Below are 72,089 nucleotides of genomic sequence, written 5' to 3'. Positions count from 1 at the left end.
CTAACAATCACACGCCTAAGACCAGATAAGCCACATGAACATCCCTGAAACATAATCCATAATCCAGAAATTGCCCCACATTCATCTAGAACAAGGTAAATTCCTTCAGAGTCTACAAGGGTGTAACATTCTTAATAATATCAAAATCAAATGATATTCACAGTCATTTACTTAAAACAGCCTATTTTCCTATAGCCTATATACATTCTCTTATGTGCTTTAAATGATCTGTAGGTTACTTGTACCTAATATAATGTAAGCATTATGTTAAATGCCTTATACAGTATTATTTAAAGGGATCATGCAAGCAAAAAGGTTTAAAAATGTCAGCAAAGTTGCAATTATCTTTTCTGAATAATTTTGAACTACATTTTTTGAACCCAGAGATATGGAAGCCACTAAGACAAAAGAAAAATTGTATGAAAATGAAAGTAATTTGAAGGGATAATTCGGTCTAATAATAAATTTAAGTTAGGGCTGGGGAAGTAGTTCAATGATAGGCCACTAGCTAGCATATATGAAGTCCTGGGTTTGAGATTGAACATAAGAAAAAAAAAGGCAAGACAAAGGCAAGGGAAGGGGAAAGGAAAAGGTGGGAGTAGTGCCAAGAATAAAAGCAAACTCAAAAAGAAATTCAAGGCATAGGCAAGGCAAAGGACAGAAAGGCTAGGACTAGGAAAGGGAGAAGGAAAAGGAAAAGAAAAGGAAAAGAAGGGAAGAGAAGGGAAAATGGGGAGGTGGAAGGGGAAGGGGAAAAGAAAAAGGGGAAAGAAGAAAGGGAAAGGGGAAGTGGAAGGGAAAGGGAAAAGGAGGTGTCATAATATTGATAAGATGAAAGCTTCCGAGCTAATAAAAAGATCCACCATGCATCCATGTTCTGACAGATAATGATACGAGTAAATGCAATTGAAACATAGGGTGCCCTTTACTTGGTTGAGCATTATATCTGGCTGCATCTGGCCAGATGATAACAAATGAGATGATCATCAAAATGAGTGGACTCAATTAAGAAGATGGCCATTCCTAATGTGAATGAATATCAGCTAGTTCCTACACAACAGAATTTTCTAAAGAAGATTGAGGAAAGGAGAAATTCCTTTTATTCTTCCTGTGTACTGGAGCTCTGACATCAATCTACTTCTGCTCTCACATCAAAACTTGCACAACATGCATCTCACTTTTCAGATCAGCTTTCTTGAAACTTGATTTCTCAAGGCTTTTCTGCCATCATGCTACATAATTTGTGGTTCTCAATCTTCTGCTTCTCTTTAACAATTCAGAATAGTATCTTTTTTGTAACCTGACTCTTCTGATTATCAGAGTCAACAGGATGGACTTTTCCAATCAGTCTTTAAGCTTTCTTTTAATTCCAACTGGATTTCTGTAAAAGCCCACATTGAGAACTTAGGTTGACGCCCATTTTCAGATTGTCTTAAATGCCTACACGTTACCATTAATTTTTCATGGGAACATGAAGATTAACCATTTACCTCTCCAAACACTGCAGTCTGTATTGATTGTGTGCCTGTGTATCCACTGTATAAAAAGCTTCTGGTTCCAAATACAAAATCTTTCTTATCACATCCTACCTAAGGTTTAACTGTAGTTGCTGTTTTAAAACATTTGTAGGTGTCAATCTCTTTCTCTATGAAATGAAGATAGCTGATATCCCTATCAGAGACTAATGGTAAAGATTACTTAAAGAAACAGTACCAATGATCTAAAACTAGATTGGGGTAATCTTGTCTTGTCAAAAAAAAATCACTCCAATCCCTCCCAAGAAGACAGCACAAATCTAATTTAAAGCATTCAAAATTACAAGTGTCCAAAAACACCTATCACCTTCCCTTACCAAGTCTTCTGGAGTGCTGACTGGTACTCCAGGTTTGTGGTTTTCCATAGCATGGTCTGCTCAAAGGTGGTAATGCAAGAGGACTGTTAGAAAAAAGATTTTATCAAAATAAATGAGAAAAATGCACATGATAACTTTAGTCTAATACATACATTAATATGCTAGATTCTAAACAAGTCTCAATAGACAGGTGGATGAAACAAGTATTATGCGCACTTATTTGAAAGTGTGTCACCTTCTTGTGCAAAACTTTTATACTCTCAAGACACATACATTGGTAACTTCATTTGGTCCTAATCATCTCAGCCCCCTCCCCTCTCTTTCATAATAGTCCATAATTTGGGAATTTGATTGAGAAGTGCATTCAAGGCTATCAAAGATTAGACTGACCTTGCTTATGATATGCCACACAGGCTAAACAGAGAAGTCAGCTCTTATGAACAGGTTATCAGAATAAGGCTTGGTTAATGCACTAAATTATTGAAGATCATATATCTTGCCTTTCCAGTGAACACAGCTTCTCCTAATCTAAGGACCCTGGGATAAAGGACAGGACCGGATTTCAGGGTCAGGGAGAAAGTCCATGAGTAGAGAAGGATCCTACATAAACCTCGCGTTGCCTCAAAATTGGGCAGGTAAGACTCATGATTGTGTGCCAGAGTACACACCTGTACACTGAAGGGTGAAGGTGGGAGAAGAGTCTGATCACTCCTGTTCTTTACAACTCTGCAGACTCATGGTGAAGGTAACATGAAGATATTGTTTTAATTGGCTTTATCATTGTTTGAAAATCCCAAAAATAGCTAAGTGTAGTAGCGTAAGCTGTAATCTCAGCTACTTGGCAGGCAGAGATCAGGAGCATTACACTTCAAGGCCAGCCAGAGTAAAATGTTCGTGAGTCTTCATTTCTCACAGTAAAAGCTTAGAAGGGAGGTCCATGTCTGTTATGCAGATATGTGGGGATCATAAAGAAGACGGTAGGCCAGGCCAGCCTCCACAAAAACACAAGATCCTATCTCAAAACAAACTGAAGCAACATTAGACCCAAGACTAAAGTACCTGACTCAGAAAATGCCTACCAACACAGTGCTCTGAATTCAAATCACAGAGCAACAAAGCAACCACACAACAAACCAAACCTAAAAATTGAAAAACAAAAACCAGAAATACTTTAAAGATCTTCATATATTCTGACTTGCTCCTAGATGGACGATAGCTTTGCCCCAGCCTTGATTCAGTCATTAAACCTCAGTGGACACAGGGGCAGTAGACCACACCTGGAATCCTTCCTATTCAGAAGGTGGAGATCAAAAGGACAGTAATTCAAGGCCAGTCAAAAATTCACAAGCCCTCACCTCAAGAAAAACTGGTGTGGTGGCACATGCCTGTTGTTCCAGTTATGGAGGATGTATAAACAAGAGTACAGAGGTCCAAGAATAACCCTACAACACTATTCAGAAAATAAAGCAAAAGGGTTGGCAGGCCCTACCTCCATAAGTAGGGCACCTAATTACCTATCTAGTGCAAGACACTAGATTCAACCCCCCAGGATTGCCCCTGCCCTGCAAAATAAGAAAAGAAAAGAAAACAGCTTAAAATGGACTTACTCTGCTTCATGGAAACCAATCTCAAAAAGTAGGGAGGATTAAACATTCTAAGGATGCCTATAGAACTTAGTGCACTTTGTGGGTCTGGTCTACAGTGGAGGAAATAAACTTAGCACCTTTTTACTAGTCACACCTAAAACTGCTACTACTGAAGCAAGCAGTTGGTATCATATGCATAACTTCCTAGGTTTGATTCCTAGCACAAAGGGAAGAAAAGGACACAGAGGGCAGAAATTGAGACAAGAGGGCAGAGAAGTGTAGAAGAGGGGAAGGAAGAAGGGAGGCAAACATTTATGTAGTATTTGAAAATATGAAATCTACAATATAAAGTAGAAAAACAGACTGCAAATAAAGTGATTTTGATTTGTATAAAACAGGAAAGTGCTGGAATGTGGCTTAGTGGTATAGGCTTGCCAAGCATGAATGAAGCCTTAGGTTCTATTCCTCAGTACCATATAAAAGGCCAGAAGTGGCACTGTGGCTCAAGTGATAGAGCACCAGCCTTGAGAAAAAAGGCTCAGGGATAGTGCCCAGGCCCTGATATCAAGCCCCAGGACTGGCAAACAAAACAAAATAACACACACACAACACACACACACACACACACACACACACACTATAGAAAAGGGAAAAACAGAGACTTTAGCTCAAGACAGTGGCTCCAGGACCAAATATTCGTAGTAGCAATAAGGCAGGAGTAAAGGTTTTCCTGATCTCTGAGGTTTACCCCTGAAGACAAAATATAAAAAGGACCTCACATCAAAAGCCTTCAGAAGTTGCAAAATAGATGAGTGAACAGCAGTGACATGGCAAGTTAGATCCCTGAACAGGAATGAACAACTCAAGAAGCTGTTCTAACACAAAGTCTGGGAAATGAGGCAACCTCTATGATGTACAGGATGTGGTATCAGCCTGGATCAATTATTCAACAGCTGTCCAGTGGCATTGAACAGGCAGAACTTAGAGGTCTGGTGATACCTTTCTTGGGAGCAAACTCTGATTTTATTGTAAATAAATCTATTCAGGTAATCTAATTCATTTCAGTTTATTTTTGGTAGGGAAAGCATGAGTACTCCACAAAAGACATCCTCCTTCCCTCCCAGAGAACAACACCTGCAACAGAACCTTCCCTCTAACCAAGAAGAATGCATGGTTGAAAGCAGTTAAATCCAAAATGCAAGCAGATATGACCAAGTAAACAGGTCTCAAGAAACAAAGGAACTCCGCTCAATTCGTCGTATCATTTCTAAATGACTCCATGTTCTTGACCATATATATACATATATATATGTATATATATATATATATATATGCAAACCTGAGGGTAGCTAGGAGGAAGACACAAAATCAGAGTGAAACAGGAAAATATACAGCAGAGGGGCCCATCAGCTGCAATGGATATTGATGAAAATAAACTAAGCAACTTAAGGGCAGCCATGGGAGGGAGCGAAGGAGAAAGAAAGAGAGAACAGCTTACACTAAGCAAAAAGAAAGAAATGTACATATCACCCATGGGGAAGAAATAGTTGTATTGTCAAAACTCATAGAATTCAAACATTATAGACCATGATAACGACCATTTGCCTTGTGAAGTTTAAAATGTGTTTGTGACTTTAATTATCACTATTTCACAATACTGTGAAATTTGTGAAATATATGAAATCACTTAATCTCAATAAAGGCATTTCCAACATCTAAAGAGTATCACTGCTGAATTAGTTCACCCTTTCTCTCATCGTTTCTGTAGTTCCCCTTCCCCTCCACCAATCAGATAAAATTTCATACAAGACAAAATGTACAGATATCAAAAACAGAGGCAAAAGGTGTGGGGGGAACCAGAAAAACACAAGAATTGCAAAAAGTAAAATAAAGAGCTTCTTGTTTCTACTTCTTGGAGTTCACTTCTATAAGCTGTTTATTTCATCTCAAGTAAAATGTCTGATATGACTTAAAAATAAGAATAAAAAAGCCAGGAGTGGTGGCACAAACCTATAACCTCAGCAAATAGGAGCACTATGAATTAAAAGCAAACCTGGGCAATACAGTGGATGGTAATGACTTATCTCAAAAATTCAAGAACAAGCTTGAAAACTCCATGTCAAGGGAAAGAGCCATACTGCTATATGTTTATACCCATTTAAGATGGAGTAGCAAGTCACAGAGACAGAAAGCAGAGCAGTGGCTACCAGGGGCTGAGGGGAAAAGGAATGATGAATGCCTTTCCTGGTTAACCTGCCTAACCTGGTTAACAACAGTCCCTGTGTACAATCTTCTGGATACACTGAATGCTGCTAAAGCATACATATTGAAACTATTCATTTCTTAGAAGATAAATTACATTTCAATAGTAACACTCAAGAAAATGAAAAGGCAAACCACAGACTGGCTGGCACTGTTGCCATTAGAAATTTCTTAATGAAAGACTTGTCTCTGAAAGGAAGATATTGGAAAAATCAACACCAATAAAGATAACAACTCAATAAAAGTATGCAGAGCACCGAGAACCGACAATTCATTTAAGAAATGAGACAAATAAAATGCCTTTTGCAGGAGAAACTTACACACTGTCCAGGAAGCATGCCCTCCAATGACAATCCAGCTGTGCTAGTCCCCTAGTAAGTCTACCTGCAGAAGGGCTCCTCTGGATGTCCCAGTGGGACAGACGCCTTAGAGGCAGAGTTGCATCTCTGACCACTTCAGGTGAACCTTAGCAAAATGGAGTGTGGAAACAGCGTAGATGATCCTAGTACCTAGACAAGTCCAGGCAAGGGACCAAGGGCCTGAAAGATCCTCAGAGAAGCACAAAGCCAGAAGCTGTGAGCCAGAACAGGTCTACTTATGATGTCCTGAGAGCAAGACAATCCATAGAGGCACAGTGAAAGTTGAACAAAAGAAGTTAGTTTACACTATTTACACCAGAAAGGGGTCCTGAGTCTACCTTGTCCTCAGCTAGATACCCAGAACCAAGAGCCACCTCAACCACCAAACCTCCAAGCCCCCAGTGGGCAGCCCCAACCCTCCGACCTTTATTAGTTGCTCTGCAAAACACCAATTAGTAAGTCTGCAAACCTCCAAACCTCAGACCTCCAAAGCTCCAAACCTCTGAACCTCCAAAGGGGAAGGCTTTTCCCTTCCTCCTCCACTGCAGGCCTCTCCATTCTCCACAGGCCTGCCCTGCTCTGCTCTAGAAGGTGCCTTTCCACAAGCCTCTCTAGAGTGAGGTCCCAAATGGCCTCCAGAAAAGGCCCTAAATGACCTTCAGAGGAGGCCCCGAATGACCTCCAGAGGAGGTCCCAAATGGCCCCTCAAGGAGGCCCCAAATTACCTCCAGAGGAGGCCCCAAATGGCCTCCACAGGCCCGCCTTGCTGTGTTGCAACAAGCTTTCCCCTACTCCCTCCTCTACTCCCTTGAAAACTCAGTGTTTTCCCTTACACTCCTCCCCTCAGGACTCCAGGTCTGCTCCAGACTCCTCCGGTTGGGACTCCCAATCTGCTCCGGACTGCTCTCCTCAGTACTCCTGGTATCGTCAAGTCTCTGTCTGCACTGGACTCCCCTCCCCCAGAACTCCTGGTCTCCTCCCTATGGACTGTTTACCCCCTAAGTTCCCATGACCTCAGAGCACTCAGCCTATATATACCCAAATAGGCTGCTGCCTTCCCCCACTAATGGTTTCAAGCCACCATTCATGCTGGTCCCCCAAGCTGCCCCCTGTCCAATCCCAATAGGCAGCTTGCCATGTGAGCTTCCACACCCTCTTTCGGTGGCCTGACATGCGCCTTTCAGATGCATGTCCCTCCTGCAGCACCAGGTGGGGCAGTGACGTCAGCGTCTCAATGTCCAGCTCTGTCCAGTGGCCAGGTGTGCCAAGCGTGGGTGTGCAAAGATCAGTCTGTGAGGCCCCAGTCTGTAGAGCAGTGATGCTTGCCTCTTGATGCCTGCCCCCTCCAGCAGGCTTGACCAGGGGTTGCGTTGACTATCAGGCCCCTGCTGACTATCAGGGCCCATGGGTTATAACGGTCTCAGGGTCCACCAGGCAGAGGGGCCTGGCTAACTGGGGCCGGGTCCCAGGGCAGTGCAGGACCAGGGTCTGTGGCCTGAATGGCCAGTGTAAAGACCTAGACAAGGCTCAGATGAGGCCTCGGGACAAGCAGGACACCCTGACCCCTTTCTGAATGGCCTTGGGGCCCAGGGTGAAGGCATCCAGGACAGACTAGCTCTGTGCTGAGGCCAGGCTACATCCAGGATTCAGGGGCACAGAGGCCAGCAGGCTTCCAAGTTCTGAGGGTGTGGAGGCCAAAAGAAGCAGCAGCAACGGTGCCCATCCCTACAGGGCAGTCCCAGTCCTTCCCAAAATACTCCTGGGGTCCCCAGGATGCTCCAGGGATCCCAAGATGCTCCAGGGCTCCTCCCCAATGGCCCTGCTGTTGGGGGGTGGGACCAGGCTCAGGCCGCTCCCCCCCAACCTCTGCTGCTGCCACGCAGTAGCCATGACACCTCCCGCCTCTCATGAAGCCCCAGTGGCATTGTGGATCAAAAGGTAGAGTGCTCACCTGGAGCAGAAAAGCTCAGGGACAGTTCCCAGGCCCTGGGTTTAAGCCCCACAGCTAGCAGGAAACAAGGCAGGTGGCGGGGGGGGGGGGGGGGGGGGAGGGGAGTGGTAAAAACAGGCAGTGTGACTATTGTTAAACATAAAAATGGACACTTGAAGGCACGTGCCAGGATGGAATATGGTACACTCATCTGTGTCATCTCATTTGGCAGTCATTTTCCTGATCATTTGTAGTGTATGGCAACAACCAAACAGGAAAAGGGTCTGGATACAGTATAAAGAACTTCAAAGCATTTTTCGTCCATTCTCATGCATAATCAGAAAGTGCACTGAATGTCCACCGCTCTCCCCAGGACCTTCGCACAGTGTCCCTTCTGTCTGCAGCCCTAAGACTGAAGCACTACACAGCCAAAGGCATGGCTCTTGACAAAGAGCTGAAACACGGAATGAGAGAGCCCAAGAGTTGTCTGTTCAGGTTTTATTTTGATATTGAGAAGGTACAAATTTTTCTACAGAAAGGACCACAAGCTCCGAGTAGGAATCACTTCTTTCTAATTGTGAGTCTCTGTGTAAGAGTTACATTCCATGCAGCCAAATTCTTTCAGGATGAGTATGTACACAGATTTGAACAATGACATCATTCTGTATAAGTCCATAGTGAGCTGCCCCCCCCCCAATCTGTGATCCTAGGTCATCAGTTACAGATGACCTGAAAGGGATCTCCCCTAGTTCCAGCAAACCCATGCTGATCAAGGATGGCAACTTCATTCTGATAGATTGTCTTCAAGTGTGGGTGGAATCCATCAATGTCACCTTCCCTAAAGACAGAATTTTATGCCTGATGACTTCCCTGTTGATATTCAGTATTACAAGTGTGTCATATAGTCGAGTTTAGCCACTATGAGATCAGTAAGCCCTCTTGTACCCTCACCAACTTCGAAGAAGGATGGACAGGATCACACTGGTCTAGGAAACAATGGGGTGATAAGAACTTTTGTTACACTTTTTTCTCCTCTTCAGGATTTTGTCACTCTAAGACACCTTTCATACACTCACCCTTTATTTTACCCTGTGTGGCATTCTGACACCTAACAGCTTGTATTTTCTTTTTCTCTAAGCAATGGTATGAGTCCAAGCATACTGAAGAAAACCACATCTCTTGCATGTTTGGAAATAGATCTTCATGCAAGATCAAATAATGCTCCTGAGAGTCAACACCACTCACAGACACAGTTGTCACCCCTGGAAAAGCAGCTCATTAATAGCATGGGTGCCTTGACGCCACTGCTTTGTCCTCTCATTGAGCAGGCAGAAAATGATATCCTGGAGAGGTAAGTCCAGCCAATTCTTTCCAAAATCCAGTATTGAAGGCTCATTTCAGAAACCAGTGAAAGGCACCAAGGCTATGAAAGCTGGGTAATGGGTTGGAGCAGGAGATGAGTCAGTCAGAAATCATGTTTTCAGCATGGCAAAGGACATAGCTAGCAAGATCAATAGAAAGCCCAAGGATTGGGAGAAGATCTTCACTAGCCATACAACAGACAAGGGTCTCATATCTAAAATATACGTGGAACTCAAAAAATTAAATCCGCCAACAACAAATCTTCAAAGAAACAACTGCCCAATAAATAAGTGGGCTAAAGACTTAAAGAGAAACTTCTCTGAAGAGGAAAGAAGGATGGCCAATAGACACACGAAGAAATGCTCAATCTCTCTAGCCATAAAAGTCACGCAAATCAAAACAACATTGAGATACCACCTCAACCTAGTTAGAACGGCTATAATCAAGAACTCTAATAACAACAGATGCTGGAGGGGATGTGGACAGAAGTGGTTGGTGGGAGTGTGAACTTGTTCAACCACTTTGGAAAGCAGTATGGAGGTTCCTCAAAAGACTCCACATGTAGCTCCCCTATGACACAGCAATCCCACGTTTGGGCATTTACCCAAATTATCTCAAACATGACCACACTAAAGCTACCAGCACGACTTGGTTTATTGCAGCCTTATTTACCATAGCTAAGATATGAAACCAACCCAGATGCCCCTCAGTAGATGAATGGATCAAGAAAATATGGTATATATACACAATGGAATTCTATGCCTCCATCAGAAAGAATGACATTGCCCCATTTGTTAGGAAATGGAAAGACTTGGAAAAATTATATTAAGTGAAGTAAGCCAGGACCAAAGAAACATAGGTCCCATGGTTTCCCTTATTTGCAATAACTAGCATATGTCTGAGTCAAATAGAAAAGTTCAGATAAGTTGATGTTAGGGAAATGAACCCTAAGATATGCATTCAAATGTTTTTACTTTCATGCGATTGTTTCTAACACATTTATAAGATTATTTCTTTGTTGCTTTGTATGTTCCTCTCAAACGGTATAACCCATGCTTTCACTGTACTTGATGATGTTATAATTTGTGGAGGGGAATGGGAAAAACAAATCGTTTAAATGGGGATACAGGTGGACCCATTGCAACAATGAGACATACAAGTCGTTTTGTAGAAAACGAACTTTACAACTTTGCTGGGGCATGAGGGTTGGTAGTGGGGAGAGGATGGGATGGGAAGGGGAAACAAAATAAGGGTACAATAAGAAATGTAGTCATTATCTTGCCCATGTAATTGTAACCCCTCTGTACAATATTTTCACAAAAGAAGAAAAAAAAGAAATCATCTTGTCAATAAATAAGCTGTTTGCATCTTGAAAGCTGTGATATATTGGTAGTTCTATCATTTCTCTATCAAGAGCGTTTATTAACAAAATATTTTTAGAATTGCAGTTGGCAAAAGCAATGGTGTTATAACTACAGTTTACAATGTGTAAACTACTAGTTCTGGGTAGCTATTTAAAATAAGTTGACATCCCTCAAGATTAAAATCCACTTGCTTAGTCACACTAGCCAGATTTTCTGTGCCCAGTAGGCCAAGTGTGGCTGAGGATGGCCATACTGGAATCTGAACCTGAAAACACTTCCATCATTGCAGGAAGTCCTAATGGAAGGCAATCGATTCAAAATATGATCACACAAGCACATCAGTGTCTCTACATTGCTCACTCCTTTTTTGGCCTCCATGTTTACTCAGCCTCTTTGCTTTTTCATAGGTATTTTCCTGTGATTCTATCACAAATACACAGTGTGCCCTTTAACTAAAACCCTCTTAATTTTCTAAGAGGGCTGTTTGTTTGCCTTTGAGTTCTTACTATACAGCTCAGGCTAGCCTTAAACTTTCATTTCTCCTACCTTAATTGCTATAGTGCTGGGTAATACAGATGTATGCCACTACATCAGGCATCATACTTTATTTTATTTTTTTTAACTTTAATTGTTATTTTTTGTGAACATACTGTACAGAGGGGTTACAATTACATGGGCAAGATAATGAGTACATTTCTTATCAAGCATTGCAGCCTCCTCCTTTGTTTGCCCATCACATCCCTTCCGAGCCCCCCCCCCGCCCCCCCACCCAATCCCTCCCCCCCAAACCACCAAAATTGTAAAGTTTGTTTTTGACATGACAACTTGTACTTCTGATAGTTACATCAGGTCCACCCCATATCCTTCACAAATTATACCGACATCAAATATAGTGAAAGCAGGGGTTATACTGTGGGGGAGGGACATACAAAGCTACAAAGAAATAATCTTATAAATGAGTTAGACACAAATGCATGAAAGAAAAAAAAACATTTAAATACATATCTAAGGGTTCATTTTCCTAACATTAAATTATCTGACCTTTCCTGCTTGACTCATACATATACTAGATATTGCAAATAAGGGAAACCATGGGACCTTTGTTTCTTTGGGCTTGGCTTACTTCACTTAATATAATTTTTTCCAAGCCTTTCCATTTCCTAAGAAATGGGGAAATGTCATTCTTTCTGATGGAGGCATAGAATTCCATTGTGTATATATACCACATTTTCTTGATCCATTCATCTACTGAGGGGCATCTGGGTTGGTTCAAGATCTTAGCTATGGTAAATAATGCTGCAATAAAAATATTTGTGCTGGTAGCTTTAGTGTAGTTTTCTTTGTAAACATTTGGGTAAATGCCCAAAAGTGGGATTGCTGGGTCATAGGGGAGTTCTATGTGAAGTCTTTTGAGGAACCTCCATACTGCTTTCCAAAGTGGTTGAACAAGTTTACACTCCCACCAACAATGAAGTAAGGATCCCTTCTGTCCACATCCCCTCCAGCATCTGTTGCTGTTAGAATTCTTAATTATAGCCATTCTAACAGGGGTGAGGTGGTATCTCAATGTTGTTTTGATTTGCATTTCTTTTATGGCTAGGGAGGTTGAGCATTTCTTCTTGTGTCTATTGGACATCCTTATTTCTTCTTCAGAGAAGTTTCTCTTCAAGACTTTAGTCCACTTATTTATTGGGCTGTTCTTTCTTTGAGGATTTGCTGTTGGGGGATTTAATTTTTTGAGTTCCAAGTACATTTTAGATATGAGACCCTTGTCCAGTGTATGGCTAGTAAAGATCTTCTCCCAATCTGTGGGCTTTCTATTGATCTTGCTAGCTATGTCCTTTGCCATGCAGAAGCTCTGCAACTTCATGCAATCCCATTTGTCCAACCTTTCTTTTATTTGTTGTGTTTCCTGGTCTCTATTAAGAAAATTTCGGCCTGAGCCAAGGAGGCCTAGGGTTTCTCCTATTCCATCCTGTAATGTGTTCAGAGTGTCTGCTTTGACTCTGAGGTCTTTGATCTATTTGGAGTTGATTCTGATGCAGGGTGATATATAAGGATCTAGTTTTTGTTTTCTAAAAGTAGTTAACCAATTTTGCCAGCACCATTTACTGAAGAGGCTGTGTTTCTTCCATTCTATTTTTTTAGCTCCCTTATTGAAGATTAGTTGGCTATAGGTCTGTAGGTTCGTTTCTGGGTTTTCAATTCTATTCCATTGGTCCTGAGGTCTGTTCTTGTGCCAATACCAAGCTGTTTTGATTACTATGGCTTTATAGTAGAGTTTGAAATTTGGTATTGATATTCCTCCAGCAGTGTTCTTTCCGTTGAGGAGCATTTTTGCTATTCGGGGTCTTTTATTGTTCCATATGAATTTTTGGATTGCCTCTTCTATTTCCTTGAAGAATGAGGTTGGAATGTTGATAAGTATAACATTGAATTTGTAGATAGCCTTGGGAAGTATTGCCATTTTCACGATGTTAATCTTTCCAATCCATGAGCATGGGAGGTTTTGCCATTTTCGAAGTTCTGTTTTGATTTCCTTTTTCAAGATTTTAAAGTTTTCATCATAGAGGTCCTTCACTTCTTTAGTTAAGTTAATTCCTAGGTATTTTATTTTTTGTGGGCTATTACAAATGGAGTTACTTTCCAATTTCAGCCATACTTTTCTCATTGTTTGCATACAGAAAAGCCATTGATTTTGGGGGGGTTAATTTTATACCCTGCTATTTTGCCAAAGTTTTGAATCAGCTTGAGTAATTTGGGAGTGGAGTCTATGCGATTGTTTAAATACAAAATCATGTCATCTGCAAAGAGGGACAATTTTATTTCTTCTTTCCCTATTTGGATCCCCTTTATGTTAGCATCTTGTCTTATTTCTGTAGCTATGCATTCTAATACTAGATTGAAGAGAAGTGGCGAGAGTGGACACCCTTGTCTTGTTCCTGAGTTAAGAGGAAATGGCTTTAGTTTTTCACAATTAAGTATAATGCTGTCTGTAGGTTTGTCATATTCAGCCTTTATTGTATTGAGGAATGTTCCATGGATTCCTAATTTTTCCAAAACCTTCATCATGAAGGGGTGTTGGATCTTGTCGAATGCTTTTTCTGCATCTATTGAGATAACCATGTGGTTCTTATCCTTGCTCCTGTTGATGTGATGAATAATATGAATTGATTTACGTATATTGAACCAGCTTTGCATCCCTGAAATGAATCCTGTTTGATCGTGGTGTATGATTTTTTGGATGAATTGTTGAAGTCTATTGGCAAAAATTTTGTTGAAAGTTTTGCATCAATGTTCATCAAAGAAATGGGTCTATAGTTCTCTTTCTTTGATGAGTCCCTGCCTGGTTTTGGGATGAGGGTTATGATGGCTTTATAGAATGTGTTCGGTAATGAACTTTCTCTTGTGATTTCATTGAAGAGTTGGAGGAGTATTGGTGTGAGCTCTGCTTTGAAGGCCTTGTAGAATTCCTCTGTAAAACCATCTGGTCCTGGACTTTTATTAGATGGGAAGTCTCTTATTGCTGTTTCTATTTCAAAGCTTGATATGGGCCTGTTAAGCTGGTTTAACTCATCTTGGTTTAGTTTTGGCATGTCAATATTTGCTAGGAAAAGGTCCATTTCTGTCAAGTTCTCAAACTTATTCTCATAAAGTTTTGAGAAGTATTCCCTTATAATGTTCTGAATCTTGGTTGTTTCCGTGGGGATGTTTCCATTCTCATCTCTGAGTTTATTTATTTGGGTGTGTTCTCTTCTTTTTCTGATAGGATTTGCTAAGGGTCTGTCAATTTTGTTAATTTTTTTGAAGAACCAACTCTTTGTTTTGTTGATTCTTTCTATAGTATTTTTTGGATTCTAATTAATTTAATTCTGATTTAATTTCAATTATATCTTTCCATCTACTGGATTGGAGTTTATGTTGCTGCTCTTTTTCAAGGACGTTTAGATGTGTCATTAAATTGTTGGTTTCAGATCTCTCCAATTTGTTGATGTAGGAGCTCAGAGCCATAAACTTGCCTCTGAGTACTGCCTAGGTATCACATTTTAAAGATAATGACATATATCCTTATGAGGTTTATCTTTCTTTTGGGATCTTACTTTTGTGTGGAAAAAGTCCTCACTATATTTACTTGGGCCTATGATGCATCAAACCCTATACTCTTAAGAAAATGCATTTTCTTAGCTTTGACTCATCACTGATAATCTGGATATTAGGAAGATTAAAAAAGAAAGTTTTTCCTGTCCCTTAAAGATAATTTCCAATTCAGTTTCGAGTTTAGAAATGTCTCTCCAGAAGAAAACTTTTGGTACAAGTTAGAACTCATCTTGGTGTACTGTCCTCAGAGGTAGCAGAAGCCAGTCACACTAAAGTGCAAAGAATTTTAGCAAATCTTTTCCTGAAGGGATGCTTTGGTGCTCAGCAGGGAAAAACACACTCAGGTGCCAGAAATTTCCTGGGTAAAGGAAAAGTGTACAAAACATGGAGCACGGAGGTCAGAAGATACTAAGAAATGTTTTATCTAGCTCTTCCTATCCATTATGCATACATCTCTTCTGAAATACATGATGGTCCATTTAGTTTCCACCTGATGCCCGGATGACACACAGAGGACTGGGCAGTGGATCCCTATGAAGCTGAAAATGGAGGCAAGGCTGATGTGCACATTTTCCCACCATTCTTATCTCCATTCACTTCCCCTCCCATTAGCATCCACATCCTCTAGTCAAGACAAATTTCAGTTTCCAGATACTAACTTTTATTCAGCTGTTAGCTTTTTGATGGGGTTATGCCATGGAATCTCAATATACTCATACCTAACCCAACTGGGATAGGTGGAGGAAGGGAAATGATTGTACAAGATCTGCTGTGCACATAAATGGACTTGTTAAGTCAAAACTCTTCTCTAAAACTATTTGAAAGTAACAATAACAACCATGATAAAAAATTGGGCAAAATGCATCTGACAGGTCACAAAAGGCCCTGTCTATATCATGAGAGGTACAGGGAGAAGATGCCCAATACCAGAAATTAGGGAACTGTGGATCAAAATCACTAGTTATTAAAGTGACAAAAACAAACAGGGCTGATTGTGCTAGGTTCTAAGAAGTGATGTGCTTAGCATGTCCCTGAAGTTTGCAGAGTTGCAGTGTGGGGAGATGGTGTGCACTGCTAGATCCCAGTGTATGCCAACAGGTGAAGGCAGGGGTAGACACACCCATGTCGGTAGAACATTGTCCACCACAGTCAAAGAAACCGGAAGCTGCCTAATGGCTCCTTGGCGGGTGACTGTTCACATCCTTCAAACCCTCCAACCTGCTCTGGTCCCCAGGGCCCCAGGTGGCTCCAACCTCCTACCAGCCCCGGGCCCTGGCTACCCTCTGCCCATCCTTTCTCCTTGCCTCTCCAGAGCAGCTGGCGGGAGCACCCAAGGCAGGGCCTCAGGGCCCAGGGTTTGTCTTTGGTTCGTGGGCCCACCCCGCCAGACCTCGTTCAGCTGGTGGCTGGAGAGGCTTTGCCATACTACTGTGGAACAGAGAATCCATCTTTTCTGGCCATTTGTTTGAGTCTCAGGCACAAGAGTGAATCCTGAGACCCGTGGATGTGGCCCCGTGTATCCACAAGTACTGAGGTGAGCCCGGCCAGAATCCTGGAGCCCAGAGTGGCTGCTGAAGTGAGCACTGCCCAGAGCCGGGAGCAGGGAGCCCGGCCAGGGAGTGGCATCTGAGGTGAGGGCTGCAGGGAGCCATGAGCCTGAGAGCCCCCAGCTGGGAGCAGCCACGGAGGTGAGCTCTTTCCAGAGGTGCCAAGCCAGGAGTGGCCTCAGAGGTGAGCTTTGATGGGAGGGGCGGTGCCCAGAGAGGCCAGGGAGGGAGGCGCCAGCCCTGGAGCAGCCATGGTGAGCCCTGCCAGGAGGTGCCAGGGGCCAGCCCAAGCACTGCCCCAGGCGGTCCCTGGCCTGATCCCGGTCTGGATCACAGCCCTTGGTCCTAGGCTGCTCTGAGAACCCGGACAGACTCAGCCCCTAGTCCGACCTTGGCCCTGGTTCCGACTTGTTCCTGGAACCAGTCTGCTTCTAACACTCTAATGCTTCGAGTCCCATCTGGGGGCGCCCCAGGTTCTCTGGATCAAGCCAGGGTGGCCAGCACCGGGTGCTTCCTTCTGTTCAAGTCCTGCTCCCTCCAGACCTCAGCTGGCCAGCAAGCTGGCAGCAAGGCCAGAGATCCACGGCGACCTTTGATGGAGCGGACGGCCAAGGGAAGAAGGGTCAGGGGGTGCCAGGGAGGGGGATGAAGGAAGGGGAGGGGGGCAGGTGGGACGCTAGGGTGACTGTAGGGGGACAGAAGGGGGACAGGAGGGGAGACGAGGGGGAGTGTAGGGGGAAAGGTAGGGAGGCAGAGGGGAACGGGGGGACAGGAAGGGGACAAGTGGGGGATGGGGGGACAGGGCGTGAAGAGGACGAGGACATGAGGAGGTCGAGGAGGATGGCAGGGGGCTGGAGGGGGACAAGTAGGCCAGAGGGAGAGGGTAGGGGATGGGGGGAATGGGAGAGGGCAGGCGGGGGAGAGGAGCACTCAATGATATCAAATTGCATTGGGCTGGCCTGAGGTCAGCCCAACTGAACCCTTGCCCTGGGCTGCCCAGAAACCCGATCTGCATCATAGCCACTTGGCCAGGGATTCTGTGAGAATTGGCCAGCTGGCCTTCAGCCACTCATTTTCCCTAGGGATTGGATTATGGGGTGCCCTGATCACTTATTTTAAATTTATTTTTTGGAAGTACTGGGGTTTGAACCCAGGGCATTACTCTTGGTATATAGGCACTCCAAACTCTGAGTCTTGTTCTTGTCCTTGCCCTTGTCCTTGCCCTTGCCCTTGCCCTTGTCTTTGTCCTTGTCCCTGTCCTTGTCTTTGCCCTTGTCCTTGTTCCTGTCCCTGTCCTTGTCGCTGTCCATGTCCTTGCCCTTGTTTTCCCTTGTGCTTGCCTTAGTCCTCGCCCATGCTTGCCCTTATCCTTGTCCTTGTCCTTGCCCTTGTCCTTGCCCTTGTCCTTGCCCTTATACTTTTGCTTGTCCCTATCCTTGTCCTTGCCCTTGTCCTTCTCCTTTTCCCTGTCCTTGTCCTTGTTCTTGTCTTTGTCCTTGTCCTTGTCCTTGCCCTTGCCCTTGTCCTTGTCCTTGCACTCTCCTTGCCCTTGCCGTTGTCCTTTTCCTTGCCCTTGTCCTTGTCCTGGCCCTTGTCCTTGTCCCTGTCCCTGTTCTTGCCCTTGCCCTTGCCTTGCCCTTGCCCTTGTCCTTGCCCTTGCTCTTGTACTTGCTCTTTTCCTTGCCCTTCTCCTTAAATGGTCCTTGCCCTTGCACTTTCCCTTGCCCTTGGCCTTGGCCTTGTTCTTGCCCTCGTCCTTGCCCTTGTCCTTGCCCTTGTACTTTTCCTTGTCCTTGTCCTTGTCCCTGTCCTTGCCCTTGCCCTTGCCCTTGTCCTTATCCTTGCCCTTGCCCTTGTCCTTGCCCTTACCTTGTCCTTGTATTTGCCTTGGCATTGGCCTTGCCCTTGTCCTTGCCCATGCCCTTGCCCTTGTCTGGCCTTGCCTTCCTTTTTTCTTATGTTCCCTCTTGAATCCAGGGCTTCATATGCTAGCTAGTTCCTATTATTTAACTATAATCCCAGACCTGACTTATTGCTTATTACTGCGCTGAATTAACACCATCAAATTATAAATGGAACTTTTAATTTCATACGATTGTTCTTTTGTCTTATTAAGTTCTGTATCTCTGGGTTCAAAGAATGCAATTCAGAGTTATTAAAAAAAGTTGCTTGCAACTGTGCTGATATGTACAGACCTTTTTTTTGTTGTTGTTATGATCCCTTACAAAATTATGTTTGGTATATGTAAACTACAGATGTTTTAAAGCATATAGAAGAATATATGTGGTCTATATGAAAATAATAGTTCATTTTATGTCAATGATTGGTATATTGGAATTGGGTATAATTAAGAATGGTGGTCCCCTGTAGACTTAGCAGGAATTTACCCTGTTGGAGTCGGATGTGGAGAAGGTCTGGGTTATGGATCACAACTGTTGCAGGGATGTTCATGGGACCTAACTGGCCCCTGGCATATGATTTTTATGAATACTGGGGATAGGGCGGACTTGCTATTTTCCTGGTGGCTTTTATCTTGGACCAGAAGAGACATGATGTCAGAATGAGCACAAAAGAAGCGTCTGTTTGGACAGGAAGAGTGCCACCAGTTGAAGAGTACCTGATTAGAAAGTGTGATTTCTAACCTTATTACGGCAAAAAGAGAAACAATTATTTTTGAGGTTGCAAGTGTATTTTCTTTCTGAAGCTTCGTAATTTTACTTCTTATGTACAGATTTATGATCCATCATACCTGTTTCATGAGGGTAGGATGAAGGACCATCTTGTCCCCCCAAATTTGTTGTGTTAGTATTCTTGCAAAGTTCAATCCTTTGAATAGCTTAAATATGTTTGTCGCTTTTGTCAAATAAATCTGCTATATACATATTGGTCTGTTTCTTTTTCTGTTTTTAAATAACCAGCTTTGCGCTAGTCTTCCATATTCTTTTGGTGTTAACTGGTATAGATGCAATTTTGTGTGTGTGTGTGTGTGTGTGTGTGTGTGTGTGTGTGTGTGTAACTGGGGTTTTAACTTATCCCCGTCCTGCTAGGCAGGCATATTACTACTTGAGACACATCCCCTAATACTACATTGACTTTAAAAATGGTAGTAGTGGCAGTGTCCTAAATATTTTTTTAAGATTGTCCTGCTGTTAAAGATTCCTTTGCTTTTTAAAATATATTTTAGAAATAGGTCATTGATATCTACAAAATGCTTTGTGATGTTTACTGGAATTATATTCAATTTATAGGTCAGTTTGGGGATAATTGTCATTTTAACCATAAACCTTCCAGTTCCTGACAATGCACTCTCTACCATCATTTCAGTATTTTTCAGGAATCCTTCGTAATTTTCAATGGGCTGGCTTTGCAGGTTGTGTTTCCTTGGTCACAGCTGCCAAGTGTTATTTTTTATTGTGAGAATACCATACAGTGGGGTTACAATTACATGGGCAAGATAATGAGTACATTTCTTATCAAGCATTGTTGCTTCTTCCTTTGTGTTCCCTTCCCATCCCTTTCTCTCTCCTCCCACCGGCCCCTCTCCACACCATCATCACCACCACCACCACCACCAACCCCAGTCAAAGTTGTAAAGTTTGTTTTTCGACATAACATCTTGTACATCTCATTGTTGTAATGGATCCCCCTGTATTCCTATTAAAAATTTTTGTTCTTTTCCTTCCCCTCCACAAATTATAACAACATCAAATACAGTGAAAGCAGGGGTTATACCATGGAGGAGGGACATAGAAAGCAACAACAAAGAAGGATGGCCAATAGACACATGAAGAAATGCTCAACCTCACTAGCCATAAAAGAAATGCAAATCATCACAACATTGAGATACCACCTCACCCCAGATAGAATGGCTAGAAGCAAGATGCTGGAGGGACAAAAGGGAACCTTACTCCATTGTTGGTGAGAGTGTAAACTTGTTCAACCACTTTGGAAAGTAGTATGGAGGTTCCTCAAAAGACTCCACATAGAGCTCCCCTATGACCCAGCAATCCCACTCTTGGGCACTTACCAAAATGATCAAAAGCAAGACCATAGTAAAGCTACCAGCACAACTATGTTTATTGCAGCATTATTTACCATTGCTAAGATATACCAAGTCTTATTAATTTGTGAGAATTAATCATTGTGTCTCATAGCTGGCCCAGAGGAGGATTTAAAGTATAGTGTGTTCATAATAAGATAGGGGACCCTAACATGAATTTTCAGGTAGGTTCCACCCTGGGAAGCTGCAGTGCCCTGACGTCTGTGTGAAGCTGCATTCTGTAAGACAAATTTCTGAAGTAGGAGTCATTTCTCTTAGTCTCACTTTCCTTCAACTCCTCATATTGTGAATAGCTTGGTGATGATGAATTTTAGCAGTCCTCAGTATAACGTAGATGCGATACCAATCATTTGCCCTTCCCCATAATGATACGTGTTTGTGTTTGTTTTTTGTCATTTGTGTTTGTGCTCAAGGGTTTTGAAGCCCAACTACTTCTATTTTGTACTTGTGAAGTGCTGGTTTCAAGGTGGACACTGCTAATATTTGTAGTCTGTAATGGCACTTGGTATTACTCTGTCTAAACCCTGCAGTGTCCTGGATAAGCATCTCTGAGTAGCTTTACCCACACTCAGGTCAGTAGGCTTTGAGAAAGTAAACCCTCTTCTTCCCTTTTGGAGGAATGCTGGACCCAGGTCTTTGGTTTGCATTGTGGTTTGGGTTATGATTGTATATTCATCTTCCAGGATTATCAGCAACTAAGGAATCCCCTGTTCTCTAGCAGAGCTCAGTGTTTAGGATGGACCACTGAAATCTGAGTGTTGTGCTCTCTTTGGCAGAGCTGAACCTAATTTATGACTACCAGGGCTTCTTGAACTTTACCCCCTATTCCTTTTCTATATGCCCCGTTCCTTGTGTCCTGCTGTCCAGATTTGTGCTGGCCTGAGAAGTGTGTGGTGAGTGCATTAACTTTCCAAAGGGCACATTACCTTCCTGGCCTCACACCTACCCTACTCACCTCCAAAATCCTCCTACAGAGTTAGTGCTTCCGCATAGGAATTAGAAGAGGCCAGAGTGGCTCCACAGCAGCATGAATCTGACAGTGGGTTGAGGTGGCTCCTTTGTATCAGTACTGGCAAGGGCCCTGCCCATGGGAACCTAGAGCTCCTTAGAAAAATGAATGGTCTTTCAGTCGCATGCTAGTACTGCCTACCTAAGATCATCCTGGGGTGCTTGCTGTCATCCTGAAGACAGCAGCAGAGTCCACAGGCAGGTAGGAGGATTAGGAGGATGACCTCAGTGCAGTCCTATAGTGTGATGTAGGACTCTCCTTGCAGAGTGACAAGTGCAAAGCTTGCTTCCACCCAGTCAGTGAGGTCATGGGGGCCTTAACAGGGACAGGGCTGAGGCTGTGGGCAGCTCATACTACATAGCTCTGCCTGCACATTCCTTTTGTGTGCCCTGTGCTCATTGCTGTGACAGGTGATGATGAAAGCAGAATTCATCCTCAGCCTCAAACTTGTGTGCCACCCAGCAGTACCATGCCACAAGCCCACAGGTGTGTCTGGGACACTCGCACCACTCTTCAATGTACGATGCTCTGCAGCAGTAGTCAGAAGGTGAGGTCGGCACTGAGTGTGCTTACATTCATGGATGGAGGGGATGTTACATCACCAAACATATCTTGAAGCCCCAGTTTCCTCATAGCCGGATGGAAATAATGAGGAAGATGTGAGTGGTTTTCATAGAGCAGCTCATTCACAGGCTTCTTTGCACTATTCCTCCCTGTGTTATTGCACAGAATGTTTTGTTGAGTCTAGGAAGGAGCTAAGTTCTGCCCAGTACTGCCTCATGACAGGCATGTTTTTGGGCAAGTGATACTATTTGCTATGTGCTGTCTCTTGGTTTTCCAGGTGGATAAACTGACTTCATGAAAGTAACCTTGTGTAGTTGAGGAACTGGGTTGGAACCAGTGTGTAGCTTGTGGAGGCTGTGTTTTGACCCTACTGGTGTAAAAGCTCGATGTGTGACTTGTTCTGGTCTCTTGAGTAGTCAGTGGCTGGTATGACTTTTACCCTGTATATTGGGTGCAGGATTAAGTCCATTTCCAGGGGCACATGGGACTGTGTTCAGTCTTCTTCTTCTCTCAGGACTCCAGAAGACCTTTGTGGATTTGTGGTGGAGCTTCAGCCATGGGAGCTGTCACTGAGGGAGCACACGGGCCCTGTGATATCATTACCATGTAGATGTTCACTCAGGGCATCCATGGGGACTCATTGGGCCATTGGGAGGAAACTGTGTGTAACCCTCAGGATCTCTTAGTATCTCATTAACAGGATAAGGTATTAGAGGCTGGGTACTTCTTAAAGAAGAGGTTGCTTTAGCTAACAGTTCTGGAGATAAAAAGAGCCTGTTGCTGAAATCACCTTAGCTATGTTGGGGACTTCCTGGCATTGGAAAGAGCCTCATGTGGGCAGAGATATCACCCCACCTCACAGGAAGCTAGAGGAGGAAAGAGGCCGGTCATCCATATTAGCTCTTGCAAGAACTAGTGAAAGGGTCTGAGATCCAACTCAGTCCTTTGGAAATATTACTCTTTTGGACCTTAGGGCCTGTCTAGTCTCACCTCCTTATGCGTGTGTACCGTGATAACACTTGCAAGACTTGGGGGATGGCTGTGCTTCACTGGCTCTCGTCTGAGCCAGTGGTTGGGGGCTGGAGTTTGGTGGAAATTACCCATGTTTCCATCATAAATGGTAAGTGGCACTTGAGGGCTCCGGAGAGTTTCATCTCTAATACCTGCTTGTTGGCTTCCTGGTTCTTGTGTCCCTGCTTGCTCTGAGCATTCAGCCTCTTTTTTTTTCTCTACAGCAAGTGCTTGGTGTCTTTGCCAATACTACGTTTTAACCTTTGACACTCATGGAGTGCCTCACATTTATTCCTGACTCCTTGGAGGACCTGGTGTGGAGGATCACTCTGTATGATCAGGCTCCTTCAGAGCCATAGGGTAAATGCTGCCTGACCACGGTGAGGAGGGGAGCCCTGCACAGACCGACCTGTGGACAGGCAGGTCTGTGAAGAGAGCTCAGACCCACCCTGCTTGCCATTGCTTGTCAGGCCACAGGCTCTTTCTCATGTGGAGATAGTGGTTTAATAATTTATTTTATTATTATTTGTTGTTGTTATGACAAAGGTGATACACAGAGAGGTTACTGTTTCCTAAGTCAAGTAATGAGTACATTTCTTGGTTTTAAGTATTAAAGACTTTTAAAAATTGAGCCGCATGACAGTGGTTATGCCTGTCATCCTAGCTGCTCAGCAGGCTGAGAGTGAATTATGTTTCAAAGCCATCTCAGGCAAGAAAGTCTGTAAGACTCTTATCTTCAACTAACCACCAGCAAACTGGAAGTGGCACAGTGGTTCAAAGTCGTAGAGCCACTTGCATTCAGGAACCAAGCTCCTGGACAGTGGTCAGGCCCTGATTTCAAGCCCCATGAATAACATTAAAAAAAAAGTATATAAAGGTGATGTTCAGAGGGCTTATACTTACAGAAATCAGGGAATCATTTCTTTTTTGACGGTGTTACCCTTTCTTTTGCTCTCTTATATCAGTTGGCTCTTAGAATTAGCTGGTTATGAGGAAATATTCATCATCCCTGGCTGTAAAGGAAATGCAAATAAAAACAACACTGAGACACCTTACCCCAGTCAGAATGGCCCACATCCTAATGTCAGCCAATGACAAATGCTGGAGGGGATGTGGAAGAAAGAGGAACCCTACTGCATTGCTGGTTGGAATGTATACTAATACAACCACTGTGGAAAATAGTCTGGAGATACCTCAGAAAGCTAAATATAGGTCTCCCCTATAACCCAGCCATACCACTCCTAGGCATCTACCCTGAGCAACAGGAACCAGTATACAAAGACACATGGACCTCTATGTTTATTGCAGCACTGTACACAATAGCCAAGATTTGGAAACAACTCAGATTCCCCATTACTGATAAGTGCATCCAAAAATTGTGGTACTTATATACAATGGAATATTATGCAGTCATTAGAAAGGACAAAATAATGACATTTGCAGGGAAATGGATGGAACTAGAGCAGATTATTTTGAGCAAAGTAAGCCAAGAACAAAGAGAGAAATGGTACATGGTCTCCCTGATATGTTGATGATAAAGCCAAATGCAAGAAGATATGGCAAAGTAACAGGACTCAAGAAACAATGGACAGCCACCCATTTTGTCATGTCATTGCTAAATGACTCCATTTTCTTGACTATATATATGATAGATATACACACACACAGAGGGAAGCCAGGAAGAGGAACAGAATAAGTGGAAACATCCTACAATAAGCAAAAAGAAAGAAATGTAAACATCACCAGATGTGGAAAAAATAACTTGTATTGACAAAGCTCATAAAATGTGATCGTGACTCTAAGTATCACTATTTCACAATACTGTAAATATGTGAAATTTATGTAATCACCTAATCTCAATTAAATAAAAAAAGTGAGAGAAGGGATGGGTTAAGAGAGTGACAATGTTGTCAGACACTTTGTACTCATATACTATTTTGTAGAATGGGAACTTCTTTGTACAACTACTTAAAGATAATTATAAAAAATAAACTAAAGGATTAGCTGGTTTGCATCTGGGAAGTTGGCTCAGTGGTAGAGCACTTGCCTTGCATGCCTGAGGCCCTGGGTTTGATTTCTCAGCACCACTAAAGCAGAAAGAAAAAAGCTGGAAATGGCGCTGTGGCTCAAGTGGTAGAGCGCTAGCTTTGAGCTGAAGAGCTGAGGGACAGCGCCCAGGCCCAGAGTTCAGTCCCTACGACTGGACCCCTCCCAAAAAAAAGAATTAGCTGGTTATGTTGGACATAATTACATCAGTTTGCTTTAAAAAATGACAAAGATTCCTTTTTTCACTTTCAACATACTGTTGGATGGAATGGCATGAGAAGTGATTTGGTAGTAGAACCTGGCGTTGCTCTTCATTTTACTGTATGAAACAGAATGCACTACCAAGAGAAAGGAAAAGTGTGTGCTTAAAGTGAGGTACTTTCTGTACTAACTGCTGTGACAAGTAACAGATCACTGTCTGCCCAGAGATCCCCGTGGACCAGAGCTCTGCATGATATGCATGGTTGTATAGCCTCTGCGGGGTCACAAGTGTGGATTCAATAGCTCATGCTTTTTCTTTAGGGAGAAGTTGGGGAATAAAGGCTCCAGCAGCAGGCTTGTCCCTGCCACTCATTTTCTCTGCCCTGTCTCAGGACTCCTGGGCTCCCAGACTTGATGCAACCACCCTGGGAGGAAACGTGAGCTCAGTGTGTCCTGTGGACATACCCAATGTTTTACTCTCTGTGGGGAAGCAGTCACCATGGGCTCTATTCACTGGCATCTCCGGTGTCTAAAGTGAGTTCCCCAGTACCTCCCCTGCCTGATTCTGTGTGTTTTTCCAAGGTGGGTTTTATTTTATACTCTGTGTGCTGGTCATTTATGTTCTAACTTCACATGGCTGTGGCTCATTGCTCTGTGTTGCTCCTGGTGCACATGGACTCTGTGACAGGTAGGGTGACCAATGAGCATGGGGTACCCAGCAGCTGTCAGACACTGAAGTGGAACTAGCCAGGCATCCAGGATGAGGAGCCTTACTCTTAGTAGTTGGAGTCATTACATTGCTCTTGGCCCTAGTGTCCTGGGTTGGCTCTGCTGGTCTTGGGTGGCAGGTCAGTATCCCATTCATGGGGCTAGGAGACCTGGTAAGGCCAAAGAGCTATGTTCCTAGGGATCTTATTTATTTATTTATATGCTTATTTATTTATTTACTTATTATTGTCGGTCATGGGGCTTGAACTTTGGTACTATTCCTGTCCCTGTACTCTTCAGCTCAAGGCGAGTGATCTATCATTTGAGCCACTGTGCCACTTCTAGTTTTCTAGTAGCTAATTGGAGATAGGAGTCTCATGGACTTTCCTGCCCAGGCTGGCTTTGAACTGTGATCCTCAGATCTTACCCTCCTAAGTAGCTAGGATTACAGGTGTGAGCCATCAGCACCCAGCCTAGGGATCTTATAAGGACATCTGAGCAGAAATTTGGGTGAAATGGATTAGAGGCCTAATGGTAGAATGCAGAGCATGGTGTCAGGCTGGCTGGCAGGCAGTGCTGGCAGCTGCAAAGGGTTTTCCTGTGGGAGCAGATTACGGTTCTATGGCAGTGTGGGCCAGCTGCCTGACTCCTGCCACTTGGGTGTCTTTTTCTCCTGCTCCTGATAAGCTGTTGATTTTGCCTTCTCATTTCATTGTTTGTTCATGTCATTGTAAATTGGCCTCTGCTATTCTTTCTTGGCTACCCTGTAGTTCACATGCCACCTGCTGGCTGTTCCTCTTCTTACTCTTCAGTATTTTTCAGTTTTAATCAGGGCTACAAGAAGATTTGCAGCACAATCTTAGCACACTGATCCCTCAGCATAGAGGGGAGGGGTGAAGGCAGTATCCTGCAGATTTTAGGAAGTTGATGTTTGGAAGGCAAATGTTGCCCCCTGCCCATTGTACTCTGGTCCCATAGAATATCAGTGGTCTTGGGGCACACTCTTTTAGATGTTACCATTTTCCTTCTTTGAGACCCAGTTTGCTGAATGCCTGCTGCTTGCTGGGCTTGCTGACTCAGTGACTTGGTGTCTATCCCAGATGCAGTGGGTGTGGGTCCTGAAAGGTCTCTTCCCTAGAATTTGTATGGTGCCTGTGTAATCTGGGCTCCCACTTGTCTTTATGTAGTCACTGCACTACACACACTGAGCTGTGGGTGAACAAGGGAGGGGAAGTACACCATGCATCCTGTATCAAGCATTGATGGAGCCTCATCCAAAGGCCATTAAGTCTTTCGGAAGAGCAGTTCTTTTATCAGAGCATTACCAACAGCCAGAATTGGATGTTGTTGAGTTTTCTGCCATTGTGATCTCTATGGCTTGACCTGTGTTACCGATGAAACACATCTTGAAGTAGTGTTGACTGAATTGACTGTCTTGCATAATGTTCTTGGTTCTGTGGAGCTACAGGTTGGACCTGCTGATGAAGCTTGTGCTGCTTCTGCTTGGGCTGGTGTCCTAGAGACAGCAAACTTCCTGAGTCATTCTCAATGGCAGGAGAGGGGATGGGCCATATTAATATTCAACTAAATGTCCTTATCTCAGAACAAACAGAATGTTTTCATTAGAGCTGTTTGTAGGATTGTGGATCTGGTTTTTGACAGCCCTTGATCAGGATCATGTGTCACAATATAGTGGTGGTGTTCCTGTGTGTGAAAAATGCTGGGGCTTGGACCCAGTGCCTTCTGCACTCTGAGCACTCTACCACTGAGCCTTAGTGGATGGATAAGAAGGTCTTTTGGCTGGCTAGGCAGCAGGGTAACTTTTTCCATGACAAGCAAAGAGCTTGAAGAGTGTCAGTAGGAAGTTATTCAGAAGGAGCATGTATTTGCTTGCATTTCCATTATAGGATTATCAGGGAAGGCTGTTACGCCTTATCTTCCCCATCTTTTGATTCGTTTAAGGTTTTATAGAGGCAGGTTACCATCTATCAGTATTTGTAGATGAATGTGTCTCCATCCGGTTCACTTCTGAGTGGAATTTGATTATAGTGTTCAGAAACTTGGTTCTTTTGGAACTCTGAGCCTGTGTGTTTTGGCTGAGTCTGATAACGGGCCCCCTGGTTCTGTGGCTGAAGATAAGGCAGTTGTTCGGCTGCTGTCCTGCATGGGGCTCAGAAGGCCTGACCACAGGCTTTCTGCTCTTAGTTCTCACTAATGTTTGGAGGCCCAGGCACTAGGCACCCTGTGCATACCCCCGAAAGCTGCCTTTACCTCTGGCATTTGCTGAGCCTTCAGCCACAGTCAGTCAACATAGTGACCATGAGGGATGGGCACTAAGCTTATAGAGATTGTGAAGAATCAGGATTAAGAAGCTTGTGCTGGAATTCCAGAGACTCTGCAATTTGCGGTTCCTCTGCTTTGCTGGAAATACAGGTCTCACTTTGCCAAGTTGGTGAAGGGATTAGGGCCTCTTATGAACAGTCTGGGTTCTGGGGTTCAGCATTGTCACCTGTGTCCAGATTGGCAATGAGTGAATGAGAGCTATCTGTGTCTGTGGACATGTGCTTCCTTTAGCACTGAGCTTGGAGTATAACAAGCAACATGTGACTTCTCCCTAAGAGACATGGATATTATCACAGCTTTGTACCAAAACTTGAGCTCTGGCTTAATCTGCTCCAATGTGTTAGAAATAGGACTTGAACACAGGCCTGTATGTCTTCAGAGTTTTTGTGCTTCACCCAATGGGAGAGTCCATGTTACTGAGGAGCTGAGCCTTTTCTGCTCATTTCTGTTCCTCAGCAATGACCTTTGGTCAGTGTATCCTGAGCACTTGGCTATGCAGCCTTCCTCTGTGCACTGTCAGGTAGTCTGTAGAACCACCTAGTGATAAGGTACTGAGTGATGTGGGCACAGGTACTGTGGCGTGTCAATCTGCTTGGCCACTTTATTTAACCCTGCTGGGTTCTTCAGAAGACCCATCAAGTCAGACTCCAATTGCTACTACCCAAGCCACAAAGTAAACTCACTCTGACCTCCTAATGGTGGCAGTTGGTTGGCAAATCTATTGTTGTCACTGAGTCACTTGAAACCTGGTTTTCTTTGGATGCTTACAGAACCTCCTTAGGTCCATACTGGGCCATTCTTCTGGGGATGCTTTTAGGGAGGAGATGCATTCTTGTCTAGCAAAGGGGCCTTAGGATGTGGATAGGAGGTGGTAGCTCACATTTCAGAAACTGTTCACTTGCTTCCCCTGCTGCCTCCAAAAAAGTGATACAGTCACAATTTAGTGCTCCTTGTCCAAAGTATTGAATCCAGAGTATAAAATATCTTGTAGTATAATGAAACCTTGTCACTTTTATTAGCCCATTAGTGTGTGAGTTAAAGCATTCCTTAGCTGTCCTCAGATCAGCTAGACTAGTCACAGGTACGCATAATTAATAATGCTAGATGGTACCTGTGCCTCTGAATGGCTGTCCATCTGTGCCCACAGTGATGATTGTGGTGAGCAACTGCTCACGATGGTGTCTAAGCACGCACTGCCCATGTTTGAATCTCAGCTTTGTCCTTGAAAAATTTAGACTCTGAGCAACCTTCAGCTTTTTCTGATTTTGTCACCTCGCACAGTCCAATATAATATTCTGGAACATGGCTCACAACTCCATGGTCAGAACACAGAAATACAACCTAACTGCAATGTGAGCAAAAGACTTGTATGGTCAGCTTTGACCACCATCAAATATAGATGACAAACACATGGCAGGGTTTTGGATGCCATTACCTATTTGAAGCACACTGGATGTGTAACCTCAGACCTCACAAAAATTTGCACTAACAATGTTTGTTATAGTGATATTAGTTAAGATCAGAGAGATTCAGACATTCATCCAATGGCAGCAGAGTGCAAATGGTACACCCACTTTAGAAAAATAGCCTATAAGTGCAGCTTCTCTTTGGCCCAGTGGTTGTTTAACTACCCCTTGCTGGGGTAGTACTAGGAAAAACGAAGGAACAAGATACAGTGAAATCAGCAGTTCCTGCAGTGCTGTCCCTCACAGTCATGCACAGTGTGATTGCATGTGTATGGCAGTACTGAATGGGTGACATTATGAAAAGTAAGTGCACGTTGGCATGAGTTAAAGCAGTAGGAGTGGGAGGTTTTCCTTTCAGCAGCATGGCTTCTCTGCGTCATGACTGTCTGGTTCAGCATGAGATGATGATTGTGCCAACACTTTGTCTGATGGTAACAAGCTGGTAAAGGCTTCGTGTGGTCTCCAATGCTTTCCACAGGGGCATGCAGGGCTGTAATTCTTTCAGACTGAAGTTGCCACCAGCAACCACAGAATGGAAACCAACGTAGTAATGCAACTGCTAAACTTAGAGCAAGGATCACCTGGCCACAAAGATAAGAAAAGTAGGACTCCACAAAAAAATATTTTCAGAGATATTAACTATCCCAATCACCTGATTTGAGTGGACATCTTATCCAATGCCACAAATCTGTCGTATCTCTGTAGAATTATTACTATTATTATTTCAGTGCCAGTTGTAGAGCTTAAACTCAAGGCCAGGAAACTGTCATGGAGGTTTTGTCCTGAAGGGTGACACTGACTAGCTCTTGAGCCATGTCATTTCTTCTGGGTTTTTTATGTTTAATTGGTGGTAATACTCTGAAGGACTTTCCTTCCTGGGACGCCTCTGTCACATTGCATGTGATAGAATTAGGTGTTGTGATAAAACTCAGTATGGGAGTGGAGCATATATAGGTGTGGAACAGACATTTATGGCTCCTTACTAAAGTCGCTCTGAATATCCCCCTGCTCTTATTCCTGTGAAATTCTTTCTTTTTTCTAATTAAAGACCTTGTCTTTGCTTCAGTGCCCTGAAGGAAGCCACCTATCTTTCACTGAGAATGCAGAGGGTAAACATGGCATGTGATGAACCTTCCTCTAGGAAAGCAGGCCCATGAGGAGCACATTGCAGGATGGCATCCATTGGTGAGCTAAACAATGGCTGGCAGAATTCATGCCACAGGAGAACCAGTCAGGTTAGTCAGGTTCAGTCAGGGAGGTCAGGAGGTCTATGTCTGGTGGTGCCAGAGGTTCCTTTCTCTGTTTCTGCTCACAGGTGAATGTCTAAGCCAGATGCAGTGCTTTCCACAATGAGATATGCATACCTGTTTTGTTGAGGAAAAGGAAAGGTTTTGCTAGGGTTCTTGCAGTCTCTCTGACAGAGATTGGGATTGTCCAACCACTTCCCCCTCACCTCCCTTCCTAAATCTACTGTCCCCCTCCCTCACACACTATTTCCTGCTAGCCATGGACTGGAAATATCCATTGGTGCTGTCTGCAAGGACATTCTAGAGCCTTCTAACCCCTTGGTCTTCCCAGTGCTGTTAGGAGCAAGTAGTCTTGCCAAGATATCCTGATGAATTGTGCAAAAGTCCCTGTGGCAGGAAACCCCAGCATTGGCGCTGTTATTAATTCAAGTGACCTATTTCTTCAGAGCTTGGATGGGTTCTCCAAGCTAGCACAGATTCATCTAGGGAGAGTTCTCCCAGTCGTCCCCCTACGCCATTCTACATTCTCTTCAGTGCTAGCCAGCAGCTCCTTCCAACCTACCTTCCAGGATGCTGGCCAGAAATGCTATCTGAATACTGTGTGCATTGGTTTGCACACATGCTAGTTGTTTTGTAAGGGCTTGTGTGTGTTAGTTCCAACTGTTCATGTGAGGTCATCAGCAGAAGATAAGACATGGGTTGGCCACGTCTTTAGACAAATAGGCTCTCCCTTCCTCTTTCCCCCTCATGAATCCCTGTGTGACAGAACTGCTGATAGAACTTTATGTGAACTTTGGGCCCCAGGAATGTCTCCCCAACATGTACCCTCCAGAGTAGTTCTTCTTGCATTGGACTGGGCAACAACTGGAGTATGCCCTTCCCTCCGTGTTTTCCTTTGCACTCCTGTCCTCCAAAATTCCCTGCCATCTTAGGAAGATGCCCTATGAGATCGGTTCTGAGTTCCATTTACTGTTGGGACACAGAGGCCTGTGACCTAAATCAGAGGTACTACTCCTACTAATATGGGCAGATAACAGGCTACCAGCAAAAAGGTAAGGAATCCAGAATAAGGAAGGTTGGATAGCTTCTTGACTGCCAAAAACAAGGAGGCAAAGAGTGGGGAGGTCCTCTAAAGGGTAACTGTTCAAGGATTGTGGTCCCTAGTAAACAGTGCCAGGGGCTGCACCAACTCGAAAATGATTTGGGGCCACGGATTGGAACTTTTTTCCACCAGAGAGATGTCATTGTGTGCCAGTTTTTTTGAAATTAACAATAAGAACAGTGGAAACAAAGGAAACAGTAGGGAAAGAAGGCAGAGGATTAATGAGTAAGAGGGCAGGCAGGTGTGTGGCGGGGGCTGGTGCAATGTGGGGCTTAGTTGTGGAGCTGTCTGAAGAGCCCTTAGGCAAGATTCCCTGCATGCAGAAGCTTGTGGTCAGTGCATTTGTGGTGATGGCTGTTGCTCTGGTGTCAGTGGAGCTGGAAGATGGCTCAAGCCAGTGCTAACAGCAGTGCCGGCAGAGCTCAGGAGACCAGTCCCCAAAGGATCCACATCAGGCCTTCCACGATGCTGCCTCCCTCCACACACACACACATTCTCCTTCTGGTGTCTCCGCCATACACAACACACAGTATTCTGCCCCTGAATGGCTTTCACCTGTGTGTGTGTGTTTGTGTGTTTGTACCTAAGGCTGGCTATCCCTTCTTTGGAAGGAACAGCACCAAGCCAGTCGCCTTCACCTGCAGCCTCACCTCCAGATGTTTCCACTGAAATGGGAGGACAGAGACAAGGAACTCCATGGGAGAGCCTCATACAGGCAGATGCAGCCAGCCCTTTCTAGCATGTGTTTATATAACTGCTAGGTCTGAAAAGACAGGGAGTGACATAAGGCCAGAAAGAAGCATTGGTTGGGAGGGGATGGAGAATGCTGTGTGGTAACTGTTGAGGCTATTTGTGGTTATATGGTCGTTTGTGGGCCTGGCACCTTCCCAGGCAGCTTCAAGTCCCACAGACTTGCAGGGTTGATGGCTGGAAGTTGAGTGAGTGGGTGCACCTGGGGACTTGTAAGAGGAGAGATGACAGAGAGGCCAGTGAAGGGATGAAGAGGAGTGAAAGCTGGTTCTGCAAAGACCTACATGTCCACTTGGGTGAGACCTGGGTGTGCTCCAGCTGGCCACATCAGTGAGAGCCTTGCAGGACAAGGATCACCTAGTCACTCACAGGGCCTGTTTGCTGGAGCACCGTGCCTCCATGGGGCCAAAAGGGTTGTGGATACCCCCTGGGCATCTGCAACAAGTACCCTTTGTTACTGTCCATATGGTGTACATGTCCTCCACAATCATGAGAACCATCATCCCATTTTCTCTCCAGGTATGGGCAGAATCTCTTGGCAAAGTAAGACCCATTCCCCTGGAGGCTTGCTGGCAGGAGCTCAGAAAAACTCTACCACTTTTAGAAAGGGGAACTGAGGAGGATCATGGGATTAACACACACACACACACACACACACACACACACACACACACACACATACACACGTGTGAAAGCCTACAAAAGGTGAGAAAGGTGTTAGACCCCTGGCAGCAGAGCTGAGAGGCAGTATTGGGCCCGGGACTGGCTAGGAAGGGACATGTCAGAATTCAGCCAAAGCATGCCAAGTGAAATGCAGTTGGGTAGATGCAGCTCTTGTGATACCTCATTTCACATGTCTGTAGCGAGCTTCTTTCACCTGTGATGAGTGTTTAAACTGGGGGAGTGTTGGATAGTGGGCATGGAGACAGGGCCAGGATTACATTGGCACAGGGCCCTTTTCAGTGATCTCATTTTCAAGGATGTCTGGGGAAGAAAGGAGCTTAGGGCATTGTGGTAATTGCAGAGAAAGCTCTGTGTGACTGTGTCTAAGCCTGACCCAGTGTTAGTGTGTTGTGTGGGAACAAGTGTGCACAGACACTCACCCAAGTGAGTGACCAACGCAGGTGCCTAGTGGTCACACTGAGGCAGGTGGAGGGTCAGCTGATGTTTGCCAGCTGGGGTCATCTCCTGTGCACAAGTCTGAAAAGACCGGGGCGGCATGTGGACAGTAAGAAGAATGAGGGTGGGAGGGAGGGGAATGGGGTGGCTGCTGTTGGGGCTGTTTGTGGCCCCGTGGATGCAAATGGGCCTGGCACCTTCCCTGACAGGAACAGAGCCCAAAGACTTGTATTGTTGATGGTAGGTTGGCATGGCATGTGGGATGAGAGATGACAGTGAGACCAGAATTGCCTCCCAGTGTCAAGTGACAAGCTAATCCAAGTGAAGGCTCTGGGACAGCAAGGACACTGTCCTTTGCTGTCTGTCCCTGTGAGGCCTCCCACCTGTCCCAGAGGGGGAAGGATGATGGGCCTGTATGGGACTCACAGTACTGGGCTGGTCAGTACAAACTTCCATGGAGCTGAGCGATGGGAGCAGTAACTCACCAGCTAATGCCTCCTGTACTGTGTCTAAAATGAAAACTTGAGTCTGGTCGATAAGGATTACTGCCCAGCTTACCTCAATTTCACACCCTCAAAAGTAACCACTGAGGGATCATATCCCATGTACCTTGACAGCAGTGCCTTGTCCTGCTGGGTCTGATACCTCAGGCTTTGGAAAAGGAGGATAAGGATAGTGCAGATTTTCCATGGACCGAGCTTCCAGTTGTGCTTCTGCCACTCTGCTGGTCCTCAGAGCTGACCTATGGGCAAAGGATGTCTATATTCCTGTCCAGTGACCTGGGCCAATTCAACCTGACCACACACAATGGGACCACAGATCTCTACACAGATCAAATGCTTGATTGTATGTAGGTGCAACCTGGAAAAGGCTCATCTGTATGTCTGCTTCTCAAGGGTGGAGGCATCACTCAGAGACTATGAGCACATCTGGTTCAGTGGCCCAATACAAGGGCCTAGCCCCAGACTCCAGTGAGCCCTCAGACGTCCTTTCCCTGTACCTTCCCTCTTCACTTATGCCATGTGCACAGGCCAGAATGCCACCACTCCCTCACGTCCCAACCCTCATGCTCCTGCATCCACAACCCCATACAGCCAAGCCCAATCCTACCTCTGCTACCTCAAACTCAGTTCCCTCACGATTCTCCAAAACCCTTTCAGTCCTAGCCTTGAACACTAATCTCTCTGCCTTTGGTCTCACCCACTGAGCTCACTTAAACCTCAACCTACTCAAGGCTCCTTGTAAACTGTTTACAGCCTCCTGTTCCTCATTCTGCAGTGCAGCTTTCACCACTCGCTACCAGCTATCTTGCTTGTACGCTGCTTATGCAATCTTTCCCCCAAACTCCCTCCCCACTAATGACAAAATGCTATTTCCTAGTGGAAAGAATGCCCTTCAGCCCTTGGTAGGGGTAGGTGAAGTTGCCCACCCCCACTCAAGAGTCTGACCCTGGAGAGCATCTTCATGGCAAACCCACCTGGCATTTACTACACCATATCATCCCATGACATAAGTGTTCTGCCTGCAGGGCAGATCTTGATGGCATTGGACTAGAATAATTGCATGTCTGAGGTCCAGAATGCCTGACAGCCTACACCTTGGGCTACCTTTTGCCACTAGTGACAAGCAAGTTTGTCAGGACTTACTGTGTCATTTCTCTGCTTCTAGACTCCGAGCTCCTCCAGGACCAGAGACATTTAAGCTTATAAGACAAAAATGCAAAGCCCAGAGGTAGGGACAAACCAAATCTCCTCCTTGGGCTGCCAGAAGGAAAGGACCTTCCTCACCTGCACCATGGCCTCCACACCCACTAAGCCAAAAGAGCCAGAGCTGGGTAGCAGCTACCAGGCCATCAGACAGGGCCAAGTCGTCCCTCCAGATAAGTCAGGGCTCTGTTTAGAGAAGGTCTCGGATCTGTCAGCTCACAACCTAACCACCTCAAGTCCAGCTGTAACCATGGGCAGGATCACAGGTAAGCAGGAGGTCCTCAGGAGGGATTTGGCAGCACTCCCTATGAACTGCCCTTGCCTGTGCCAACACACACCACATCATGAAAGCCCCCCCCCCAACTCCAGAGTACATTCTTCAGCAATCCTTACCAACTCCCAATGGCTATGCTTTGGCATAGATCAGAATCCACAGATGCACAGTGTGATCCCCTAGTGCTAGCGATCTCCAGTATCAGAGCAGCAGAGGACATGGCTGGGTGTAATCCAGAGATAAGTGCAAATGGGGAAGGAGCCTTGCGACCCTGGCCCCATCTCTGTCCTCAGCTGTGGGTTTGTCAGTCCCTACACATCCACATCTGAACAGCAGATTCCTTGAGGTCCACGGCCTGACTAACAGGTCCAAGGAACTGCCAAAAATACTCTGGTTCTACCTGAGAAGCATGGCTTGTGTTCCTTCTGAGAAGGAACAGACAGGGAAGGGTCCCCTGGCCTAGTGGTGGGGAAGCAGAAGTGATGACTTGGTCCATATCAGTGGTCAGACAGATTGGGAAGGTTCAATGGCAGTGCAGGACTGAGGTACTATTGGTGTCTTTCTCATTGTAAAGCACCTTGATCAAGTGGCTAGGTCCTTTCCCTCTGAAAGGAGGTCAGGAAACAGAGCTTGTGTCTATGCTGTCCTCAGAATGCTGGGAATTGAACTCAGACACTTTCACACAGTAGAAAACTGCTTTAACCACTGATCTACCTCCTCAGTCGTTGGCTTTCTTTTGAGACAATCTCACTATGAAGTTAAAGTTTGGCCTCCAGCTGCTCTCTACCTATCTCTTCCACCTAAGTGCTAGAATTACAGATGTGGCCCAGCCCATCTACTCTTGTTTTCCCCTTGAGATCTGCTTAGAGCCAGGTCATCTTCTAAGTAAGAATTCATCAAGGCAACTTGGATGCAGAAGCATTTCCCTGTCCATCCATGGCTGGCTCAGTCATCTAAGTCTCTACATGAAAGTCAGGCACACATCCATGCTGCGCATCTCCTGGATCTGCCTAAGATGCCACTCCTGTGAATAAAGCAAGGCCTGGTCATTCCCAGAGAGGAAGAAGCCCCAGAGAGTACACTGTTGATCCCCTAGTGAGGATGTGGTTAGTAACACAAGTCCTGGACATGTAGACTTTGCACCAAGACCTCAGGTGAGCTTCTTTTGTCCTGAAGTGTGAAGTGGTGGCCTGATTATCTAGCACTTATACCAGTGGGTTGCGAGCCCAGGATGTGGCAGGTAGAAGTGCATGAGGGTACAGCAACAAAGTCCCATTAGGGACTGGCCTAGCCACCCACTTCTTGGTCTAGCACACATAGGATTTTTGACAGTGTGACAAAAAGGAAGAGGGAACAGAGCCAGCATTCCAAGAGAGGTTTTCTAGGTCTCTGAGGCTCAGCTGTGCTCTCTGCTGGGCAGTGGCCCTCAGGATGTTGGCATAGATGCATTAGAGTCTCTGGTGTGCATGGTACATGAAACACTTTCAGCTTTTGCTGGCTGCAGAGCAGGCCAACCTGCAAGCAGGCATCAGGCAGCAGGCACAGCCTGGCACTCAACCAAAGACCCTGATGTAGGCTACCCAAGGTAGAAGGTGAAAGGTAAGAGTGGGTTTTACAGACACACACTGAGTAAGAGATCCTGAGGGAGGAACCCGTCCAGCTGTTGCTCCAACCAGCCCTGCAGTGGATGGTGCTCGAGTCTGAGGCTCAATTTAAAGTTGCATGAGCAGAGTACAAATCCATACATTCCAGCCGAGTGACCTTCAACCAATGCCAGTCTTCGCACTTAAGAATAGTAATTCCTCTCTATAAAATGGGCTTATTCACCACTGGCAGCAAGTATGGCAGCCTTTCGGTCATCACGGTCAGCAAAGGCAGCCTGGAATGTGGCCACCCAATGGTGGTGGTGCCCTATGATGACAGGCCACAGTCTCCTTGCCACCATTGGCCAGCACCTGGAAGCCCACTTGGGTACAGTACCCCAGCTCAGCAACAGCCACTGGCCCAGCACACAAGAATTCTCCTTGGGGGATGGGGATGGCAGCGGCGGCTGGCGATGAGCGGCGGGAGAGCGTGAGGAGCAGGCGGACAAGGCTGGGGGGGCCCAGGAGCGCCAGCCGCAGGGCAGAGGGTGGGGGCGCGAGCACAGCGGGCAGCGGCGAGGCGGCAGCAGAGAAGATGGTGGACAGCGACAGTGGCAGCGAGCACGGCGGCAGTGGCAGCGGCAGCAGCTGGCAGGGAGGCTTCCAGCCCGCACCCCGTGGTGGCGGCAAGCAGGAGACGCAGGAGCTGGCCTCGAAGCGGCTGGACATCCAGAACAAGCGCTTCTACCTGGACGTGAAGCAGAACGCCAAGGGCCAGCTTCCGGAAGATCCCCGAGGTGGGCGCGGGCGGCTCCAAGAGCCGCCTCACGCTGTCCATTTTGGTGGTGGCCAAGTTCCGCGACTGGCTGCGCGACATCATCGAGCACTATGGGCAGCTGGGCCCCAGCAGTCCCGAGCAGCTGGCAGTGGGCACAGAGGAGGGCGGCGGGCCCGGCACTCCTCAGTTCAACCACTTTGGAAAGCAGTATGGAGGTTCCTCAAAAGACTTCACATAGAACTCCCCTATGACCCAGCAATCCCACTTTTGGGCATTTACCCAAATGTTTATAAACAAGACCACACTAAAGCTACCAGCACAACTATGTTTATTGCAGCATTATTTACCATAGCTAAGATATGGAACCAACCCAGATGCCCCTCAGTAGATGAATGGATCAAGAAAATGTGGTATATATACACAATGGAATTCTATGCCTCCATCAGAAAGAATGACATTTCCCCATTTGTTAGGAAATGGAAAGGCTTGGAAAAAATTATATTAAGTGAAGTAAGCCAGGACCAAAGAAACATAGGTCCCATGGTTTCCCTTATTTGCAATATCTAGTACATCTATGAGTCAAGCGGAAAAGGTCAGATAATGTGATGTTAGGAAAACAAACCCTTAAATATGTATTTTAATGTTTTTTTTCTTTCATGCATGTGTTTCTAACGCATTTATAAGATTATTTCTTTGTTGCTTTGTATGTTCCTCCCCCACAGTGTAACCCCCGCTTTCACTATATTTGATGTCAGTATAAGTTGTGGAGGAGATGGGGACAAACAAGTCGTTTAAGGATTCAGGTGGACCTGTTGCAACCATGAGAAGTACAAAATTTCATGTCAAAAACGAGCTTTACAATGTCGGTGGGGGTGGGGTGGGGGGGGAAGGATTGGGTGGGGGGGAGGGGGGAGGTTGGGAAGGGAGGTGAAGGGTAAACAAAGGAGGAGGCTGCAATGCTTGGTAAGAAATGTATGCATTATCCTGCCCATGTAATTGTAACCCCTCTGTACAGTATGTTCTCAAATAAAATAAAATAAAATTAAAAAAAAAAATAGCGAGTTCCTGGTGCGCAAGAACTGCAAATACTACCTGGATCTCAAGGAGAACCAGCGCGGCCGCTTCCTGCGCATCCGCCAGACCCTCAACCGCAGCGGCGGCGGCTTTGGCGCAGGCCCTGGGCCTGGTGGCCTCCAGAGCGGCCAGACCATCGTGCTGCCTGCGCAAGGTCTCATCGAATTCCGACATGCTCACCTAGCTCATCGACCACTAGGGAGGCGAGGAGGACGAGCTGGCCGGAGGCCCAAGAGGCGGTGCCGGCAGCCCCGGGGGGGGGGGGGGGGGGCTGTGCGGGGAACTCCCGGAGGGCACCTCTATTACTGTGGACTCCAAACGTTTCTTCTTCGATGTGGGCTGCAACAAGTACGGAGTTTTTCTACGTGTGAGTGAGGTGAAGCCCTCCTACCGCAATGACATCACCGTGCCCTTCAAGGCCTGGAGCAAGTTTGGTGGCGTCTTCTGCCGGTATGCGGATGAGATGAAAGAAAATCAGGAGCAGCAGAGGGATAAGCTTTATGAGCATCGTGCTGGGGGGGAGGGTGAGGAGTCCTAAGGCGAGGAGGTGGATGAGGATTGAAATGGCAGCTTTCCCCCCTGGCCTCCCCCACCCTGTTACCCGCACCCCCCATCCCCCATCCCCCTGGCTAGTTCCCATTCTTGCTCATTCCCCTGTGAGCTAGTGGAGAGGGAGCCCGGGAGGCCACCAAGGGAGAAAAAAAAACCAACAAAATTAAAAAAAAATAATATAGTTAAGAGAAATAACCATAAGACAACAGTCTTGAACAGTGAGTAAAGCAGTAAAGTTCCAGAAATTGACAGCAACCTGCAAAGAGAGGACAACAGCATCTCCTCACCTGCAAGAGTCTCAGCTTCTATTTCCCACCCGAGGTTCCTAAGCTCATCTAGATAATCCTGAAGGGGATAGATTTCGAGTCTGGGCCCCTAAACACATCTGACTTACCCAGATCCATCTGTGTATAACAGTTGAATTTGTGTTGTACCTGGATAAATCTAAAGTATCTCTCCAGGCCTAGCCGCCGTTGCAGTGTCTATCCTTCACCTTCATTGTAATCAGCGTTTTGGATCGAGATCTGCACAGAAATTCTTGAGACAGAGAGACCTTTGCAGTTACCCAGTCCTGAGAGTCCAGGTTTATGAAAAGGAATGCAACTTTACACAATCATGGACAAGGCAAAAAAGAATTCAAGAAGCCATCAGCAAATCAAAACAAATTGGATTGTTTTTTAATGGTTTTGCATGGAATCTGGCCCCATGTCTTTTCTTTGCAGAATTGTTTTCCAGGATGCGAAAATTCAAAAGCCAATGCTTGAACTAGAGAATTCATTACTAAAATAGTTTAAAAGTTGGGCAAAAGGAATTTTTTTTTTCAAAAAATAAAAGCAGTTTTACATTGGGGGTTGCTGAGGTAGGCACAATAAGTCAGGCATAAAGCACAAGGCAAACTCGTTGAGTGGATGGGTTGCTGCTCACTAAAGTTCTTCCCTTGATCTCTAAAGGTGGAGGTCATTACCAAGAAGTGGCATTGGTGTGATTCCTATAAATGTTGTAAATAGAACATGGAAATTGTAGTAGTAGGATCAATTTGAGAATATCTGCTGAGAGACCAAAAAGTTCATTTTTTTAAGTACCTTGGTTAATTAAAAAGTAAAAAGATTATTTCTCTTGCTTATTTTTGAAAAGAAGAATGCACTTTAACATAGAGCTGCATGGGCAATTCAAACAAATCTGTGAAGTGCAGTACCCGTCCAGAAATCACACTTCCTGAAAACCGTTCAAAAAGCAGAGTCCAGACGGGCTGTTGATCTCACTGCCTGTAGGTTGAAGCTCAGATTCTGAACAATTTTGATACATGCAGGGCTGCTTCAAAAGAGCAATGTGAATACAGCCACAAGCTTCGGACAGGCCTGTAAAACAGCGGGTCCCGTATTTACCACTAACTAGCAAAACTGACAGAAAACTCATAGAAAAAGTTAAGAATCCTTCCTGCTAGTGTGCACTCCTTACAATAGCAGACTTTTGTAAATGGTGTTTTACAGTCTATATTTAAAGAATTGTATGTTTGTAACAAAGTTTGTGGAAAAGTGAAAAAAAAAAAGAATTCTCCTTGGGGCAACAGGTCCCCATTAGGACTACCTTAGCCTGTCATGAGGAATTGCTGGTCAATAGGGACTGTCACCCAACTCTACTGCTAGCCCCTATATCCCATGCCCATCGAGGGCCCAACTACCCACCCTGCCTGCCTGAGCAGGTGACCTGGTTCCTACCTGCCAGAGGAGCCAAAGCCGAAGGAAGTAAGAAGGTCATGGCCACACAAAGGCCACCCATGCGTGTGAGCACATGGGCTGCAGCCAAATCTATCCAAGGAGCTCTCATCTCAAGGTGCATTTCTGAACCCATACAGGTGAGACACCTTACCTTACCACTGTGACTGGGATGGCTTTGGGTAGAAGTTTGCCCATTCTGATGAACTGACCAGGCAACACTAGTCGTGCTGCCATTCCTGTGCCACAAGTTCAACAGCCTTGTCCAGGTTGGTCTCCTGGCTTGACCCATAGAGAGGGTCTTATCCAGATAGGTCCCCTGGCCTGAAACATAGAGACTGCCTTGTCCAGGTGAGTCTCCTGGCTTGACTCACAGAGACGGCCTTGTCCAGGTGGGCTCACCTGGACAGACACATAGAGACTGCCTTGTCCAGGTGCGTCTCCTGGCCTGACACACAGAGACGGCCTTGTCCAGGTGGGTCCCCTCGCCTGATGCATACAGATTGCCTTGTCTAGATGAGTCTCCTGTCCTGATGCATAGAAACAGCCTTGTCCAGGTGGGTCCCCTGGCCTGATGCATAGAGACACTGTTAAATCCCTGACTGTGGATACACAGTCACATACTGCCAGTAGAAAATCCTTCATACTGTCTTCCCATGTGAGAGAGCTCATGTTGGCAAAGCACTACAACCATGGGAAAGTTTCCAATATCTCTTGTGAATGGATAATCAAGAGAAAGGAAGAATCCAAAGGCAAAATTAAAAAAACAAAATTGAACACATGGGTCTGAGATTGTATCGGCTATCATTGCAATTCTCAATCAACTTGAGTATTCCTGGATTTACAAGACACCACCATGGGGATTACTGGAAGCTGTGGATAATGGGGTGCAAATTAGATCCATCAGTTGGGGTGGGGTGAGGGAGAGGGAAGACCAGAATTCCCTTGAATTTGTAATGATCTCAGAGGAGGGAAAATCCATGGCCAAAGGTGACAAAGGAGTTTTACTAGCTGGTCTATAACTGCCTTGTCCTGGGCTACCTCAGAACTAAGAGCAGCTGCAGCCTCCAGGTGGCAGGTTTCTCTCTCTTTCCAGCAGGCCTCTCTATACCACAGGGCTTTCCTCTCCACAGGCCTGGCCTCTGCTCTGCTCCAGGAGGCCTGCCTCTTGTGGCCTTGTGGTGGTGTTAGTCTCACTCTACACCCCTCCCCCACTCTGCTTCTCACAGATTGTCTCAGATGCAATATAAATATAAAGAACACCTTGTATTCCCTTTGCCTTCTAAAAGCCATTATTTAGTTAGAAGAAGAGGAAGAGATTTCAGTACAGAATATGTGTTCTAATAGCCTAAATGATGGTGCTTGATGAGTCTTGGTTCTAAAGGTACAAAAGAGGAAGCCAAAGTTCTCAAACTGCTGTATGCTTTGACAAGGACTCTCTCTCTCTCTCTCTCTCTCTCTCTCTCTCTCTCTCTATATATATATATATATATATATATATATGTTTGGGGGGGGTCTGGTCATGGGGCCTGAACTCTGGTTCGGGGCACTGACCCTCAGCTCTTCAGCTCAAGGCTTGCATTCTACCACTTGAGCCACAGTGCCACTTCCAGCTTTTTTCTTTTTGCTTATGTGGTGCTGAGGAATCGAACCCAGGGCCTCAGGAATGCAAGGCAAGCGCTCTACCACTGAGCCACCTTCCCAGCCCTGACAAGGACTGTATATTTGTCTTCTGATCTATATGTATGACTAAGTTATACTTGGTTTACTTCTTTAACAATTTTTACGGAGATAGTCTGTTATGCAATGTGGTTTCAAAGGCACAATAATTTGTACAATCGTTTATTCCTAAGTATGTCTTAAGCAGAGCTAACTTGTTACATAGTTCTTCACCTTAATAAATATGTAATATAAATTTAACCAAACTTCTATTTTGTATATTTGCAAAGTACAAAGTAAAAAAAATTGAACATTTTTTTGGAATTTGTATTTTGCATACTCAGGATGAGAATTAAGTTTTAAACAAGCCTATAATATTTTATGTGAATAAAATAAAATGGGCTCATTTTACAATCGATCTCCCATGACTGTGGTGCCAATTGCCCATTCCCATGGGGGATATGCAGAATCCCCCTTTCCCCTGTAGGGCAGGATTAACAAATCACTCCAGGATCCTCCTGCTGACCTGACCACAAGGGTCTCTTGGTCCAATGGAGACAAAGAAGTCTTCCATTTCACACTGGGGCTGCAGTCCAACTAAAAGCTCACATGCAGAAGCCACCTTGACTCCAGCGTTCATTCCAGTTCTCTTCTCTTCCAATTAACTCTGAACCCACTTCAATGTTTCTGGGTCTTCCAAGGTACTGTACCTTGCTTTATTAACTGCAATCTTCTCAAGTTCTTTACACAGGACACATCAGTAAGCACCCATATTCATGAGCAAAATCTCCACTAGGAAGAGACAGTGCTATCTGAGCTGCATGAAATAGGAAGGTGTAGGTAGAAAGGTCTAGGTTTTGTGCCATGCCACCTCCTTCAGAATCTGCAGGAGATATCATGCCAGATAAAGCATAAGCTTCAAGGAAGCATGCCTGCAGGAAGGGGATGTTGGTTCAAGGTCTCCCATACACTTGGCTGCACCTTTATAGCCTCTACCTTTATTCTTACTATATTCTTCTTGGCTATACATTCATTGCCTTTATTCTCATTTTGGCTATTTTTCTATTGATCCACGAATAGAGCATGTTGTTTCTTTCCAATCCAATGGAGACAGCTTCTCTGAATAATAAAGACAAAAGATTAAATGTGGGCAATGCCACAATCAATCTATCATTTGATGTGACACTGCCTCCAGGAACTCCTACAATTTCACAAGCAGTTTTGTGGCTCATTCATAGTAAATATAGAAATTTAAAATCTCTAGATATGTTACAACAGGCAGAATTAATGAATTAAACTAAGCCAGAAGGAGTTATCCCAAAAGCACAGAGAGTTCTAGAAAAAGGGACCCCTGATAATTAAAGGAAAAGAAAAATTCCCCAACAGTTATGACTACTTTTAGTCCAGCTTACATTATAGGGAATAGATGGTGATTTCCCACAAAATATAAAGTTAGTGACATCACATTTCCTGAGCTGACCCATGAACCATTGCCTTATACAGGAGTTTACAAAGATGAAAATAGATGGATTAATGTAAAAGGAAAAAGGGTGTTTTGGAACTCATTAGATTTTATGCAAAGATTAAGTAGATCTGGACCATTATGGTGTTTATTATCAAAACAACAAGACAGTTTAAAATAATAATAAGAAATTTATGTGAACAAATATTGGGATTAAAATTATAGAAAATGGAGAATGCCTGATTCAACCTGAACGTGGTTTTTAGGATGGTTTCAAAGGGGCTTGAAAATATATGAAAAAAATAAAAAGAGTGCAATATATGTACAGCCCTGTCTTAGGTTTGTTCATTATTAAACATAAAAAGGCTGACTAGATGACGCATTGTTTCGCACCATTTAGCTTAAATAGTTGGTGGGATAGTAATCAATTTTTATGTAATCCATCAATGTTTTTCTTTTCCTAAAAATTGATTACTTGCTTAAATAAAAAAAGAATCTATGTCACAATCACACACTGTATGAAAATGTTAATTCTCCTCAATAAAGATACACTCAGATGCAACTCTTTTGAGTCTGTGTCTGTCACTTCGCCTACTCTTTGCCCTCCTATCCCCAGATCCCTGTCCCATTGGTCCCAGTGCTCAGGCAGAGCTGGTCCGTCGCAGTTTTGTAAGCTGAAGTCAGAAGTTTCCTATACCTACTGCAGTGTAGCTAGCAGCATTGTCAAGTTTTAATTAAATAAACTGAAATCAAATTGGGCCCATGTATAAGATCAAGGTGCCACAAGCTCATATTTATAGTTCCTTCAATAGGATTCAAGACATCTGCTACCAACTTCCACAGCCACTATATTAAATGGACTAAATAAAATCTGTGCATGAGGGCTCAAACCTCACCAGGAACAGACGAGCGGAATTTCTCCCAGGCATGTCTCTAGTTTTTACTCCCCTTGCTCTGCTTTCCCACATTAGAGCTGATAGAGAAAGTTAAACAGGGAGAAAAGATGACACTGGGAGACAGCAGGAATTCCAATCAGCTGCAGCCTATACCTACCCAGCCATGAGGATGCTCTTCTTCCCCCTGCACACAAACTCTCAGGAGAATTCTGCCTACCTGAGAAGGGAAAGGAAAAGAACTTGAGGTTAAGGGATAGTGGAGAGAGGACAGAGGAAAGCAATCCAGAGACAAGAAGGGAAAACAGAGAGAAAGAAGACTAGAAATAACAAATAGCTTAATACAGGAAGTGGGAGAGAGAGCACTGGGGGGAGCAATCTACAATTCTGCAAACACCCCAAGTCCCACTGGCAAGCAGTGTTCAACCTTCCACTATTGCTCCAGAATCCTCCTTTGAGACCAGAATTGAAGGACACTCAGTCAGTCATGTAAGGGCCACAAAAATCACTTGACATGTGACAGGTCAGCACACATGTTTTTCACTGGATGCTCACAGCTGTCTGTTAAGCCCCAGAACAATGTCATAAAAATCCAGATGGCCCTTGGCTGAGAAAAAGGTTCTTGGCCCTTGTGTAGACCATAATAAAAGTGGAGAGGAGTATATGCTATTGATGACAGAGTCCGCTGCACTTTCACACCCTGCATGGTGGACCGTCTACCCAACTCCACTCACCTCACCACACTGGGCACCTCTGTTGCACAACAGGAGCTGCTGGAACCTGGATGACGCTTGCATCATGGTCACAAGAAATGCTTCCCATGGATGGGAAGCACAAAAGGACCTTGAAGAATGCTGTGTGTTACTGTCTTAATAAAAGAGAATCTGGCAAGCATCATAAAGTAGCTTTTACAGATTTCCAAATGTGCATAGTAAGGGAACATCTGATCGGTGAAGTATTACTGTTAAATAAGCATTAGAAAACCCATTGTGAAACCCTGTGGAGGCACACACTTCTGCACCCCATGGTCCACCATGGCTGGATGCTGGCCTGCATGGAAGGCACTAGATCAGAGCCCTTGGAATGTTTCTCCCTGGAGAAGATCTCAACACCTAGCATCGAGACCCCAGCCAGAGCAGGGGTTCCTCACAAACTGCAGCAGACACACTGCTGGCTTTCTTCTCAGTCAGAAGTACATCCCACTAGGATAAAGGGGGATCACACCTGCAAAAAAAGAAAACAAGGCTTTGCTCTGGCTTAAACCACATGGGCAGCCCTGTACTCTACTGATATGTTCTAGCCCTCGAGCCAAACAGATTCATCTGTTTTGGAAAAACCCAAGGTGGTTTATTTCCAATAGTGGGGATGAAATCCAGATCCTCCCACATTCCAGATAGTATGCATCCCCAACCCACAGACACAACCCTTTCCACTCACTCCCACACGGTTATCCCACTGGCATAACCATGGTCCTGTTTTGCACCCAGCTGCCCTGGTTTTAGGGTAGACAGTCTCCTCATCTCCACTCTGCACTACTGTGACAGAAACTTGAAAGCCCACACAGACTTGAAATGTTACTTCCTGGCCAGCACAACCCTAAATGTACTCATGACAACATTGATATTCCAATGCTGGCTTACAAAAATTCAAAAAGAAACTGAACTGACTAAATGGATGAAACAAGCAAGACAAAGTATATTTCAAGTCTCAGCATCCAAAACACCAAGCTTCCATTACTTGTAGATGACTTAGTAGCAACTCCTCCTGGAATATCTACAGAAATGCAGCTAGACTGCAGAAAATACCACAGCACAGTGAGTGACTCTCTTAACTTCAATTTTTAATAAGTCAAAAAATACATAAAATCTGATTTAAATGAAACTACTACTAAAATTAACATTACAAAACTTGTCTAGTATAAAAGATGACTGGGGTGTGATACTCCAAAATTGAACAGCTAGCAAGATGGAAAAAAAAAACAAAAAACTAAAAGCCAGAGGGAGCAAATGGGAATACAGAGAACTTTACATCTGAATGTCTTCCACAAAGACTCTTAAACAATTCCTGTCAGTTAAAAAGCAGATGAACAGCAGTGCACTGACAACCAAGGTGGTAGCCTGATCCTCCTCCCTCACTCTGGGAGGGCTATTTGGTACCCAGAACTGAAAAGGAGTTTGCACATGTCAAAAATTTATTGCTAATCTTCCTCAGCCATCTCTACAGTGAGACAGTATTGTGTTGCCACCTCAGAAGTTAAATGCTTCCTCTCCAAGCGATGACTGCCTCTTGCTCTCCCTTGATGCCTCTGGTGCCAAGGAGCAAACCCAGATGCAGGTCAGCTGACAGTGTTGGGCACATCTCAAACGCCTAAGAGGTTCAGGCTCCTCAAGGCCTTTGACAACTCAAGGGATGGGCTCCTCCCCCAAGTATTCTGGCTTAACCCTATCTCTCCCTAAATCAAACCAAGTCACTGCAGTGGTCTTTCTGTTCTTTCTGGGTAACGTCTCTTTTGGAGGTATACTTCACCCTTGATAAAACACTTTTCAATGAAGCCCGTTTTAAAGCTGTACCTCATGCCTCTACTGACAACAGTACCAACAACCCAGAAGATTCCCAGCATGGACTCAAAGAACTTTGATTTCCTGTCACTCTAGGTTGGTGTGACCTTTTATAACACTTCAGGTTTATGGAATCACAACCCTTTTGAATTCAAGCTAGACCACTCAGCACAAGTTGCTTTTCACTGCTCTGTATGTTACCCCATAGTGTAGATGTACCATGCACTCATTTCCTGTCACCTGCAGGCACACATCTGAGTATTCCACGCTTTGGCTGATACTACAAATAAAGCTCCTATAAACATCTTCAAACAAGTCCTCCTGAGGCCACACTGTAGTGTGGACAATAGTTAGGAGCAAAATAGCCATGTTACATTCTACATGCACAAAAAGCTGTCTATTTCCAGAGTGACTGTCTGTACCATTTTCTATTGCTCAACAGCAATCTGCATGTTCTGTATTATTCTCTGCCAACAGAGAGATGATCACTCACTCATGGTGTCAGTCTGTGTCAGTTGGCACCTCTCCTCTGGGGCCTGTGACTACACATTACAACCTGGCAGAAGTGAGATGGCTCAATTCCCAGAAGGTGATGGTAAAGACACAGAGGTGACCCTCAGTATCCCCTACATGGGCACACACCAATAATGTAACATCCTTTCACCAAGCCCTACATCTCAATGATCTCACCCCTTCCACTACCACCATGAGTCTTTGAGGGACACTCATCCCAGTTGAGCACCCTGTGATCTTAACACGTGACTTCTCTAATGAATACTGCTGTTATAGCTTTTTGTGTCCTCATTTAACATTCATATACCACATCTCAAATAGAAACTGTTTAAAAAAAAAGCTTTTGTCCTTTATTGGCAATGCTAGGGCTCAAAATCCAGACCATGTACACTCTAGGCAGGTGCTCCACCACTGAGCCCCATCTTTTGCCTTTTCTAATCTGACCTCAGAAAGTGCTGAGGACTTGAGTTCAATCCTCAATACTAGGAAAAAGAAATTATTATATGGTTTTTGTATACTTCTTCAGGCAGATAAATATGTAGATATAGACACATTGACAACAGGTTCTCTATAGTCTGTCCTTTTGCTAGCTCTCTGAAAGCAAACTAAAGTCCAATGCATCTTATTTTCTCCGAAGTATAATTAATTCATGTTCTGTATGTTCTTCTTGTCAAACATTAGTTTTCAGAGTTCTGGCTTCCCTCCATAGTCCCACTTGTCACGTGGAGTTATATTTGGTGTAGAGGCCACAGTTCAGGCTCATCTCCTTCCACACAAGTTGTGATTTGGATTAACCATCTCTCTCATCAAGACATTTTGATTTTTTAAAAAATCAATGAACATTATATTCTTCAATTACTTCTCAATTTTCCATTCTGTTCTATTCATTTACCTGTCTGTCAATGTCCCAAACTTTCATTGTCCTAAGCACTTTGTAACATTTTTTTTTAACTTGATCCTTTTCAAAATTATCCTGCCCATTCCAGATCCTATGCACATCTATAGAAACTTTAGAAATTGGTTTGTTCATTTCTATTCAAAAAAGCCAGCTAGGACATGTTTAATAAACTGTCACGATGGCAGCTTTGAACATCCACTACATAAACATAGACTCCTATGATATGATAAGGCAGAGCCATTCTGTGATCAGCTGCTACAACCCTTGAGATCTTAGTGATGACACTTGCTGTGTTTTGCTAAGCTGGCTGACGGTTGGTAGTTCATGGAAGCCTGAGATTGGGGCTGGACCCCAGACAGCAAAAGGCTGCATCAAAAGGCTGGGGCTTTTCACCAGGAGAAACAGAGGCCAAGGCAGAGTTGATCATCAGTGGCTCACATCACTGCTCATGCCTACATGATGAAGCCACCATGAAAACCAAAAATCCGGGGTTCCGCCCGACTCTGAACTTAGCTAGAAATTCCTTGTGGGAAAGAGATGAGGCTGAGGAAGGCTTGTATGAGGCAATCACAGTCTTCCTAAGAAAGCTGCATTGGCCAGGAACTGGTGGCTGAAACCTGTAATCCTAACTAGCTACTCAGGAGACTGAGATCTGAGGATGAGGATTCAATGCCAGCCTGGGCCAGTAGTCTGTGAGACTCGTGTCTCCAAATAACCACTCAAAACCTGAAGTGGTGTTTTAGTTCAAATGGTAGCTCTTGAGCAAAAGAGCTCAGGGACAGAGTTCAGGCCCCACAACCAACAGTAACAAAGCCAGATCACAAAGGCAGCAGGGCCACCTATTGGTAGTAATACCTCAGAACCCACAATGCTGGGCAGACTACTCCAAATGAGGGAAAGACCTAAAAAGACCTAATAAGAGGTGCTGTACTCAAAATGAATGGTGACCCTTGACAACTAAAAATAAAAAAAAAAGCATAAGTAGAATGAAAGAGAGCCAGGTGCCAGCAAGCCCACACCTGTAATCCTAACTACTCAGGAGACTAGATGTAAGAATCATGGCTCAAAGCCAGCCCAGGAAAGAAAGTCTGTGAGACTCCTATACACAATTTCCCACCACAAAAGCTAAAAGGGGAGCTGTGGCTCAAGTGATAGAGTGCTAACCTTGAGCAACAAATCTAAGGGAGATTGCCCATGCCCAGAGTTCAAGACATAGTACTGGCACACATAAGTATGCACGCACACAAACACACACACACACACACACACACACACACACACACAAAGACACACAAACACATCACAAGGCCACATTCCCAGGCCCCTCATGAAGCTTCTCTGAGGTGGCTTTAGGAGTGGGTACCTGAACTAGCAGTCACTCATACCTGTGCGTGACTTGCAAACCTGCTAATGTGTAAGTTTTCTTGCAGGTACACAAGCCAGAGCAGAGGGACCAACTTTTCCCTGCTTCTACTCCTTCCACCCAGTCCCAGAACCATGCTCAATCTCATTAGCACAGGCTTCTCCTTGCAAGAAGATTCTATTAGGTGTCCCGAAACTGCCAACCTTCCACCTCCAAGGAAAGGAAGACGAAAAATCTGCTCTTTCTCCAAACTCCACGGGATTTGTTTGTTTGGGGAGTACCTAGGACTCAATACTGTATCACCCCATCTGGCAGGGAAGAGATGGGCTCAAGCAGTCATCCTGACTCAGCGTCCCAAGTAGCTGGTAAATTCAGGTACACTACCTAAAAGTGGAAATCTTTTTCATTTCCCTTCTTGGTCCTGTGAAAGAAGCACATGATTTGAACTCAGGGCCTCACACATGCTATGCACATGTCCTGGCTTCCCTCAAGTTCAAAGTGATTCTGGTGAGACTAAAATTAGTAGATCTGCCCTCACCATGAGAAGAGTATAACATGGGAGTGGAGCCCAATTCTACTGAGTTCAAGGCTGACCTATAACAAGTATGACATTGTGGGGTTACACAAGGAGATGAGCACACAGCACAGAAGCTTCAAAGATACTAGCTCCTCACAGTGAGCCAGAATGCTTCAGTACAACAGGTGAAGCACAGGAGAATCTTCCCTACCTAGAATCCTCTCCCCAAGGAGCTTCCGGACACAAGGACCACCTCAGATTTACTCCTTCTGCCTCCCTGAAAGACCAGTCAACCAGGAGAAACTTCCTTAGTACAGGGTGTAATCCTGCCAGGTCATCACAGCAGAATCAATACTGTGCTCTTGTGTTCACCCTGCCACTGAAGCAGGGAAGCCATCCAAGGAGGGGAGTCTCATCTCATCTGAGGGAACCTGATCGAGTGGGAGAGGTCTCATCGCCTGGGGAGGGTCTTGACACCTGGGAGTCTCCATTTGAGGATGATACCTTTGTCTTGTTTTTGATGCCAGTACCAAAAGATTTGATAGTTCATTGGAGACAGAGCTTCCAAGACTTTTCTGTCCTGATTGGCTTGAAAACACAATCATAAAAACATAAAAACATATCTCAGTCTCCTGGGATTACAGGGAGGTGTTACCAGAACATAAAAGACACCCTTTTCTTAATGAAGATAAGAGTGCAGTACAAAATCCAGCTCCTCTCTCCTGCTCAGTCCTGGAGGACACACAGGCAATTCCACTCAGAGCCTAGAACAGGACTGAGGGGAGAACATAAGACTTGATGCTACACATGGCCACCTAAGGACCAGCTATGCTTATAACAGGGCCCTTGGGCATAGAAATAGTTGCAAAGGACTCAAGAAGAAAGTGGAAATTCCAGCTAGTTTTGGAAGCCTCTGTTACTTTGGCCAGAGCGGCAGCTCGAACTGCCTGCTGCACATTGCCATGTGGCAGACACTGGGCACACTAGCATGCCATTTATTCAACATGGCTGGTCCATATGGGCACAAAGGGTCTGTGCTCTTCCTAACAGGAAACAAGACTCAGAGGTTTCTCACCAGACCAGAGTGGCCCCAGGAGCAGAAGGAACACCTGTGAGTAGTTAACTTTCACAGAGAAGAAGAGGAAGCCTCCAGCAACAGCCTGCTGGGACAGCCTCCACGAGCCTGTTCTGCAGGTGGAGTTCAAAGGGAATGCTGGCCCAGACGGTATCCTCTGAGCTCTCAAGGCAAAAAGAAAATCAAGAGGTATAGCTATGAGACAGAGAACTGAAGGAAGCTCTGCCATGGGGCAGAGGCAGATATCTGAGCCAGTGGTGAACACCATAAATAAAGACTGCACATCTCTATAAGAATCTCAATTTCCCAGAACAGCAGGAAAGAGAACCAGGAATCTCGGGGTTCTATAACCCTGAACACAGACAAACCCATTGGGCCTGGGCCCTGCTCAAGGGCTCATCTGGAATGGTGAGTCCTCCACCTCGCTGAGACCAGGGTAGTCAAGATTGGAGGTGACCTGTCTGCAGAGCACAGCAGAAGGGAATGCAGAACTTAAGCTGGAGAACATAAACTGTGTCCCCCAAAAGGATGTGAATGCAGGCAGAAAGGATGGGTAATGAGAACAGCCCTGTGCTGTATCAAAACACCAGCACTTAGGGGCAAGCCACCCAACAGTTCCAGCCTACATCCCACTGTACATCCCTCTACCTACCTGCTGTCAATCAGCAACATTCTGCTACAGGGGCCAACGTAGGTCAAGAATCTCCACTGTGATAAGATTCTTTCATCCTAAATCATAGTTCTATCCACAGTGATTTTCATTGCTAAAAGGAACGACTGTCTCCCAGAGTTGTAGCTTCCTCAGCAAACACAGTCTTGAGCAGCACAGGCCAGACACTGCTCACCACTCTGGGAGTTTTCAACAAAGGTGGTAAGACTTGAACAAATTGCATACCTCAGCTCTACTTCCCTCTCGCTGTCAGAAGAAACCTGGGAAGTGTGGAACAAAAACCCCTGCCTCATTCAGAGAGAGAAAAAACCTCTAGATGAGGTGCTGAGGCTCTCTGCCAGGGCAGAACCACGGTGGATGCTGGTTGCCAAAAGGCAGAGGTGAGGGCAGCAGCCCACCCACCTGAGGGGAGGGGAGACAAGGGCTGAGGCCCACCCATCTGAGGCCCAACCTCAGGGTCTATTCCAGTCTCTCCCCTATCCACAGCTTCACCAGCAGCTTCTGAAAAGACAACAACTATAGACCCTTCACCACAGACCAAACAAATACCATGTAAAACTGATGGTGACAATGACCAAGCCAAATATCTTGACTTTTGAAGTGGTTCTGCCCCTGCCAAAGCAGCACAGCCACACCAAGCTCCTCGACACAGGCAAACATTCTCCTACTGGAGTGGGTTCAGCTTCCAATACACCCTGTGCTGCCACAGTATCTCAGGCTTCATGTTTCTCATGACAACTGCATCCTGCTCCTTCTAACAGGCATGGCTTCTGCTTCAGGTCCCGTGCAAGGCATGGAAAAAAGGACAGGGACAGTGAGCTCTAGGAGACAGGAAAACCACCTCTACAAATGGAGAAGTCAGCAGGCTGAGATCTGAGCATTGCAACTTGCATAAAGTCAAGGGAAGATATGGCTCAAGTAATAGAGCACTAGCCTTGAGCAACAAAGCTAAGCAAGAGCAAGAGGCCTTTAGTTGAAGAACCAGTATTAGTCTGTGCACATGCACACACAACACACACACACACACAAACACACACACACACACACACACACACACACACTCACTGACTTGCAGACACAATCACTTTATATTGGGCCTGCAATGGCCACATCATACAGACCTAAGAGCCACAATCCACCATTGAGCTTGGAGAAGCTGGGGAGGAGGGGACAGAACTGTAATCTCTGCTCTCACTCCATGATCCACAGGGACCGGACAGAGGCTCTGTCAGCCACAGAGAAGGAAGGGAGCAAAGGGCAGGTCCTGGATTCCAGGAGAACAAGAGTGGTTGCTGGTCAGCCAAACCCAGTATTGCTGCTCTCTCCCTGAAAGTCTTCATGAAAATTGCCCATTGAAGCTATCCTAGAGTCAGTAGTGTTAGAAATGGCTCTGGATATTGGGCTGTCCTCTAGGAATAAGAACATCAACTCCAAAGGAACTCAGCAAGACAAAATTTACTCCTGCAGAAAGGTGTGCCATCAACCAAAAATTTGGCCAGTAAGCACACATAGCAGGCGCTGCTCAATCTTATTCCCTAAGCCAAGAGGCCTTGCCCATGTGCTCACACTGGCTGAGTTCAGATACAGAATATGCAAATGGATGTGAATTAACAGGGTTTCACAAACATTCAAGGAGCTTTGAATAGGATTCTTCAAGTGCAGCAGGCAAAAATATAACCAAAATGTAATCAATAAAGGCCAAGCCACCAGGACAACAAGGAAATTTTCCAGAAAACTATTCTCACAAGATAGACAGAAAGTAATAAATGTACATTTCATAGAAAAGAAGCTTTTCTCACACTAGGAAACATGTTCAAGTCTGACTCAGAGTAAGACCTTATGTCATATCCAAGATGCTCCAGACCCAGACCAATGAAGGTTAATAAGAGCACCCATAGGACTGCAGCCCCATGGAGGATGAATCAGACTTGAAGAGAGTCAAGGTAACATAGCTGCAAAAGAAGTTACATCCAGTCATTCTCCATTCCCCTCCCACCAAACCACCTCTTGCTTTTTTTTTTTTTAAAAAAAGATAAGCTCTGGGCTTGGAAGTTGGCTCAGTGGTAAAGTGCTTGCCTTGCATGCATGAGGCCCTGGGTTTGATTCTTCAGCAACACATAAGCAGAAAAAAGCCAGAAGTGGTGCTATGACTCAAGTGGTAGAGTGCTAGCCTTGAGTTGAAGAGCTGAGCGACAGTGCCCAGGCCCAGAGTTCAGGCCCATGACTGACAAAAAAGAAAAAAAGACAAGCTCTTATTACAAAGTCCAGACTGCATCTTACAGACCCTGCTCGGTCCCAAATGTGAAGATTACAGGTATGCATCACCATACTTAGCTGGACCACAGTTTTTTGGTAATACTAAGATTTTTAAAAACTCAGCCTATTAAGCTTGCTAGGCTTGCACTGCATCAATTGAACAATACACCTAACCCAGGGCCACAATTTTTGAAAGGACTCTGGGGTTCGTTCAGTACCACCCAGGTACATACACTCCTGGGAAGGTAAACTCACAGAATTTGGACTCTATCACACTTGCTCACTTAATTCAGGACCACCTAGAGACATTACCAGAAGACTTAGGAGAGCCACTGGGCTACAGTAGCAATTCCCCATAAGAAAGGACACTGGGCACTCTTTAGAGGCACTTCTGTTTGCCACAGAGGAGCAGTAGCCTTTGCCTGTCGCTGACACATGGTGGGTAGAAGCTAGGGGTGTTGCTGAACACCCCAGAGTTCACAAGCCAATTCACAGAAGCCCCAGACCAATATAATGGTGGGAGTTGAGGCCTCTAAAGGCCAGCAGCCAACATCTCCTCTATCCCACCACCTATGCATGATCTTTGTTTCTTTAGTCCTCCTACATCCAACACATCTCAGCCTCCCTCACTGTTATCCAGGGGATCTTAAGTTTACCCTTAACCTTCATCAACCTTCAGCTGCCACTCCATGGCAAGTTCAAGCCTCTGACAGAGTAAGGTACACCCTACCCCACAGTGATGACAGATGTGTCAGGAGCCCAGGCACACCTGCTCCATCTTTCTAGAGCACCAACTATATCCCAAAGAAATTGCACTTTCTTTCTCTTTACACACACCAAAGAATGATAGAGTATATGCATCCATTTCCAACTCAAAGGGTCTAAAATGAGAAAGAAGGACAAGGAAGAAGGAAGTACAAGGCAAAAGGAAGAAGGCAAGACACCCATTCACACTTGGAGCTCAGCATCCCCAGACCAGCTCTGTCCTCTGGTTCTTGCTGCCACTCAGGGAACTCCATGGGAAAAGAAAGAATAACATCCGGGAATGGTGCAGCCAAAGCCAGGCATCCAACACGACACAGCCAAAGCCAGGCACCGACCTGTGGACATGACAGCCCCTCTCTGGTACTGAACTAGGTCTCTGGTGCCAACCTGCAGAATGCTTGGCAATGAGCAGTGAGGAACACCACAGTCCAATTCAGGTTCCAGAATCCTCTGGCTCTACCAGCTAGGCCACTAATCCCCAGATATTTGCATCAACTAAAGACGTTTTTAAGATAAAGGCTACCAATTTGTTCAGTGACAAGTCATCACACAACTATCAACTATCACTCATAGAAATGTTTTAACACCAAAAAAATATAGAGGATCTCTCATCAGAAGACAGTGCTTGTTGAGAAGGGTAGTATAAAATACAGAGCTCTAAGGAACATTAACTCCATCACTAAGCAGGCAGTGCAAAGAAACTCCTCTGTTCCTCATCTGCTTTAGGACACCACTGCAGAATGGCTCCAGATATGAAAGGGAAGGTGATAAGAAGAGGAGCTGAAGGCAAAGCCAGGGAGAGGTCTGGTACAGCAGTCAGTGCAGTGGTACCCAGGACAGCACAGTACCCCACCCCTCCTTCAGTCCCAATGACCTAGTCTCAACTGGGATTGAGCCCACCCACCCCACCCCCATCCCTAGAATCTGGACTCCTCCAGGAGACCTGCCCACTTTGTAAGCATTCCCAAGAACTTGAACTTAAACAGAACTCAAATCAGGGCCAACCTGTAGTTGGAATCACTGCACAGTACACAAATGGCCCCCGCAGGCTCATGTGGTGAAATGCCCAGTCCCGCTTCTTGGCCCAGTTTTCTCACTGTGCTTACAACATAGCTTCCTCGTGAAAGAGGAAGAATATGCTAGTGGGGTGTTTATAAATAATGTAATTGCAAAGAGAGGGAGTGATTGGCCAGCTTCCTAGAGGTCAATTCTTCTGCTGAAGCTTTTGGGCATAGAAATCCCTGCACAGGTCACAGCATCGCTGATACCACCTCATGTCTTGACACAGGTTCTTTTCTCAGATCACTCGGCAGTAAACAGGCCATTGATCTCCTGGGCACTTGAAAGTCAGAGCAGCAAGTCTAGGTGAAATTATGGTATTTACATTGATCTTCTCGTTGCAGGGCTGAAGGTGGCATGGCCTATATGCTGCAGGTTTTTCTGAAGAGAAACATTCATTTCCATGTCTTCCTGTGATCTTATGCATGCACTGGATAACACGAGACTGCATTCCTTTGCCACAGGTAATTGAGCACTTAGACCAGTCACCCATCTGCCACACATAGCATTTTGAATAATCCTCACAATCTTCAGCCTCCCTCGGTCTGGTGGAGAGGACAAATTTCTTTCTTGTGTTTGTACATCTCACTGTCCGATGACGAACACCTTTGCCACACTTGACTGAGCACTCAGACCAGACTCCTGCCTCCCACACAGTCATGCAGTCTTGGCCCTCACAGCGTTGGGTGGAGACTGGCTTTGGTCCCACACAGTCCCTCTCCTGGGCTCTAATGAGAGTTCCATTGCTTAGTTGTTGTGTACAGGCCACTTGCCTGTTCTGCATCCCTTTACCACAAGTTCGTGAACATGTGGTCCATTCTGTCAACATCCATCTATACACATATCAGCTGTTCAGTAAATCTTCTTTCCTTCCTTCCTTCCTTCCTTCCTTCCTTCCTTCCTTCCTTCCTTCCTTCCTTCCTTCTTTCCTTCCTTCCTTCCTTCCTTCCTTCCTTCCTTCCTTCCTTCCTTCCTTCCTTCCTTCCTTCCTTCCTTCCTTTCTTCCTTTCTTTCTTTCTTTCTTTCTTTCTTTCTTTCTTTCTTTCTTTCTTTCTTTCTTTCTTTCTTTCTTTCTTTCTTTCTTTCTTTCTTTCTTTCCTTCTTTCTTTCTTTCATTCTGTACTTGAGTTTGAATTCAGGGTTTTGGTGCAATCTATTAGTTTTTCACTCAAGGCTCTACCACTTGAGCCACAGCTTTACTTCCAGCTTTTTGCTGGTTATTTAGAGGTACATGTCTCAAAGATGTTCCTGCCCAGGCTGGCTTTGAACCATGATCCTTAGATCTCAGCCTCCAGTGTAGGGTTATAAGCATTAGCCATTGGCACCTGGCACTAAATGTTTGTGTGTGTGTGTGTGTGTGTGTGTGTGTGTGTGTGTGTGACATAATTAGTGGAAGCTTTAATCAATTTAAAAATAACCCCGAACAATGCAATCACTGGATATTGCTCTATTTCTGAAGAAAAAATCGGGTTATAGTAGAAATAATTCTCAATATTTCAGCAAAGGCTGTTCCACACATTTCACTCCACAGAAAAGACAAACCCCATTTATTGTTCAGAATAAAGTGAATGTGCTTAGATACCCAGGATAATGGAGTTAGTTTTGAAGGAGGAAATCATGTTGAGAAGAGCTTCATGATTCTTATGTCTCTCCTTGCTTGGTTGAAAGTCTAATATTGGTGAATATCCACAATGTGAATCTCCAGACTGCTTTTTTGTTTTGTTTTGTTTTTATATTATTAAAGTTTTTGGGCATCAGCAAATACAGAGTAATACAGTTAACATATGTATACATAACACTTAACCTCCACTCAACTTAAATAAAGAAATGTTGTTCTCTGAATATAATCTTTGTTCATTTTTCTTTTTTTATTAATTTTAATTTTAATTTTTTGTGAACATATTGTACAGAGGGGTTACAATTACATGGGCAAAATAATGAGTACATTTCTTATCAAGCATTGGATCCTCCTCCTTTGTTTACCCTTCACATCCCTTCCCAGCCTCCCCCTGCCCTCCCAATCCTAACCCTCCCCCTCTTCTCCCCCCCCCCCCCCGCACCAAAGCTGTAAAGTTCCTTTTTGACATGACAACTTGTACTTCTCATAGTTGCATCGGGTCTACCTGTATCCTTAACCGACTTGTTTTTCCCCATCTCCTCCACAAATTATACCGACATCAAATATAGTGAAAGCAGGGGTTGTACTGTGGGGGAGGGACATACAAAGCTACAAAGAAATAATCTTATAAATGAGTTAGAAACAAATGCATGAAAGAAAAAAAAACATATAAATACTTATCTAAGGGTTCATTTTCCTAACATCACATTATCTGACATGTCCTGCTTGACTCATACATATACTAGATATTGCAAATAAGGGAAACCATGGGACCTTTGTTTCTTTGGGCTTGGCTTACTTCACTTAATATAATTTTTTCCAAGCCTTTCCATTTCCTAACAAATGGGGAAATATCATTCTTTCTGATGGAGGCATAGAATTCCATTGTGTATATATAAACCACATTTTCTTGATCCATTCATCTACTGAGGGGCATCTGGGTTGGTTCCATATCTTAGCTATGGTAATTTAATCAAATTAATTTATTTTTGCTTGCCAAACATCTAATGTGGTTTTTGTTTATACAAACATTTGATTTATAATATAGGGCTCCATAAATAATTTTATGTAAGTGAATGAGCTAGGTCCAGGAAACAAATAAGAAAAGAGATGTAAAGAGATTATTAGACTTAATTTTTTTTGTTATACTATTTATGTTAGGGTTGTTTCTAAGGTGCTATTCTCTCTTCAATACTTTTGAATTATCTGCACATATACAGCACAATAGCACATATATTAGCACAATAGTTTAGTTACATATGGAAAAAAATGATGCTTTCTTTCTTTCTTTTTTTTTGTGGTGTCCTGCTACAGAATTAACCTATTTTCTCTCATACGCAGGAGATATACAAACATAATAAACTTCAAGTTGTTGAATAGGATTTTAGAGAATGTATTATGAATTTGGTTCACATTTAGTCAAATTCTACTGGTGCTATAATAATATTTTAAACAAAGACTTTGGTCATGTTCATTAACATTTACTTGTGTTATAAGGTATCTCAGATGCAAATCCAGAGAAGCCACATTTTGAAAGCTTAAATCAGGAATCTTTATTTAAAGGCCGGTGTCTACATGGTGGACTCTTGTCTCATAGACCAGCAGCCTAGACTAGAGCTTACACCAAATTTTAAAGACCAAAACCTCATGCTTGAGTCATGACAAAGCCCCAACATAAAACAAAAGGCACCAAGAGAGGCAGGATTTCCCAGGGGCTTAATCACAGTATATCTGCATATCCTATCTTTGTCTAACAACAAGGTGAATCTGCAATTCAAAGGGTGGCTTGACTTACCTCTAGGCCTCCTAAGCTGGGCTGACAGCACCATCACCTGGTCAGGCTCCAGTATGGCTGTGAAAACAGGTGAGGACTGACTTAGACCTAGTCTTTCCCTTATTTGACTTGAACTCAAGTTCTGTAACAATGAAACACTGTAAGGATTTACACAGAATCATGTATGCACTGTTCATAGAGTGTAGAGAAACTGTTATAGAAATAGGAACATCATACAAATATATGTATTGTAACATGTCATTAGACTTTAATGTTAAAATATTTTGAACAAAGAAAAGATAGATTCATCCACTTTTGTATATCCTTTTAGCAGAAAAATCATGAGAAAATATATTAAATGTTTTTAGCCTTTTTCCTAAGTAGAAAAATGAAGAAAACACATATAACACTGTGGTAGTTTCACTGCTTTGTCATCTTTTTAAAAATACAAACTTTTGCCGGGCACCGGTGTCTCACACCTGTAATACTAGCTACTCAGGAAGCTGAGATCAGAGGATCAGGGTTCAAAGCCAGCCCAATCAGGGCAGAGGAGTTTGTGAGACTCTTACCTCCAATTAATTATAGAAAAAGCCAGAAGGTAGTGCTGTGGCTCAAGTGCTAGCTGTGAGCAAAAGGAGCTCAGGGACAGTGCCCAGGCCCAATGTTCAAGCCCCAAAACTGGCAAAAGAAAAAAAAAGTAAAAATAAAAATGTTTACAGTTCTGTGAAATTTTCAAAAATCAAGTTAAAATTTTTCTTATGGGAAAGTATCATATATGATACACAGAATTTATTAGTTTTTTTCAATAAATTATTTGAAACATCTGTTGAGGAGGCAGTTCTTCACATAGCTCTCAATGTCCATGTTTTGCCACAAAAGGCAATGACTGCTTTAGTCCTGAACTAACTTCTAAAATATTTTTGTATTGTGAACCACTATAGAAGATACTGTCTCTCTTTGGATAAAGAACACCCATACTATTTTGTATTATAAAGTGTTCAGGTTTCCTAAAGTTGAGGTTCCGTTCTCACCATACAACTTACTGCATGAGCAGTGATCATTCAGCTGTCTTCATGTTACCCTGCTGCATGAATTGGGTCTCAGAGAACCAGGACAAGAAGATGGGGGTTCTTGGGCCACTGCTATTGCTGTGACCAATAAAGTCCTTTGTTTCTAAAAAAAAAAAAAAAAAAAAAGAGGAAGACACACTGATGCTCCTCCTCCCAGGCTCTCCAAGAATGTCATTAGCATCCACTAGTCCACGAGTGGGAGTAAAATGGTGAACACTCAACCAGGAGGAGAGCACTCACTAGGAGAACATATACACCAGGAGGAGAGCACATACTCACCAGGAAAAGAGCACTCATGAGGAAAAGAGCACTCATCAGGGTGAGGAAGCCTTTATAACAATGGTTTACAGCATTCCTTGGCCTCCTACAATCACCCAAAATATGTCAGTATACCAGGATGAGATCAGGAGGACAGATAGCTGCCTCAATGACATAGTATGGGAACAAGCCCTACTTAGGCCCAAGTTTCTCCCTAGACATTACCCTTACCAGCCTATCCCTCTGGGCTGCTTACCTGAGCTATTCAGGACTTTCCAGGCCTCTCTATGCCCATGTATCTACCCAGATATCTCACAGGGCATACACAGTTCACCTGCCTGCTCTGCTGCTACTGCATCTGTAGAGAACCTGGAACAGAAGTGGAAAAGTTCTTCCACTGTCTAAGAAATGAAGTTCCAAGTCCTCGTGCTGGAAAAGATGGTAGTGTTTCCCCCCCAAGTCTTCCATGGCTAACATCATTCTGGAAGGCAAAGAAAGGTCAGAGACAACCTCCCACACCCCATCAACTGTTGCAGACATCAGAGTTTTGGATAACCTCTTCCCCTAAACCCCCTTTGAGCCCACAGGTACAATCTTCACAGTTATTTGAGCCAAAACTGTCTGTTTCCAAAGGGAAATTAGGAAAACAAGCATGCCACCAAGTCCAAGCACAGAATTGGCCACAGAAGAGGTGGTCAGCAACCCGGTGGCACAACGCCCATAGGAATACCCACTAAATGTATGGCCTCTGGGAGTCAGAATCAATGCCTGCAAAGGCAGGACAAGGGCAGTGGTTAAATGTGAACAACAGCCAGTCCACCACTCCTTCTGACTTACAGCTACACATCCATGATCAACAAGCCTCAGAAAAACTAAACCTCAGGTGTAGATTAAGGAAATTCTAGAACACAGGGAAGACTTCAAGACTCAACAATATGAACACCGAAATGTTCCAAATCCAAGATAGACAATTAGAACAACAATCAAAGCAAAGGAATCCCTGCTGCTGACACACTGAGCGGTATTAACACTTAAGTGGTATTACATCCTAAAAATTGCCACAACAAGGAAAAATTGACACAAGTAATCTTTGCAAGAAAAGTGATTTTTGTTATTGCTACTGAAGTCAAAGGAAAACTTGTATGCCTAATTTATAGCTCTGTGTTAACAGAAGTGGAAAAAGCCAATCTGGAACATAATTCAAGCTCAAAGCAGGCTAACTACAGGTAGAAGTAGAGAAGAAAGAGCAGAGGTAAGGTCAGATGTATAAGATCTTGTAGCCATTGTAGGATCTGGTTATTCGTTCCTGCTATCTCTGATAAATTAATGAAAACAATCAGAAGGCAAAAGAAGCTAGGCTAATCAGCAAGCTTAGAGTAAAATACAAAGAATCGTATCCTAAAATCTTCTCTCACCAGGATACTTCAAAAGATTTTAAAAATTAGACTCCTTTGAGTATAACAGTTCATTTCTGTAATCTCAGCTCCCTGGGAGACATAGGTAGAAAGAAGGGGGAAGTGAGAAGCTATAAGAAAAATAATGGAAAAAGGGCCAAGGTGGGAAGTGTGGCTCTAAGGTTGAAATGCCTGTATACCAAAGGCAATGCCCTGGGTTCAAACCCCAGTACTGCCAAAAAATTAAAATAAATGAGCCAGGCACCCCATAATCCAAGCACTTGGGTAGAAGAGGCATGAGGAGAGCTACACCAAAGTCCAGCCTAAGGCACACAGTAAGCTCTGTTCTCAAGATAGTTAAGAGAAGAATGATTATTTACCTCTGAATTCCACATTTACAAGAGCTTTAGCATCAATTCCCCATACACAACATGAAGAAAAAATGGGGTGGGCAGAGAGGATATACACATGAGCACATGTATGTGGTCAGAGGCAACTGAACTCTGTCACCCCTCCCCCCTTCTAAGCCTAAATCCGTTCAGTTGTCAAGACTGGATAAAAACCACATTTAAAGTCCTCCTATCCTACACAACACTGACACCTGCCTGGGCTAACTTACCAGAACAAAACACTGTGCATGTTCAACTTCCAGGAATCTGATCCCTCTAGTCTTGCAACAAGGTGCCAGGCTAGGCTGCACATCCACTTCATCAATTCAGAGACCTTGTGGCTTATCCTGCCCACTGCCAACTGCCCAAGGCATTTCCTCAGCAGCACACTGGGAGTTAGGCACACTGCCCCTATAATGTGGCAAAGAAATGAGCAGTGTGGTGGTTTCCTCAGGAGGAATGTAAGTTCAAGGATGGCCTGGGCTTGATTGAGACACTGTCTCATTTCTCACAAAATAAAACAAAATGTCTTTCATAGAAGACATCTACACATGGCCAGGAAGCCTGCCACCCACAGCCTGGCCACACCAGTACCCTCATGAGTCTACCTACTTGAGAGAAGCTCCCAGTGGGCTACCCTGAGCCCCAAGGTAACCCCCTCAATGTGGAGTGCACAGCTCAGAGCATGCTGAGCCTCTAATAGGAGGAATGCAAATGGCAGGGTGTCTGGGCAGACCAGGTCTAGGGGCTGAGGGCTGGACATGTTCTTGGCAAGAGGCCAAGAGTCAGCTGGCTGAGACTGGAAAAACTCCAGGGCAAGGGGTCAAAGGTCTTCCAGCCCTGGTGTTAGGGAGGTCATGGGCTAAGGGCCAGACAGTGTCTCAAGACTACCTGGGCAGAGGATCTGGGGTCCAGATAGGGTGTTGGGCCACCCAGGGTAAATGGCCCAAGGCTGGCCAGTGGGATCTGCAGGCACCATGAGATGAATGACCAGGGCCAACAGGGGTCCCCTGGCAGCTGGGATGAGGTGCTGAGGGCCAGAATGAGGTTTCAGGCAGCCGGATTGAGGAGACAGGATTTCCGAGAAGTCCAGGAGGGCCTCAGGGCCAACCATTCTCAGGAACGGCCATTGTAGGCCCAACAATCAGCCTCTTACCTTTCTTCTCAGGATCAATACTCCACTGCATGCATGTATTGTGTTCTCCATGTAGTCCACTATGTGTGAATACTCCACTGCAATCACATGTCATGTTCTGTGGGTATAGTCCACTGTTTGTAAATACTCCACTGCATGCACAAATCGTGTTCCCTGTGTATAGTTCATTGTACGTAAATACTCCACTATATGTATATGTAATGTTCTCCGTGTGCAGTTCACTGTGTGTCAGTATTCCCCTGTGTGACCACACTGTGTCCTCCATGTACAGCCCACTGTGTGTCAGTACTCCACTGCATGCACACACCACGCTCTCCGTGTACAGTGCACTGTGTGTAAATACTCCACTGCATGCTCAGGCTGTGTTCTACATGTACACCACATGGTGTATCAATACCCCTCTGTGTGTACACACCCTGTTCTCTGTGTACAGTCCACAGTTTGTAATTCCACTGTGTGAACAGGTCATGTCTCCATGTACAGTCCACCGTGTATAAGTTCTCCGCTGTGGGCACATGCTGTGTTCTCCATGTACAGTCCACTGTGTGTCAATATTCCACTTGTGCACACTCTGTGCTCTCTGTGTGCAGCCCACTGTGTGTCAATACTCCATTGTGTGCACATGCCATGTCTCTGTGTACAGCCCACTGTGTGTCAATACTCCACTGTGTGCATATACCATGTTCTGCGAGTCTCATTATGTGTAAATAATCCACTGTGTGTGCATGCCATGTTCTCTGTATAGCCCACTATGTGTCAATAATCCAGTGTGGGCACATATTCTCGTGTACAGCCCACGGCATTTAAATACTCCACTGTGCATACATGTGATGTTCTCTGTGTACAGTCACCTGCCAAGGGGTCCTTAGGGTGCTTCTGGCTTCTTTGACTATGGTGAGCAATGTAGTATGCACATAGGTGTGTGTCACTGCCTTCTGCTGTTGGCATGCACTTGGGAGCTAGAGGTGCATACATCTCCCTGTACCGCCATTTGGAAAACAAGCCTCTGCTCTGTAAACCTCCAGGAAACTCTAAGCACATCACCTCTTAGAATCTAGCACAATCAGTCCTCTCTGATTTTGTCACTTTAATGAATTTAATGTCAATTTGGATCCACATTTCCCTAATCACTGGTGTTGGGCATGTTCTCCCTGTACCTCTCATAATATCCACAGGGTCTTTTGTGACCTGTTGGATGCATTTTGCCCAATTTTTACCATGTTTCTTATTGCTACCTTCAAATAGTTTTACAGAAGAGTTTTGATTTATGTGCACAGTGCTTCTTGAACAATCATTCTCCCTCCATCTGTTTCTGTTCCTGCACCTATCCCAAACCCAAACTCACCTATCTCATTCAGTTTCCAAGTTCCATTTTCACATACATCTATTGAGACTGATATATACATTCTCTCACCATTCTTCTCTCTATTCATTTCCTCTCCCATTAGCATCCACCTGCTCTAGTCAAGACACATTTCAGTTTCTTGATAGTCATTTTTGTTAAACTATTAGCTTTTTGATGGGGTTTTGGTATGGAATCTCACTACAGCTTATACCATACTCTAGTCAATTTGGTATGACATATATATATATATATAAATATATATGTAGATATATACATATATATGTATATATCTACATATATATGTTTATGTTTTAGATATATGTCATGCCAGCTTATACCATAGTAAGTTTGGTAAGACCTGTATGTATTTATATATATTTGTTTTAGGTGTAAGACCCACATGTGTTCCAGGCACTAGTGGCTTATGGCCATAATTCTAGTCACTTGGGAGGCTGAGGTCTGATTGTAGTTCAAAGCCAGTCAGGCAAGAAAGTCTGTGATATTATTATCTCCAATTAACCAGCCAAAACCTAAGAATGGAGTTGTACCTCAAGTGGTAGAGGACTAGCCTTGAGTGAAAAAAATTAGGGACAGCACCCTGAATTCAAGACCCTGTACTGGCAACAAAAAAGAAGTTTAAAAAGATTTGCATATGAAAGAAGACATGAGCTCCTTATCTTTCTGAGCCTGGTTGCTGCACATCAGATACATTCATTGCCGAGCCAAAAACAAAAATTCTTCTATGTGTGTGTGTGTGCATATGTGTGTGTGTGTGTGTGTGTGTGTGTGTGTGTGTGTGTGTGTGTGTATGCATGTACGTAATGGTCCTGGGGTTTGAACTAAGGGCTTGGGTATTATCCCTGAGCTTTTATACTCAAGGTTATCATTCTACCACTTGACTCATCTCTGCTTCTGCATTTTTGGTGGTTAATTGAAGAGAAGAGTCTCACTGACTTTCCTGTTCAGGCTACCTTTGAACCACAAGCAGCATCAGATCTCAACCTCCTGAGTAGCTAGGATTCCAGATGTGAGCACCAGAATCCAGAAGAAGTATATATGATTTTACTGTTTTGTTTTTTTTTTACAGGAGTCTAAAGTTCCCTGAGTCTTATAAAAGACTTTATATTTAGACTCTTGACCATTGTTGGAACTGTTAAGACTTTGGAGAGTCTTGGAGAATTTGCCTTGTGAGAGGAACATGAGCCTGCAGGGCCCAGGGGCAGAATGTTATACCTTAATATGAAATGTCCCCACCAGCTCATATTTTCAAGGCATACAGCTCAACTAGTGCTGCTGTTTTGTGAGAGCATGGAAACTTTGGGAGGGCGGACTGCCTGGAGGAAGTAGGTTACAGGGGAAGTTGGGCTGCGCGGAGGCTTTAAGGTTATACATGGTCTCCAGTTCCCTCTCCTTTCTCTGCATCGTGGCCTTCGTGATGTGGGCTGCTCTACTCTATCCCACCCTCAACCATGATGAACTAACATCTCTAATACCATGGATATAACTACACAAAAATGACCAACGCAAATATCTCAGCCGTACATGATGATTGGGCTCCCAAAAGATGGTACTGAGAGATCCAAATGCTGACTTTGCATTTTTTTTACTCTAGCTAAAAGCTTCTCAAGTTTTACAGAGCACTGGAATTTCCTAGGGATATTATAAAGTATAAATTCATATTTGGCAGCTCTTAAGGTAGGCCTGAAATTCTGCTGGTCAACAAATCATCCTTGGAGGAGAAAGGTATTAGCTTACTTCTGAACACAAATTTGAAATAGATGTAGAATGGCAGCTATATTTCAGCATCTTAGACAATCCAGCATTAGCAATGACCTGGTATAGTTTTCAGATAGCAAAACAGTATTTTGGAGGATCTAAGTATCTTGTCTGTACCCACTAGCTCTTTTATATAATTTGGATTAATGATAGAATTATGGATCTATACAGAAGGCTGCTTTTAAGGTGTTTCTGAAAAACAGTACCTCCAGCTAACAATATTGTTTGTTCCTTGCTTACATAGGCCTTCCTCCTCCTCCTCCTGCTCTTGCCCCTCCTTCTCTCCCTCCTCCTCCTCCTCCTCCTCCTTCATTTCTATTTTTATTTTTGGTTGGTTGTGGGGCTTTAGCTTTTTTGTTCAAGGCAGTGTTCTAGCACTTGAGCCATACTTCTTTTTCTGGCTTTTTGATGGTTAATTGGAGATAAGAGTTTCATGGACTTGTCTGCACAAACAATCCTCAGATCTCAGTCTCCTAAGTAGCTAGGATTACAGGCTTGAGCACTGATTCCCATTATTATTGTAAATAGGTCTTTAAGAAGAGCTTGCCCTACTAAAACCTCAACTTTTAGCTCAGTGCTTATCACTAAAACACCAGGTCAGGAGAGCAGACTCAGTACACTCTCCCTTGACTGACAAACCTAGCTCTTCTTCTTAGAACACTCATGCCACAGAACATGGGGAAATGAATGAAGGCATCCATGTCATTAAGGAGATACATGGATTCCACGAGCAGGTCAGAAGTATGACTGGCAATTAGTAGGCACTGTATAAGATTCAGCTGCAATTACCAGTAAAAATAAACAGTATCACATCCACTTGATCCTGTGATGTATCTTGTTTGTAATATATTAATTTGTTGAATTTTTATGCTTTTTTTCTTTTTGCCTGTCCTGGGGTTTGAACTCAGGATCTGGGTGCTGTCCCTGAGATTTTGTGCTCAAGACTAGTGCTCTACCACTTGAGCCACAACTCCACTTTGGGCTTTTGGTGGTTAATCGGAGATAAGAATCTCATGGCCATTCCTGCCTGGGCTAGCTTTGAACCTTAAACTTCAGATCTCAGCCTCCTGAGTAACTAGGATACAGGAATACGTCACAGGCACCTAGCCCTTTATATAATTTTAACACATTAAAAATATTTGCCTTGAGCAAAGACACACAAACAAGAAATTCATTCATCCAGAGAATAAATAATTACAGAAAGAAAGGTGACTTTCAAGGCACTGAAGCTGCTCTTCCTTGGCTTCACCAAAATGTAATCGCAAGGAGTAACTATTGAGAGTTGAACTCTCAATTGAATTAAATTCTAAGTCTATCTGAAGATTTTGGCACCAAGGCTTGAATGTAAGGCGTGGGCACTGTCTCTAAGCTTTTCAGCTTAAGACTTGAGCCATCGCTCCCCTTGGAGCCTTTTTTGTGGTTGATTGGAAATGAGAGTCTCATAGACTTTCTGCCATAGGCTGGCTTTGAACTACAGTCCTTAGATCTCAGCCTCCTGGTTAGCTACGACTATAGGCATTAGCCACTGGTACTTGGCAATTTTATATTATATTTAATGAAACTTTTGAAACTCGAAGCATTTTACATTTTGTGTACAGTTTACCTTCACTGCGTATCCATTGTTGGTAATAACCACTGGGATATATATAATATTACATACATATTTTCTACTTTATGGGCATGTGTGTATTTACTTATAATTACTACAGATCATTTTCACATCTTGAGTTATTTGATGTTTGCAAAATTGATCACATCAAACACAGTGTTGTAAATAACTCATGCTAATGCAGTCTGATTGTATTTCATGAATGTATTTAAGATTGCAATCTCCCAGCAGAAAAATGATCAGTAAAATAGGTGAGACCTATTATTATAAGGTCTACAGTAAATTCAGAAACCAGTGACCAGATAATATCAGCAAGAGACAACTTATCTCCATTTCAGCCATCTTAAAGCAGTTCTTAGTTTTGAAGCAAATAGGATTGATTTACTTACAGTTATTATGGTCCTTTGTGATTTGGACATTAAGATTCAATGCTCATAGGACAAGCCCTAAGAACTTGTATGCTAACCTTGCTGGAAGGAAAATAGGAATAACGGGGGGAAGTTGTCTGATTCCAGAAGTCCAATGATAAAACAATAACCCCTTCGCTCAAGTGGATGTTTTTATGGTGGTATAGTGACAGCTTAAAGGTACCAGAGATAACATTGGCTTGCTACCGTTCTTCACAAAGTATGGTCTCTTGTACAGGTATTAATGTTGTTGCATAAAGAATCTTCAGGATGGGATGTAGCTCAGTGGCAAAGTGATTGTCTAGCAAGCACAGTGTCCTGGGTTCAATTCCCACAACCAAAAAAGAACAGACCAAAAAAAAAATAATCTTCTGGGAGTTCACACCTGTGTTCACACCTGTGGTCCTAGCAACTTAGGAGGCTGAGATCTGAGGATCAAGGTTAGAAGCCAGCCTCTGTAGAAAATCGTGAGACTATTATATCCAATTAACCAGGAAAACCAGAAAAGTAGAGTTGTGGTTCAAGTGGTAGAATGTCAAACTTCACAAAAAAAGCAATGCAAGAATGAGAGGACCTGAATTCAAGACCAAGTACCAGCCCACTTCAAAAAAGAAAACTTCAGAATTTGGGTGTTGGTGGCTCACACCTCTAATCCTAGCTACTCATGAGGCTGACGTCTGAGGATTGAGATTTGACGCTGGATGGGCAGAAAAGTCCCCATGAGATTTTTATCTCCAATTAGACACTCAAAAACTGGAAGTAGAGTTGTGTCTCAAGTGGTAGAACACTAATCTTGAGCACAAAGAGTTCCAGCGACAGCGCTCAGGCTCTATGATCAAGCCCCAAAACAGAAACAAAAACAAACCTTAAGAAAATTTAAGATGACTCTATCTGCTATTAAGCCTGAGTGAAGATTATGTGATCGATGATGAATGACACTAATAACATTTAATATAACAAGACTTCTCATGAGAAGTTATTATATGATGGCACTGTGCTGATCACTGTATATGAATGATCTCATTCCAACTTCAAAGTAGCCCTTGGAGGTAGGGACTGTGATGTCTCCATTTTATGGATGAGAAAACAAGGCCCAAAAATACGTGTCCAAAATCACAGAGTTAATGGGTGGCAGGACAGGGTTCAAATTTGATCTGGGTACAAAGTACATTTTCTCCTTAAGCTGTGGTTAAAAAATTATTATTTTCACAATGTGAAATGTGTAAGTCAGTGACATTTAGCAATTCACAATTTTGTGTTACTGTTGCATTATTTCTGGAGTATTTTTTATTACCTTACAGAAGACCTATTAAGGAGTAATTCTCCAACATTACATTGCCCCTAATTCCTGTTAGCACTAATCTACTCTGTCTCTATGGATTTGCCTGTTTTACACATATTTTATGTCAGTGGAATCATACAATAAATGGCCTTTTACCTCTGGCTTCTTTTAGTTAATACAATGTTTAGGAGGTTAACTATGTCACTGCATTTATCAAAACCTTTTGTCCAACCAGAAGGCAGTGGCTCACTTCTGTAATACTAATCATAAGGCTGAGATATGAGATTCTTTTTTTTTTTTTTGGTGCGGTCATGGGGCCTGAACTCTGGGCCTGGGCACTGTCCCTCAGCTCTTCAGCTCAAGGCTAGTGCTCTACCACTTAAGCCACAGCACCACTTCCTGCTTTTGTCTTTTTTCTTATGTGGTGCTGAGGAATTGAACCCAGGGCCTCATGCATGCAAGGCAAGCGCTCTACCACTGAGCAACCTTCTCAGCCCCAGTCTATGAGATTCTTATCTCCAATTAACCACCAGAAAGCTAGGAGTGCCAGTATGGTTCAAACTGGTAGAGCACTAACCATGAGAGAAAAAAAGCTCAGGGCAGCACTCAGGCCCTGCATTCAAGCCCCATGACCACAAAAAAGTAAAAAATGAAA

General features: G+C 44.2%; 1 pseudogene; it reads left to right on the top strand.

The window, feature by feature from the left end:
* Positions 1-38,144: 38,144 nt before the first annotated feature.
* LOC122097719 lies at positions 38,145-39,963 on the top strand (annotated as a pseudogene).
* Positions 39,964-72,089: the final 32,126 nt, after the last annotated feature.

Source organism: Dipodomys spectabilis, unplaced genomic scaffold, assembly GCF_019054845.1.
Source record: "Dipodomys spectabilis isolate Male_0828 unplaced genomic scaffold, ASM1905484v1 ptg000428l, whole genome shotgun sequence".
Taxonomy (NCBI): domain Eukaryota; kingdom Metazoa; phylum Chordata; class Mammalia; order Rodentia; family Heteromyidae; genus Dipodomys; species Dipodomys spectabilis.
The sequence above is the reverse complement of the archived record's forward strand: the minus strand, read 5'-3'. Positions and strand labels throughout refer to the sequence as shown.